We start from the raw sequence: 70,667 nt of genomic DNA, 5'->3' as shown, positions 1-70,667 counted from the left end.
GAACTAAATGAGGCCCTGCATCTGATGCCAATTTGTTGCTTCACTGTCAGCTAAGCCTTTAGGAACACAGCCCAGGCACTCAGGCAGGCCTTTCTCTGCTCTGGCATCACACGCAGCTCTTTTAGCACTTGTCCCACCATACTGCCATGATTTGCTGACAAGCTTGCTTTCCTTTCCTGCCCCAGTCCCTTCATTCATCTGAGAGCTCTTCAGGAAAACTGGAATCTGGGCTCCGGGGCTCTCCCTTCCCCTTAGTCTTCTCACCTGTATTCGAGGATCCAGTTCTTCCTCTTCTCTTGGAGACAATTTGGCCTCACTGTTGTTGCTCCCGCCTCTCCCGGGCTCCTCTGCGACTGGACTCCGAGGAACTTCATCCTCTACCACCTCAGACCGCAGCTCCCCCTGCGGGGTCTCCCGCCCCCCCGGAACCGGCCTGAATTCAGCCATGCTAATGGGGAGAGGGCACAGCCCTATGCACAAGAGAGGACTGACATGCTGGGACCAGGGCCCCAGCTTGGGGCTTCCTGGGCTCTGGGTAGCAAGAAGAAGGGTTTCTCTTCTCGGCGGGTGGAAAAGGGGACAGAGGAATAACCTCACACTGGATTAGAGGCCAAGATTCAAGTCGTCGGTGGGGCTCCTGGAGCTACAGCCTTGTCTGTGGAAAAGTTCTTCCCTGCCCGTCACGGGGAGTCCACCAGGAGCGACCCGGAGCAACCGCTCCGAGGCGGGGGGCAAAGGGGGTTTGGATCCTGGGCCGAGGCCTGCGAGGAGTAGCACCATTCGGGAGGGCGGAGGCAGGCGCCTCCAGGCTGTGGTGGCAGCTGGAGAGAGAAGGCTGGGCCCAAACCGAGGCTGCGGGATTACAGTCTCTGGGGAGCTGCACGGGAAACAAAGGCCAAGTACATGGGCAGCATCAGAACATACTTGGGCCACCAGACCCTTCCAAACCTTCAGCCTCTCAAGAACTCCACTCTCATCCTTCCAGACTCCCATATTCTGAGCAGACCCCACCGCAACTACTTTCCTCAGCCCTCAAGGACTAGAGGTCCTACACCTCCCGCGTCCCAGCCCCTCCCCGACCAGCGCTTCCAGACTTGCCTCTAAGCTCCGACCCTCTCTCCACCCTCCCTTTCCTTCCGCCCGCCCCTACTCTACCCCACCCCCGACCCCAGCTTTGCAATTCACCTATTAACCCCCCAGCCCCGCCCCACCTCTCTCCAAACCTGCGGACAGTCTGAGCCTCCCTTCTCCAACCCCACACTCACCCTCAATCCCGAAGACCCTGCCCCCAGTCCTCCTACACAGCCGGGCGCAAAGTCTCCAGCCCCCCGCGACACAGAACCTTACCTCAGTTTACCTTCCCGTACACTGAGCTCCTCCACTGCAAACAACCTTCCCCCTCCCTCCCCGCAACAAGCCCGTCCAACCAAATGCGACTCAGCCGAGAGGAAGCGGAAGTACATCATCCGCTAACACCGCCCTCCTGCCCTTTCGCCCCTCCCCACACGCTCTCTGGTCCGCGGGGCCGCGTCTGGGTTCCCGAGTACCTCGTCCCCGCCCGGCCTTTGATTTCCGTACAAAATGGTGCCCTACGGCGCTCATGGTCGTCGCTGTACATTGCCTCCAGCCCATCTTCCACCCCAGCTGAATGAAATTGAAACATGAGCATGTTATGCTGAGAAAAATTGGATCGGTGATGGAAGTCGAGATTCCCTGGTGGATAGGGAAGTGGTAGAAATGAAACGAAGATTGGACAATCGCTTCGGAGAGAGCGCTGACATCTTGCTTTACGCGCTGCGCGCAGGCTGCCGGAAAGCCACTTCCGGCTGCGCCCGGGAGGTCAGAAGCGGCGCCGGAAGTGAGCCTGTTGGCTTCGACGCGGAGGCAGTGAGGTGGCTCGAGTCTTGAGACAAGCCTACTCCGTAGTTAGGTCGTAAGGTCGTTTTCCAGCAGTAGCTGCTCGCTCCGGGAAGTCGGCGGTGCCCTTAGTAACGATGGCTAAACGGACAGCTCTGATAGGTAAATGTGTCTCCTCGGGGCCTCCGGCCATCACGGTGATCCCGGCGCGGCGCCTCGCCAGCCCCTCGCCAAGCCGGGTCCTCTCCCACAGAACGTCGTTTCCTCCCCGGTGAACACCAGTGAGAACCCTAGGCCACCTGAACTCGGTGCTTAAAAGCCCGCGAGGAGTTTGTTGTATTGCTTTGTATATCAATGAAAGGACCTGACCTGAACGACCCGGTGGTCACTTCTTGGTATTGCCAGGCGAGGCTTAAGGGGAAGACTTGAGAATTCGTGTTTAATTTTTGCAAAAGACCTGACTTACTCAGAGCCACCTCAAGACCTGCCCTGAGGTGGAGAAGGCAAATGGACTGAGTAGTCTTTCTTTCCTTTGGATTTTCTCCCTCCATTCCCTCACCAAAAGAATAACCACAAAAAAAAAAAAAAAAAAAAAGTAAGAAGTAGAGCCAAATACATTCATTTAAAAGTGATTAAGGGGCGCCTGGGTGGCTCAGTCGGTTAAGCGTCTGTCTTCGGCTCAGGTCATGATCTCAGGGTCCTGGGATTGAGCCCCACCTTGGGCTCCCTGCTCGGCGGGGAGTCTGCTTCTCCCTCCTTCCTTTCCTGCTCTCTCTCTCATTATCTCTATCGTGTCTCTCTCTCAGATAAATAGATAAAATCTTTTAAAAAACAAATAAATGATTTAAAAGATTTTTTTCCACGAAGTTGGAAATTTTATTTTTTTAATTCTAGAAGTAACTTCTCCAGTGAGTAAGGGGGAAACAGTTAAAGCATCTAAGTAGAGGATCTTGTGGATAATAACACCTGTCCTCTGTCATATTCCTTTTTGTTATTAAGGTAGCCAGGAAAATTACATACAGAAGTCAGAAACAATGTATTTATTTGTTCTTTGCTAGTAACTTTAATTTTTTAAAACTGGAATTTCACTGTAATGACTCCCACTTTACCCACCATCTTCTATCTAACCTAGCCTGAATTCTCCCAACCTTTTCTATCCAGCACTACTGCAGTATCTTTCATCCTTATACCTTGTCCTACAGGTCCTTTTCCCTGTGCATTCAGTCATTAGCAATGGTGAGCTTCTAGTTGTCACATGTTTTTGTTGCATTGGGTAGGATGACATCATGAATACATGTACTTCCCAGACTACTCTTAGATCACATCCTGAAGTTCACTAGCCTCCCTGATACCTCCACCGGCATTTCCTAGGGCTAACTCTCACTGAGACCAAATGTAGTATCATTTATTGATTGTAATTTCTCCAGTTTTTTTTCCTTTTTTTTTTTTTTTTTTTTGCTGGATTTGGATAATGTTTCAAGTAGGAGGAGTTTGGGAGCAGTGTACACTGGCTTGTTTTATGGAGGCCAGCACAGACATGATGAATTAAAACTTTCTTCTAGAACAGCACTCCAATAGACTTACTGCAATGATAGAAATGTTCTGTGTCAGCTCTGAGCAATATGGTAGCCACTAGCCACATGTGGCCATAGAGCACTTGAAATGGAGCTAGTATTATTAAGGAACAGCATTTTAAAATTTAATTCTAGGGAGACCCGGGTGGCTCCGTCGCTTAAGTGTCTACCTTCGGCTCAGGTCATGATCCCAGGGTCCTGGGATCGAGTCCTGCATCGGGCTCCCTGCTCAGCAGGAAGTCTGTACCCTCTGCTGCTCTGCCTGCTGTTCTCCCTGCTGTTCTCCCTGCTTGTGCTCTCTCTCTGACAAATAAATAAATAAACTTAAAAAAAAAAAAGGTGACATTTCAACTCATGATAGAAAATTTAAAAAAAAAAATTATAATTTAAATAGCAACCACAGGGCGCCTGGGTGGCTCAGTTGGTTAAGCGACTGCCTTCGGCTCAGGTCATGATCCTGGAGTCCCGGGATCGAGTCCCACATCGGGCTCCCTGCTCAGCAGGGAGTCTGCTTCTCCCTCTGACCCTTCCCCCTCATGGGCTCTCTCTCTCTATCATTCTCTCTCTCTCGAATAAATAAATAAATAAAATCTTAAATAAATAAATAAATAGCAACCACATATGGCTAATGAATGGAATCATTAGTTCTAGAGCATGCCTTTCCTATATCTCTTCCAGACACATATTCAGCTTTGACATCTTCAATACAAAACAAATGTCTCTCCCTTGTCATTTGTCTCCACTCCTCTCCCATTTACTTCTGCAGTCTAGCTTCTGCTTCTGTCCACAGAAATTGCAGACATAAGGTCATCATCCATGCTCTGAATATCACCAAATCACTGACATCTGATACTGGGTTATTTATTCTCTCTCATCCTTCTTTAGCTTCTGAGTCACCCTTGTCCTGGGTTTCCCCTTACTTCTCTGGCCTGTTGATTTATTCCTTCACATACTATGTCTTCACTGAGTGTCTACTATATGCCAGGATTTTAGGTAATGAGGAAAAAGACACTTGTTCCAGTTTGCATGTAGCTTAGTCTGTGGTACTCATTTTATAAATCAGTGACATTCAAACTAATTGGACCACAACCCAAAAATATGTTTTACCTTATAACCCAATATACATATATTTGTGTAAATACAACAAAAGTTTCAGGAAAAGATCTTTACTCAAATTACATGCAAAGCATATTAATATTTTCTATACTTTTTTTTCTTTTTTTTAAGGCTGGTGGAGACCTATGTCACTGATTTCATGACCTACTCATGTTTGAAAACCTTACCCTGCATGCCAGGACTTCTCAGGCTCTGATGCTAGTCTATGACCATCTCATGCATCATGCAGCCTGCTTTCTCTGAGACCCCTTGTGGCCCCTACCCATGGCTACTATTCCTTTGTTGGAACACTATCTCCACCCAGACTCCCCACAGATCACATTCTGAGATCCAGCAGCTTCTGAGACCACTGGCCTTTGCAAGGGTTACCTCTCACTGAGTACAAATATTATTTTATCCCCTTTCCCAAATCCTGCTTGTATATTTTGTTGGTGAATGGTTCTACCATCCACCCATTTACCTAGGGAGAAACATAGAAGACATCCTAAATGAATCCACCTGTCTTCACTCTGTAGTACATTAAGTATCATTAGAGATCCCTCCTCTCCATTTGATTGCCATTGCTTCAGTTTAGACCTTCCCCACCTCCATTGTAGATAATGTACCTCAAGAATCTTCTTAATCAACTCTGTCCAATAGAACTTTCAACAGTGATAGAAATTTCTGTATCTGCACTGTCTAATACGGTGTTCACTAGCCATGTGTAGGACTCTGGAAACTTTAAAATGTGGCTAGTGCAACTGAACTAAATTTTTAAGTTTAAATAGCCATATGTTGGGGTGCCTGGCTGGCTCAGTCAGTGGAGCATGCAACTCTCAATCTCAGGGTTGTGAGTTCAAGCCCCACGTTGGATGTAGAGATTACTTAAAATCTTTAAAAATTACTAAGTAGCCATATGTGGCTAGTGGCGAATGTATTGGATAGCACAGGTCTCCGTGATCTCCCTGCCACAAGTGTGCCCCCTTCCAGTCCCTCACGCAGATAAACAACAAATCAACCCTTGTTGATTAAGTTACTGAATGAAATGTAAAAATACGAAAGCCACATAAAGATGTCAGTAACACCATCAGTTTCTAGATAGTATCACAAGTCAGCTCTTTATCAATGAAGTAAAATTTTCTCAAGCTTTTGTTTTTATTTTTTTTTTTTAGAGACAGTGTGAGTGGGTGTGGTGGGGGTGGGGAGGGGCAAAGGGAGAGGGAGAGAATTAAGCAGACTCCACACCCAGCATGGAGCCTGATGCAGGGCTCAGTCTCACTATCCTGAGATCATGACCTGAGCTGAAATCAAGAGTAGGACGCTTAACTGACAGCCACCCAGGCACCCCATCAGGCTTTCATTGGTAACTTTTATTTTTTTAATTTCTTCACAGAAATACTCTAAATTACCTTCATCTTTAAAAACTTTTTTTGTTGTTAACTACCTTTCTATGTTCTTTGATTTTTTTTTCTCTACCTTGAGTTAAATGTTTAATACATATCACCATCTCCTAATGAAACATAATAGTTTACTAATGTATAGTGACAGAAAGTAGATCAGTGGTTGCCTAGGGGAGAGAAACAAGGGAGTACAAGCTGGTACACAAACTTGTGGGTAGTGGATGTGTTCTCTATCTTGATTGTAGTGAGAATATGATTTGTGTATACATGTCAGGACTTTTCAAATTGTACATTTCACAGCGCAGAGCACTAACCACTATAGGATCACGGTGAGCTACCAGGCACCTGTTTAAATTGTACATTTCAATATGTGAGATTTTGTGTCTATTATACTCCAATAAAGCTTTTTTAAAAAATTTGGTTGGAAACTTGCTCTGAGAAATACATAATGTAAAATTTGCTAATAAATGTTAAAGGGACGGCCTATATTACTAAAATCCCTGAATTATATCTACCCTTGTTAAACCTGCTGAGTTTTTGAGAAATAAATTATTTTCCCTTAACTTGTCATTTCATTAAATAATAAAAACAGCCAACACATATGCAGTGTTAACCCTCTACCAGGTACTGTTGTTTTTTTTTTTTTTTTTTTTTTATTTGACAGAGACACAGCCAGAGAGGGAACACAAGCAGGGGGAGTGGGAGGAGAAGGAGGCTTCCTGACGAGCAGGGAGCCCGATGGCAGATGCTTAATGACTGAGCCACCCAGGCGCCCCAGGCAGACCCTTTTCTATTCCATATGAAGTTATGGAATTGAGCCACCCAGGCGCCCCTACCAGGTACTGTTCTGAGTGGGTTTATATCATTGTTCCTCATGACAACTAACAAGTATATTGTACCTCTTTTTTTTTGTTAAGATTTTATTTATTTATTTGACAGAGACACAGTGAGAGAGGGAACACAAGCAGGGGGAGTGGGAGAGGGAGAAGCAGGCTTCCCGCAGAGCAGGGAGCCCGATGCGAGGCTCGATCCCAGGACCCTGGGATCATGACCTGAGCCAAAGGCAGACGCTTAACGACTGAGCCACCCAGGCGCCCCTGTACCTCTATTTTTAAATTGAAAAAATATAAGGACTAGAGATTAAATAACTTGCCCAAGATCATACTGCTGGTAAGTCATGGCACCAGTCTTTTGAACTCAGACAGTCCAGGCCGTTAGGCACAATAATATACTGTCTCAATTAAGCTTTATACAGAAAAGTATTTAACATTATTTAAAATATCTTTAGGGGCACCTGGGTGGCTCATCAGTTAAACATCTGCCTTTGGCTCAGGTCATGATCTCAGGGTCCTGGGATCGAGCCCCACATCGGGCTCCCCACTCCGCGGGGAATCTGCTTCTCCCTCTCCCTCTGCTGCTCCCCCTGCTTGTGCTTTCTCTCTCTCTTTCTGTCAGATAAATAAAATCTTAAAAAAAGTAAAAACAAAATATTTTTAGTAACACATGTTAAGTTTAAATGTACCTACTTAAATTTTAAATGCCTCAAAATCTGTGAAAGGAACCGAAATCAAAGGATTTTCTAAAGATGCTACAAGTTTGCATGTGATATTAGTATTATTTATACGACTGCTCCTAAAGTGCCTTTAAAGTGGTTTCAGTCATAAAATCTGATTTTATCCTTATCATGTATTTTACTTTAATTTTCCCCTAAAAGTTATGCCTCATAATTTTAAGCTCATTTTCCAAACCTTATTTTGTGAACCAGTGATTCCTACATGTGAGTTTTGAATATAATTTTTATCTGACATAACTTTTTTAATTTATTTAAATTCAAATTAACATATACTGTATTAATAGTTTCAAGGGTAGAATTTAGTGATTCATCAGTTGCATATAACACCCAGTGCTCATTACATCAAGTGCCCTCCTTAATGCCCATCAGCCAATTACCCCTTCCCCCCACCCACCACCCTCCAGCAACCCTGTTTGTTTCCTAGAGTTTAGCATCTCTTATGGTTTGCCTCCCTATTTTCATCTTATTTTATTTTTCCTTCCCTTCCCCTATGTTGATCTGTTTTGTTTCTTAAATTTCACATATGAGTGAAATCATGCTATTTGTCTTTCTCGGACTGCCTTATCTCGCTTAGCATAATACCCTCTAGTTCCATCCATATTGTTGCAAATGGCAAGATTTTGTTCCTTTTTGATGGCTAATATTACACTATGTATATAGACCACATCTTTATCCATTCATCTGTCGATGGACATCTGGGCTCATATTTTAGCTACAGTCGACACTGCTGCTATAAACATTGGGGTGCATGTGCCCTCTTGAAACACTATGTATCCTTTGGATAAATACCTAGTAGTGCAATTACTTGGTCATAGGGTAGCTCTATTTTTAACTTTTAAAGAACCTCCATACCATTTTCCAGAGTGGCTGCACCTGTTTGCATTCCCACCAATAGTGTAAGAGGGTTCCCCTTTCTCCACATTCTCATCAACATCTGTTGTTTGCTGAATTGTTAATTTTAGCCGTTCTGGCTGGTGTGAGGTGGTATCGTGGTTTAGATTTGTATTGCCCTAATGCCGAGTGATGTTGAGCATTTTTTCATGTGTTTGGCATAACTTTAAAAAAATAAAAGCAGTAAGGACTAAGAAATTTCAGGGGGTGAGAAAAAGACTAAGAAATTTCAGGGGGTGAGAAAAAGACTAAGAAATTTCATCACTAAGGACTAAGACATCATTAAAGATTAGGAAAAAGCTTGTATTTTAAATGTCGGTCATCTTTATCCCTCGACAAATACTCTAGTTTTGTGCTACACCAAGTTTATCCAGTTCATCTGTATCTAGTTTACTAGAGCTTTCCACAATTAGTTTACTACATAAATGTAAAAATAAGTAGCATTCTTTGATTGAATCAGTGCCCGAGACTTTAAGTTGGCTGCAGAATTTAAGCTGCACAACTTCCAATCATTTCCTATTAAGAGTGCTGTTTCTATTTTTCAATTTTGTATTTAAATTCTAGTTAGCTAAAATAGACTGTAATACTGGTTTCAGGAGTAGAATTCAGTGGTTCATCACTTACATATAAACAGCGAGTACTCAACACAAGGGCCCTCCTTAATACCCATCATTCATTTAGTCCATCCCCAGCACCCCCCTCCACTCCATCAACCCTCAGTTTGTTCTCTATAGTTAAGACTCTCCTATGGTTTGCATCCCTCTGAGTGCTGTTTAAATTAAAAGACGTTTAGTCTCTACTACCCAAAGCAAACTACACATTTAAAGCAATCCCTCTCAAAATACCACCAGCATTTTTCACAAAGCTAGAACAAACAATCCTAAAATTTGTATGAAGCCAGAAAACACCCCGAATACCAAAGCAATCTTGAAAAAAAGCAAAGCTGAACGCATGGCCATTCCAGACTTCACAAGCTATAGTATAAAGCTGTAGTCATCAAGAAATTATAGTACTAGCACAAAAACACACACATAGATCAATGGAACAGAATAGAAAACCCAGAAAAGGACCCACAACTGTATGGTCAACTAATCTTAGACAAAGCAGAAAACAATATCCAATGGAAAAAAGACAATCTCTTCAACAAATGGTGTTGGGAAAACTGGACCACTTTCTTACACCATACACAAAAATAAATCCAAAATGGATGAAAGATTTAAATGAAACATCAAAATCCTAGAGGCAGCAATCTCTTTGACCTGAGCCATAGCAACTTCTTACTATTTTTTTAAGATTTTATTTGAGAGAGAGAGAGATGGCAAGAGAGAGAGCACAAGCAGGGAAGAGAGCGAGAAGCAGGTTTCCTGTGAGCAGGGAGCCCGATGTGGGGCTCAGTCCTAGGACCCTGAGATCATGACCTGAGCCAAAGGCAGACGCTTAATTGAGCCACCCAGGCACCCTCACAACTTCTTACTAGACACGTCTCTGGAGGCAAGGGAAACAAAAGCAAAAATGGACTATCAGGACTTCACCAAGATAAAAAGCTTCTGCACAGTGAATGAAACAGTAAATAAAACTAAAAGGCAGCCTATGGAATGGGAGAAGGTATTTGCAAATGACATATCTGATAAAACGTTAGGATCCAAAATCTAGAAAGAACTTAACAAACTCAATACCCGAAAACCAAATAATCCAGTTAAGAAATGGGCAGAAGACATGACTAGACATTTTTCCAAAGACATCCAGATGGCTAACGGGCACATGAAAAGATGCTCAACAACACTAATCATCAGGGAAATACAAATCAAAACCACGATGAGATATTTCACACCTGTCAGAATGGCTCAAATTGACAACACAGGAAACAACATGTTGACAAGGATGCAGAGAAAGGGGAACCCTCTTATACTGCAAATTGGTACAGCCACTCTGGAAAACAGTATGGAGTTTCCTCAAAAAGTTAAAAATAGAGCTACCCTATGACCCAGCAATTGCACTATTAGGTATTTACACAAAAGATATAAAAACACAGATTCAAAGGGGCACATGCACCCCCAATCTTTATAGCAGCACTATCCACAATAACCAAAATATGGAAAAAGCCCAAATGTCCATCAACTGATGAATGGATAAAGATGTGGTGTACACACACACAAAATAGAATATTACTCAGCCATCAGAAAGAATGAAATCTTGCCATTTGCAATGAGAAGGATGGAACTAGAGTGTATGATGCTAAGTGAAACAAGTCAGTTACAGAAAGACAAATACCACATGATTTCACTCGTGGAACTTAAGAAACAAAACAGATGAACAAGGGGAAGGAGAAAAATAGAGGGAAACAAACCATAAGAGACTCAACTATAGAGAACAAACTGTTGATGGAGGGATGGGGGCAGGGGGCTAAATGGGTGTTGGGTATTAAGGAAGGCACTTGTAATGACAAGCACTGGGTATTATATGTAAGTGATGAATCACTAAATTTGAGTCCCGAAACCAATATTACACTATATGTTAACTGGAATTTAAATAAAAAATTTGAAAAAATATATTTAAAAGACATTTAATCCTCTGTGTCACATCATTGTGTTATTGATGCAATTTGTAAGTTGTTTTTTTCTTATATTCTGAAAACCATTTTGATTTGGCTTTACAATATGTTTGCAACTTGAAATTAATAAAAATCCTCATTGCTTAAAAAAATAAAATCTGCAATTCAGAAGTTTGTTATGTTGTCTATTCTTTCCTGTTCTCATTCTAGATTGTTAGATTTCACTTTTCTGTACTTGGCTCTTTCTACTATTGGAAAACTGCCAGTTGACATCTGTGGAGTTATTTGGGAAGGAATAGAAGCTTTCATGTTCGGGGCACCTGGGTGTCTCAGTTGGTTAAGCAACTGCCTTTGGCTCAGGTCATGATCCTGGAGTCCTGGGATTGAGTCCCGCATCGGGCTGCCTGCTGAGCAGGGAGTCTGCTTCTCCCTCTGACCCTCCTCCCTCTCATGCTCTCTCTCTCTCATTCTCTCTCTCAAATAAATAAATAAAATCTTAAAAAAAAAAAAGAAGCTATCATGTTCTAGAGGCCAGTGTTTTTATTACAAATGGGACTGAAATTGGAATACTTGAATAGAAACATTGTATTTAGTAATACAGGAACTAAATGAAATTGAAACTGTTCTCAGTCTTTATAACACTGTAACAGCAAGCCTTCCAAATTTTATTTGATCAGGCTCACATTTCAAACAATGGATTGAAATAGTGGTCTATACCCTTAATTTTGCTTACTTACCTTTCATTTTCCCCTCAACTGCAATGTAAAGCATGTACTATGTGCCACATGCCCCCAATGAATAAATATTCAGTACTTTTACTCCCCTTTTCTGTCTCTCTCTAAACCACTAACAGTGCCCTCTGGTCAAACCCAATGGACTGATGTTGCCATGGCATTACTGGACTTACGCAAGCATTGGGCACTGACCATTTCCTCACATGGGATCCAAAACCTCACATGTCTTGCGGTGCCTGTGCGGCTCAGTAGGTTAATTGTCCAAGTCTTGGTTTCAGCTCAGGTCGTGATCTCGGGGGCCTGGGATCGAGCCCCATGTTAGGCTCTGTGTTCAAGGCAGAGTGTGCTTGGGATTCTCTCCCTCTACAGGTGTGCTCTCTCTCTCTCAAATGAATAAATCTTTTTTAAAAAGGGCCATATGCACCCCAATGTTCATAGCAGCAATGTCTGCAATAGCCAAACTGTGGAAAGAGCCAAGATGCCCTTCAACAGATGAATGGATAAGGAAGATTTAGGCCATATATACAATGGAATATTACTCAGCCATCAGAAAGGATGAATACCCAACTTTCCCATCAACATGGATGGGACTGGAGGAGATTATGCTAAGTGAAATAAGTCAAGCAGAGAAAGTCAATTATCATATGGTTTCACTTATTTGCGGAACATAAGGAATAGCATGCAGGACATTAGGAGAAGGATGGGAAAAATGAAGGGGGGGGAATTGGAGGGAGAGATGAACCATGAGACACTATGGACTCTGAGAAACAAACTGAGGGTTTTAGAGGGGAGGGGGTTGGGGGGATGGGTGAGCCCTGTGATGGGTATTCAGGAGGGCATGTACTGCATGGAGCACTGGGTGTTATACGAAAACAATGAATTGTGGATCACCACATCAAAAACTAATGATGTATTATTGTATTGTGACTAACATAATAAAATAAAAATAAATGATTGTAAATACAGACAGCATCTTATGCCTCTTGTGGCCTGAAAGGACAACAAAGTTTGTACTGAAAGGCAACCATCCGGGTCAGAGATTTTCAAGTTGACAGATATGCACATAACTTCATCTTGACCTTCTTTCTTTCACTAAACTCAGTATTCCTGTTCTGATTGTTATCCCCCTCTGTAATGACTCCCACAGAAAACAAAAATCCACCCCCCCCTGCATTTTCTCTCCACTGAGTTCTTTCCTCCATAGCTACACAAAAGAAAGGTGTCTAATCCAGACCTCTTTCATATGACAGTTTGTCAAATTTTGTGTACAATCATGGACATGTTTCTCTTTTGCAGGTTAAATATCCCCAGCCCCTTCGATTATGTAATAATTTATCACTATCCTAGTCACTCCTCGAAATTGGCCAATTGTGTCAGTGTCCATGCTGAACAGTGAGTCCAGAAATGTCCTAATTAATCCATTTCTCAGGCCTGAAAGGCTTTGTAATTATTCTTAACTAGTCACCTTCTGCATAACATTACCTTATCTACATATGGCACTTTACAGCAAGCACATTTTCCTTTTCTACTTCTCCCACCTCCATCCCTTCCTGGTTCAGGCCCTCAACCCCGGGCCTGCATCCTGTGTCCGTTTTTTGCTTCCTTGCCTGCTGCTGCCATCCCTGTACTCCTTACACAATACTGCCACATGTGCGTCAGCAAACACACATTGAGCACCTGTGATGTGCAGTGCTCCTGCTTCAGGGCATCGTTTATGAGTAAGACAAGGCCTGTCCTTTTACTACAGAGGTGGCAGCCGTCGTCTGACTATACCAACATGTAGAGGTTGCATGCATGGATGCACACCCACGACTGAGGGTGGAAAGCGGCATTCCAGCATAGGTTAATGGAGATGGCATTTGACTGAACTTTTAAGAATGGTTGGAATTAAATGCAGAAGAGCATTCCAGGCTGAACTAGGGGCTAGGGCATGAGGGGTCTAAATGCACAGTGATTCAAGGGGGCTTCTGAGCAGAGCAGAGGGACAGAAGCTCTGGATGTGTAGCAGGATGAGCGGTACTAAGTGTTCTCCAAAGGAAGATCAGAGCAGGTAAAGAATGATCCTGAGAGCCATCCTTGAGAGCCTGTTCTGGATGATCCGCAGCCTTGAAGAAGGGGCTGTTGTGTTCGCAACTGCACTTCTACCTCTCAGTGGAAGACACTGAAGTCTCAACATTTGGACAAGGAGCTCTGCCTAGCAGCTCTTGAAGAGGCGGCTGGAAAGCAGACCAGGAGCATCCCCAACCCTGGCAGTGAGCCCTTGCGCGGGTCATTAATTTGCGAGAACCTCCTTGGCAGAGCTGTGGGGAGGATTAAGCGCGGTATTGGGTCCCAAGAGGCCACACTCAAGTGTGGCCTCACTAATTTACTACTGGGATGATTTGGGAGGGTGGCCCCCGCGATCGCTCCACGCCAGGAACCTGTTAGCCGGGAGGCGGCAGCAGCAGCGAGAACTCCCGTCCGCTTTCCCGCGGGCGTGCGCGAACAGCTGGAAGACTACCCTGAGCACGCGGAACTCCGCCACAGCAGCCTGAGACCGTGCGCAGCGCCCTTTCCTCTGATTGGGCGGGACCAGCCGGGGGCGGGGGGAGCGGACAAAAGAGAAGGCAGAGTTGGGTTAAGCATGGGAAGAAGGCGGAGCCTTGTCAGAGAGGGAGGCGGTTTTTGGCTCCCAGTGGTAGCCCTGCCCCCTTGCCGCGTTTTGGGCCAGGGCTGACGACGCTGAACAGTCAGCGGGGAGTTATTACGCCTTCTAGTCATCCCAGCAACCGGTGACGCGGCCCGCATGAGGCCGACCACTGGCCAGCCGGGGAAAGCGGGACTGGAGCGTGACTCCCTATCCCGAGGCGCCTTCCCAGCTCCCCCCAGTCGGCGGCCGCGCGCTCCGCCAGCCCCTTCCTCCCTTCAACGCCCTAGTCCCGAAGTCTGGGAGGCGGGGGTCGGCGAGCCCTCTGAGTGGGAACCGCGTGGCGTACAAGGAGCCAGTCGGCGACCGGTGAGGGGACTGAGGGGCTGGGAGGGCAGGGTTGGCGCGGGGCAGCGATCCCCAACTGTCGCCCGTCTTCTCCCCTTCGCTCCTGGCGGTTAGCGTCTGCAGCTGTCGGGAGCGCCGCCCCGGCGACAAGTGACGCGGAGGCACGGCAGAACGTGCGATTGGTCAGTTGACGCTCGCGGCCGCCAGGCGGCCTGCTCCTTCCAGGCCTTGCCCTCTGCCTGTCCTTCCCCGTCTTCCCCCGGTGACCTTCGGGGCCGGCAGCCCCACGACGCAGACATCGCCAGGCTAAGACGGCTTAAAAAGGGCAATGTCAGGCTTCGTCGGCGTTAATCGACCCCCACTGCTCACTACGTTTTTGGTGTGCTGGCGCCAAGGGCGAGGACCTGGGGTAGGACCGCGGGTGGGAAGTTTCGCCCAAGGAGAATCTGCCTAGCAACTCGTGACGAAAGTTGACTGAGGCGCCCGGGATTGGCTGGGCTGCGACCTACTCAGGTGTGAGCACTTTCCCGTTCAGTACCAGGTAACAAGCCTTAAATTGAGTAACCAGGCTCCCAGATTACTCCGAAAGCTCCCGGGGTGTGGCGTGGGGCTACAGAATACCCACGCTGCTCTAACCATGTGAAGAAGGGTTCTTTGGGGGTCGGGGAAGGACTTAAAAAATTTGCAGAACGTTTAGGATCCTTAAGGTAGAGGTAGGAGTCAGACCCTGTATTCAGGATCCCTCTTCAGAGGAAGTGTCCTGAAGAGGGTAAAACCTAAAGACTCAGCAACCACAGTTCTCAGACTTATACATATTCTAACCTTCTTTTCATATAAAACATCCTAATAGCTTCCTTTACTGAGTTTTCCCAGGCAGGAGTGCCAGACACCTGACGTCCCCTGTCCAAGGTCACACGGCTAGTAATGGAAGAACCAGAATTAGGACACTTGCCTCTGTGCTTCCCGTGCGGATGTTACAGTTCCATTTCAATAAACCAAAGCAGAGTATTTGCAGTATATGCAGTAGATATAGCTATGGAGGATAAGAGAGGCCTCCTCCTCCAATAACCTAATATTTGAAAGAATTGTATTCCCGATTAAAACGTCATTTTTAAAAAGCATTGAGTGCTCTCTGTGTGCCCAACGTCTTGCTAGGCCCAGGGAAGGTGCAAAACACCATGTGTTGTCCCTTCCCACATCCCAGTCCTGGGGTGCTCTGCCCCATTTGGGTTGCAGTTTTGCCCATGTGTCAAAGGAACATAGAAAACAGACTATCTTACTATGTATGTTCTCTCCCTGCCAACATCCCCATCTTCTCCACACTTCCCAGTTCACAGGAAAATCTTGGTGAAGGCCAAACTTCCAAAAGAGTGTACTTGGATCATGATCAGGCTTGGGCACCTGGGATGGAAAGCAGCTGTCATTCCTATTTCCAGCAGTTCTTGACACATGCCAGCCTGGCTCTGAAGCTGAAACGGGCAACTTCTTTTGAAGTACTGGACCTTGTTTCTGTTAGGTCGGGAGTAGCCATTCTGGTGCTCTAGATTCCACACTCCACCCTTACCTAGAAAAGGGGCTGAAGCCTTCCTAGAATGGATTGGGACTACTATTCCCTGTTACTTTCATTGATTATTCAGAATAAAGCCAAGTAAGGGGATGGGGCTGTGGGGTGGGAAGGTGCTCAGCAGAGCTTGTCTGAGGAGGGGTTATTGGAGCAGAGCCCCGAATGAAGAGGGGAAGGGACTTTACAGGTGGAACTATAAATGGAAAGGCCCCAAAGTAGGCAATTAATGTGAATAATACATTTCATTTAACGCAATATATTCAAAATACTACCATTTCAACATATAATCAACATTAAACATTATTAATGAGATATTTTGCATTCTTTTTTCATACTCTTTGAAATTAGGAATGTATTTGACCCTTACAGCATATCAATTTGGACCAGCCACATTTCAAGTGCCCAGTCACATATGGCTCATGGCTACTATAGTGCACAGTACATCTGGGACAGCCCTCAGCCCCACTCCTGCACCACTTTTACCCAGCTTTGGCTTCACAATGGAGGAATTGCAAGATGATCACTTGTCTCTTCATCCTGCCCCAGAAATACTGGCCTGGCAGAACAGATAACCAGGGAAGAAAATCTTTGTACTAACTGAAGGACACAACTCAGAAGAAAAAGAACTAAACTGCTCTCATGTTAGATTGTTAGTTAATGTACTAAATCCTGATTAATTACCATACTCTTGATCTGTAATATGTTAGATATGGTTAGATGTGGTATGAAATACCTGCAGTATCTTTATTAAGAAACAAAAGTAAAGTGATATATAAAACTCAGTTTATTTTTAATCACTTATGAATGTTAACTTTTCATTAGCTTATCTTACTTAGTACCTGTTTTTAATTACATATATAGTATTTGTAAATATTTGTAAGTATTAAATGCTTGAAAAGTATGAAATATTTTATTTTTTTCTAAAATATTTTGAAGTATTGAACGATTAAGACTTTTCACCAACTCACACATAATTACCGCCTTCCCTCTTTCCAAGCCCTCCTGTACTTATTTTTTTTCCTCCTGTACTTACTTTTTTACTTAAAATGAACTTGGTAGTATAATAACTTGAAAACTCTCAATTGGGAAAGTGGTTAGGACAGTCTAGAAATTATTCCTTTTTTTTTTACAGTAATATTTTATTACGTTTTTTCTTTCAGATTTCCTCCCAGGCATAGACCCCTATGCTTCCAGGGCAAACTCCAGCATGGGGTGAGGTACAGAAGAGAGACTTGAGGGGTGTACTCTGGCACTCAGTTACCAAACCTGCGCCCTAGATCAGGGTCTCTCACCACATCTGTAATGGGGAGAAATTGTATCTTTGTTTATATGCCATTTATGTATGCATGTTTGTGTTTGTACATTTGTCTTACCTTCCTTAGGCCCGTGCCCTGGGAGGCAGAGGGTGGGTTCCCAGAAACTTGGCCTGAGAGGTGCCATGGTCCCTGGAGTCCCTCAAGTGAGGTGGAACCCTCACCAGCATGTGCATTGCTCTCTTTGACATTTGGATCAAACATTGAGTCCTGAGGGAAGGTTTGACTCACATGAGAGCAAACATTCTTTTGAACTGACAACCCAGAATAGAGCCCAAGTATCTGGGCTAAAAGTTCCCTCTGGAAGAACTGAGAGAATCTCTCTAAAGACTGCTTTCAGGTCTGCAGAGGGGTTCCTGCCCCTGCTTGCAGCTTTTGCTTAAACTCATTCTCTGTGAATGAGATGTCTGGGATTTAAAATACTGAAGACCAAAAAAACAAACAAACAAACAAACAAACAAAAAACAAAAAGGAGAAAGAAAGTGTGTGGGAGAGGAGTGTGATAGATGAGACAGAATAGCAAAATGTAGATAGATGCTAAAGGTGAGGGAGTGATTTGTGATATTATTTAGTTTTTTATATTTGAAAATGTCCATTAAAACAATACCCTCCTCCCCTTCTTTCTCTCCCTGCCTCTGTCCCCTTTGCTCGATATAAATTCATGTTTTCCCTCTTACTTCATCCCTGCAGGGTACAGAACATCCTGCTCCAAAAGCATGAGAAGAGAACATCCTGTATTGGCCACTCCTGCCCAGTGTAGAGAGGAGCAAAACTCCAGAGCCCACCCCTGAAGGTTTGTGGCTTTCAAGGCTTTTTTTCAATGGATCCCATTTATGGGGTGTTTTAACCAGAACTCTGGGTATTTATGATGTTTCCATCTACCAATAAGAAAACTACTGCTGACCATTTTGTTTGCTCCCTCTCCCTGACCTGTTGAGTGACACAGCCTATAACTCTTAGCAACTATATCTAATCTCCACTGAATTTAGCTGGGACCAGTCCATTAGCCGTGAGGAGAGTAGTCAGTGATGAGGCCCACAGGAGGTTCTATACAGAAAGGCTGATCCTGCTCCCAGACCGCTACCTGGACCAACTTGTCAAGAGGATTCAGGGATAACATTTGAGATAAAGGGGATAGCAGATCAGATCCCATTCCCATAAAGGGGCTTCTCTACTACTCTGGGTTCTCAGATCCCTGGAGATAGGGCAATGAGAAAAGTCTGCAGAATATTTGCAAAGAACTTGGATGACCTGAGAATTAGGAAGGAATGCTTCTTCCTTCTCCGCAGGTTTCCTGAAAATGTGAAAAGCACTTCTAGGATAATGCCATTAACTTTTAATACTATTCTTTGTGGATTATTCATGTTCCTTTTTGCCCCTTTCCTGGGTCCTGAGTTGCTTTCTCAAGGCTAGGCCAGAGAACTTTGAGGCTGTGTCCTGGTGCGGAGTGATTATCAGGTACTGTCCAGAGCCAAGGTGCAATACTTTGGGGTCTCTTAGATAACCATCCCTTGCCCAGGCCCCAGCCCTTTCTGAGACTTTTGCCCAGACTGCTGCTTCTGTACAGGTTTATGCTTCATCTCATTGCCCTCCTTGTCCTTCCAGCTCAGATCTGGCTGGGTTCACATTGGTGACTTAGGAAACCAGGGTCTCAGAGGAAGGTGTTGATGTGGTTTAGGCCCAGGGGCCTTCTCATTGCCCATCCCCCCTTGGTGTTGCCTAGTGCATCTCCAGGCCAAGACCTCTGATCTAAGGACAGAAAACAGGCTGGGTACTCCTCATCCCCTGCCGAGCAGAGTTTTGGAAGCAGACTCCCTCTCTGAATCCCTCCTGCCCTTCCTGGTGGCATGAGGACACCCCCCCCAATATTTCTAGGAGTTTATGGCTTTGCCTCCTCTTGGAGAATGGAATCCAGGAGATGGCCTAGCTTAGGGAATTACAAGGAACAGGGGCCCTGTGCTTGCCTCTCCATTCCCCAAGGTGTAGGGGTTGCAGCTGTTACTGTGGCTTACAGTGACTTTCTCCCTGTAGAGCTCAGGGTGAAGGGTGAACCTGGCTGCAGCCCACCCTAGAAAAAGCTGCAGAGCCCCCCCACAAAAGAAGGAACCTGGAACCTGCAGACCCGTTTTCCAGGCCTCCCCTTCTTCCCTCTGCTACTCCCTTTGTAGGCCTTCAGAAAACTGAAAGCAGCGCGCAGTTTGAGGCGGCAGACCCCGGCGTGGGAGTGGCAAACTCCAGCCTGGATCCCGAGCGCCCCCCAGCCTAGCCCTCACCATGCTCGCTGCATCAGAGATGGTGGCGGCCGCGGCAGGAAGGCCTTACGTGTGCAGTGAGTGTGGCAAGAGCTTCCGCTACAGTTCGGTGCTGCTGCGCCACGAGCGTGCCCATGGCGGCGACAGCCGCTACCGCTGCCTTGACTGCGGTGAGCGCTACGCACTGGCAGCCGACCTCCGTGCACACCGATGCGCCCACGCTGGCCAGACGCTCTACATCTGCAACGAGTGCGGCCAGAGCTTCCGTCACAGTGGCCGCCTTGACCTGCACCAGAGCACACACAGACAGCGCAGCCGCTCCTGCCCTTGCCGCACCTGTGGCCGCAGCTTCACACACCTCTCGGCTCTGCTGCTGCACCGCCGCCGCCGGCATCCCCCCGAGCAGCCCTGCCGCTGTCCCTTGTGCGCCCGCGCCTTCCGTCAGAGCGCGCTGCGCTTCCACCAGGCGCGGGCACACCCGTGGGGGACACCTATCCAGCCTCTCGACCCGCTCCACCGCTGTGCACAGTGCCCACGGGCCTTCCACAGCTACGCAGGGCTGCAGAGCCACGCACGCGTCCACGCGGCCCGGAGCACTGGTGACGCCACAGCTGATCAGCCCAACGCTCTGGGTACACACCAGTGCAGTGTGTGCGGGAAGAGTTTTGGCAAGAGCTCCACACTAACACGACACCTGCAGACGCACTCAGGTGAGAAGCCTTTCAAGTGCCCGGAGTGTGGAAAGGGCTTCTTGGAGAGCGCCACGCTGGTGCGCCATCAGCGAACGCACACGGGTGAGAAGCCCTATGCGTGTGGGGACTGTGGGCGCCGCTTCAGCGAAAGTTCCACCCTGTTGCGCCACAGGCGGAGCCATCAGGGAGAGCGGCCACACGCATGCGCCACGTGTGGCAAGGGCTTCGGGCAGCGCTCCGACCTAGTGGTGCACCAGCGCATTCACACGGGTGAGAGGCCCTTCCCGTGCGCCGAGTGCGGCCGCCGCTTCAGCGACCGCTCTGACCTCACCAAGCACCGGCGCACACACACAGGTGAGAAGCCCTACCATTGTGAGTTGTGTGGCAAACGCTTCACATGCGTATCCAACCTCAACGTGCACCGACGCAACCACGCTGGGCACAAGCCCCACAAGTGCCCCGAGTGCGGCAAGGCCTTCAGTGTAGGCTCCAAGCTGGCGCTGCACCGCAAGACTCACCTGGGCGAGCGGCCGGCGGAATGTGCGGAGTGTGGCAAGTGTTTCAGCCACAGCCGCTCGCTCTCCCAGCACCAGCGGGCCCACACGCGCGCTCGGGCCGCCACCCAGGCCACCCAAGCCACCGCAGGGGCTGCACTCATCTTTGCTGGGCAGGCAGAACAGGAAAAGCTGGACTTTTTGTGTCCTAGTTGAGGGACACTTGCTGAGAAGCTTCTCTGTATTAGGCTAAGCAAGTACAGATACATTGCCACAGGGAGGTGGGCACCTCCCGGACGGAGGTCTATGTAGACAGCGTGGCTGTCGGTCGCCTTTCCACATCTTCAATGGTAGCCCTTCACCTGGACGGCTGCCGCGCTCCTACATCTACTTCCCTGGTCAGCTCTTCCTGTCCACCAAACTCCCTGCCCTCCCCCTGGGGTGTAGGAAAACCTCCTAGACAGGGAAGGGAGCCCAGGTATTGGTATGTTCCCATTGCTACTGCTGTGCCCTCAGAGGTTTTCCTGTTTTCCGACCTGTGTTCTATCTTCTCTCGTCCCATTCCCCCTTTCCAGCCTGAGTCTCCTCTAGCTCTCCTTCCCTCAAACTTTTGTTGTCCTGCCTCTTCAGGTAATGATCACAGATGTGGCCACAAGGACAACCCACCTGCCTTGTGGTCTTCTTGCCCCTTGGTTCTACTTGAGTCTCTGCTGCTTTCTCCCTGGGCTCAGGGATGGGAAATTTGTAGGCAGAGAGATCATGGGACAGCTCATTTCAGTGAAAGACTTCTTGCCAGAAGCAACCAGCCTGCTCCCTGGCAGAGAAGGCCCACCCAGAGTGAAGCTGGGCAGGAACCCTCGGCAAAGCACCCACCTGTCCCATGGACAGACCTGATGATGTCCAGATCAAAGTGCCTCTCAGGGCAATATTCTCCAGCTGGGGGGTGGGGGGCAGGGCATTAACTTCGGGACCTAGACTGAGACCACATGGGGTCTATAAAGCAGAGTATTGCCAAGTGGAGCATCAGAATGTTATTTCCAGAGAGAGGACTATGCCCCACACCTATGGTGCACTCAGGCATATTCTAGCAGAGCCTACTTCCGAAGGAATCAGGATTCCTGAGCTTCAGGTGTCAAAATACTCACTCTGCCCACACACGTCCATGTAAAATACTGGGTTTATTCTGTCCTTTAGGAAGACTAAAGTAGCCTGGCTTGGTTTTGCCCCCACCCTGCACTCCCTGTGACCCTGGTTTCTGGGGACCAGGCACCTGGCACTTCTCTTCCTCACTCCTCTTCAGTCTCCAGGGTCTGGCTCCTCAGAGCTCAGGAATGCTCACTGCTGAGGGAGCACAGTCAGAGCCTGAGGAACCACAGAGGGCCTGGACTCATCACCAGACCTCGGGGTCACAGAGGCAGAGATGCTGGGACAGGGCTCCAATGGGCCGGGTGACTCTTGTGGGGCTGGGAGCAGGGCTGGATGGCTTTTGCTGCAGTGAGCTGCAACACTGTCTGGCTTCTCAAAGCGCTTGCCGCAAAACTCACAGGGGAAGCGCAGAGTAGCGGCTGTCTCTGCGTGCTTGCGCCGGTGCCAGTTCAGGGAGGCCTTCTGGCGGCAGGTGAACCCGCAGATCTCACACCTGAGCCAGGGACAGCAGAGGGAAGGGCAGGGCTTCAGCCCATCTCGACTTCCCCAGGGGCTCCCCCTCCTTCTGCTGTGTCTTGCTGGTCCCCCTGGCAGCCCTACCTTCCCACCCATGCTCCCCCACACTCACTGCAGGGGTTTCTCTCCAGTGTGGATGCGCCGGTGGATGACAAGGTTGCTGCTGGTGCGGAAAGACCGGGCACAGAACTCACAGATGTAGTCCCGGGTGTCTGCGGGTTCACAGGGGTCACCCCAGCATCCATCCCCAGGCCATGGCCCCTCCTCAGCCCAGCCCACCTGTCAACCCTCACAGGAGTACTGTCCCAAATTCAACCTGCTTATCCCACCCCTCCCAGCCCCCAGCAGTACCCTGTGGCTGTCAATCTGTTCCATTTTCCCTGACCTGCCTCCCTACCAGCACTAACCACCTGCCCTCTGTGCTTCCCCTGCCACAGACCTGCTGTGGATTCTCCCCTCTACCTCCAAGTCTCAGGGCAGGCCATACACGAGGCATCCCTGTGGCTCATGGCATCCTTTACACATCTGTCTCACAACCCCTTGGGAACCCATCATTACACCACCACATTCCCCAAATCTCTGACTCCAGGCCCTCTCCTCAGCCATTACTCGTGCTACTGCTTTGTTTTCTACACGTCCAGCACCCCACATTTCTGTTCCCTGACCTTCACTGACCTGGTCTCCCACCCTTCTCAGCCATCACTCCCAGGTCATGCCCCATCACTGCACCTCCCTGAAACTGCAGTTTCAGCAAGGGCCTTCTTCGTCCTGCTACAATAAGCCTGGGACTCCACGCTGCCAGTCCAGCAGCCCGCTGCCTTCCCACTGTCCCCCTCCACACTCCTCTCCTAGGTCCCTTTCCAGGGCATCTTTGTAGCCTCCCTTCGCTCACACTACGAATTCACTGGCTGCTCTCTCCCTTAGCTGTACCTGTTCGGTTAAAATCCAGCTCAAAGTAAACACAACTCTTGGCCTGTTCCAGGAATACAGAGGTGTGGTAAGGGGAGCAGAAACACAACCCACAATCTGTTCACCTACACCTTGGCCTCTCCTTTTCATCCACAACCACAAGTCCCAAGGGCCCACCATAAGCCTCTGCATTTTCTTGGTCAGTTCACTCTGCCACTCTCAGGAGCCCAGAAGGCCATTTTCCATACCACCTCCTCTCTCTGCTAGCTCATTCAGCGGGGACCTCATTTTTCAAGTCACCAAGAAGAGAGAAGCCAGGAGAGAATAACCACATAGTCCCCCCCACCTAATCCCTCAGCCAACTTGCTTCTGTGCCCATATATGTGACTATTCCTTGCTCCACTGCAGTCGCCCTCCAGCTGTGCAGAGATATACTGCTTCTCCCTGACCGGAGGTTCCCCCCACCCCCCAACCTAGGCATCAGGAAGCCTTTTCTCTCAGTGGGATCATTCCCATCTGTACCCCCAAACCCACAGCCCTCCAGCTAAGACCCCCTTTTTCTACTTGTCTTCACAGCAACACTCCAGAGAGTGGCCCATACTCACTATCTCTACTTCCCCAGCTCCTCCCTGCCTTGAACCCACTCCATTCTGGCTGTCCTCCCTTGTCATCTAGTCAAAGGTGGCTTCCCCCCACGTCCAGCGGCCTGTCCTCATGTTGCTCAGTCTTGTTGCATTAGCACAACCCACCCTCCCCTCCCCCCTAGAGCACTCTCTCCACTTGGCTCCTCAAATACTGCTGTCCTCATCTGCCTCACTGGCCGCTTGGGAGCTGCCCTTCCTGCCTGCCCTGTTCAGAACTCCTTTCTACCAATGCTCACTCCATGTAGCTACATTCCACCTTCACTCCAAATACCACCCATGTGTTTGTGATGAACACCTTTTTTTCCCCCAAACATCTCTGGAATCCAGAGTCACATCTTGTGGGATGCCTAAATTAGCATGTCCCAAATAAAATGTCCCTTTCCTAAAGCCCGCCTCTCCCCCTTTTCAGGAAATCTCATCACCTCTGCCCAGGTGCTCAGGCTGGAATCTTTCAAGTCAGCCTCGACGCCCTCCTGCCCATCCACCTGTGGCCAGTCTGTCCTCACAGCAGCCTCCTGCCTCCACCTTCATGCTCACATAAGCCTCTAGCCACTCCCCCCAACCGACTCAACTGGACCAGCATGTCAAGGCTGCTCTCCCTGCACACTGCACACACCTACAGTCCCATTTGTCTACATGGCAGTCACTTTGCTCCTTTTAAAGTCAGTTGTGTCCTTCTGCTATACAAGATGCTGAGATGCTGCCCATCTCATCTGGCCAGAAGCCAAGCCATGCTGTTGGTAGTCTTGGAGTCCCCCACCACTGTCTGACCTCTTTTCCTCCCTTTCTAACTTCCAGGCCTCCTCTCCCTCCCTTCCTGGAACATGCCACACAGAAGCCAGCTCAGGGCCTTTCCAGTGCTGCCCATAGACATGGACAAGGCTCCATTCCTCCCTTCACTTAGGTCTTTGCTTAGGGCACCTTCCCTTTCTACCAGAGAGACTCCTCCCTCATGCTCTCCCTCCCCCTCTGGGCTTTCACATGTCTTTATCCCTGTTATCACTAGAGTGGACGTCATATGAAGTAAGGACTGCCCTCTGTTCCCTGTTGTATCTCAGCACCTAGAACAGTCTCAAGCAGGCAGGTGCTCACACAGAGAACTGAGGGTGAGAGTCATCCCACAAGGGAGGTGAAGGGACGCCCAGGGGGAGCTGACAGGACCCACATGGAGAAGTGAAGGCACCCACAGGGGGAGGTGAAGACATCCTCGCTCCCAGCGAGAGGTGAAGGCACCCACAGGAGGCATCTCTACCACTCACCACTGTGCAGTTTAACATGCTCCTTCAGGTGTTTCTTAAAGTTGAAGGACTTCCCACAGGCTGGCTCTGGGCAGGAAAAGGACTTTTGGTGGATGTGCTGGTACTTCTTGTGGTGCTAGGAAAGGAAACAGGTGGTGTCAGGGAAACCACCCGAGCTGGCCCAGCAGGCAGGCTCCTCTGCCCCCCCGTTTCCCCACAGCAGTTCTCTCACCACTAGCTCACATCATCCTGGCCAGTCCTAATCTGAGTGCAGGCACCCCCTCCTGTCCTGACACCAAACTCTGCCCTCATTCTATTCTGTCCTTGATTTGCATTATCTCACATTTTTGCCACAACCTTCCTTACAAACCCCAGTTCCCTGAACAAAGTGCCATTCTGGTGACACTCTTGGTTCCCTAACCATGGAGCTGCTGTCTGCTGCGAATGAGAACACAATTTGGGTAGGTATGATTATCCTCTTCAATATCAGTGTACAATAATATTGCCCAGATTGCCTACTTTATTAATAGCTCATCACGGGTACATATTATATGATGTTTTCCTAAACCTGCTTTGGAAACACACACACACACACACACACACACACACACACACACACACGCACGCATGCTCTCAACCTGGAACACTTTTAAGGATAGTCTGTTCTTTCACTCCCTGAGTATGTCTGGGAAATAGTTCTCCTGTCTGATCTAATTTTACATCCTGGCTCTGTAAACTGCATGGGCTTTCCCCTTTTCTATAATCCCACTTTCCCATAGTTAAACTGCTGCTTGAGGCTGCTTCAGTCTTCTTCATTAACAGGCTCCTGTGTGTTTCCCTAGCCCCACTAAAGTTCTTATCCCAGAGCTTTCCTACCCTTGTTTGCTCTCCCAAATCCCATACACCCTTGCTTCACCATCCCTTTGGTCTGGGCTCTCCCTCAACTTCAGGACGTGGTCTGGGAGGGCTCTGGATAAGTGTGGGGGCCATGGTCCTTCCCTCTTTGTGTCTCAAACTTTTCCTGCAGTGAGGCTGAATCTTCTGGTTCTCTAGCTCTAGAACTACCCACTCCTGCCAGCAGGGCCAGGTGGCTAAGGGTGGACTCTGGAACCCCAGCACTACCACACACTAGCCTTCTGTGTGCCTCAGTTGCCTCATCTGCAGAAGGAACAGTATCAGTACCTACTCCCTAGGGATGTTTTGAAGATCAAAAGACTTGACCCACATCAGGTGCTTAGAACAGTTGCTAGCATTCCAAGAGCCTGAGGAATGCCATCGTTATCTCCATATTACCCTTGCAGGGCCCATGCAACCAGCAGTCGTGGACAGCAGCTGTGCACCTGAGGCTTGGTTTTCTGCCTTATCTACCAGTTGTCTGGCTTAGTGATTATTAACTGTAGGTAAGCTCTGCAGGTCCACCCCAACCCTTCTCTTCCTATCTCCAAATCCACCCACACCCCAAGCTTCTTTGCTTCAGCTTCTCCTTCACCTCAGCATCTCCTTAAGCCCTTTTCATATACCTCTGAGGCCACACAGAACCCAGTCTATGCCCCTCATGTCCTCACATTCAAATACTGCCGATTGGAGAAGATCCTTCCACAGCCAGGGAAGTCACAAGGTAGCAGTTCTCTTTTGGCAGCTTTCCTGGGGGAGGAGGATAGGCAGGAGCATAAGAACTCCCACAGGCTCTCCTCTCACTCCCCGCCCCAAGGCCCCCTTCCCCAGGCCTACCTAATTCTCTTGGGGCCGATCTGTGCCGTGTCTTCCTCCCAGGCCAAGGTCAGAGCAGACTGGGCCTGACTCCCAGGGCTACGGGCAGCAAAGAGGGAGCAGAGGGCCTCGAGGGAGGGCCATGTCCCGGGATGCCCCTGCCCTCTGTCTCAGCCATCAGGTTACCTGGCCAGGGGCTCAGTCTGCTGGGCTGCTTGAGGGGTCCCTCTGAGTTCCGGCTGTGCCCCAACTTCCGTAGGCAGAAGAGCTCCAGAACCCATTGATGATGTTGATGAGGATGGTACAGCAAGAGGATTGAGGGGAGCTGCTGGGGCCGGGGATGTCTCCCCCTCAAGTGCATGGGTGACAGGGGAAGGAAGTACTCTGGGGGCATCTGGATCACTGCTGAAAAGAGAAGAAAGAGGAGGGCATTATCTCCCTGAGCTCTCAGCTAGCCTTCAACCCAACCCTAGCCCCTAAATTGCAAAGATCTCAAACTCAGAACAACCCTACCCGTACCCCAGGATTTCTGTTTACACCTGCTTTCAGCTTTCATTCTCCTCTAAGCCTAACTTCATCCCTTTCTCCAATTGAAAATGTCCAATTCTTTCTGCCTTCCCCACCAATAAGCCTTTCCCTTGAGTCTGGAAAGCTTGGGATCCCTGACCAGCTGCTCCCTCCCTCCTGCTCTGTTCAACATCTTCCCACAACCCCAACTTGCTCATCTGGGGAGGAGCTGTAGGTCCATGGGCTGGCATCACTGAGCATCTCCTCTTCATCCTCATCTTCCTCCTCCCTCTCTTCTCCTGGGGTTGGGAAGGTCTCCAGTAGGGGTCCCACTTCCCTGCTGGACCAAGGAAGGGAAGCCTCAGGCTCTGCTCCCTCACCTGCCTGTTCACCCGAGTCTATCCTTTCCCTCCCACTCCCAACCTCACCTGGGCAACCTGGCCTCCTGAGTCCTCTCATCATGCTCAGATTCCAAACCTGTTGGCACAGGTAGGGTCAAAGGGGAAGGAACTCTGGGCTCGGGGGATGAGGACAGGTATACTTCTAAGGTCTGAACTGGTGGGAGGACTCTGGGGAAGAAGGAGGAGGGTGCAGATGCTACTGGGATGGGAAGGGGTATTTTACTTTAGAGATGATACATTCACATGGTTCAAAAAACAAAAGTATAAAAAGGTACACTTTGAAAAGACTCTTTTTCCAATATTGTCCCCCAATCACCTAGTTCTTCCCACAGAGAACCTGGTTTCCTACATGCCCTTCCAGAGATATTTTACATATTCATAAATAAATATATATATGTGTGTATATATGTGTGTATCTCCTTATTTTTCCACCAGTGGTAACACAACATACATCTTATTCTGTATTTTGCTTTTTAGGCCTAAAACCATATTTGAGGAAAAAAAAAATATATATATATATATTTGAGGATAGTTTTTAGAAAATGGAGTTCTAAGCTACAGAGAGGGAGCCATTTTCCCTCGCTTTTCTTCACAACTCTTCTTTCCTGCAGCCTACCTGCAGGCTCCAGCCCGCTCCTGGCCTCCTGGCACCAGCTTCTCTGGGCAGTATTTGGACAGGACACTGGCTTGGGCTCCTCTGGAGATATGGAGCCTGAAGAGGGGCCCCAGGAGAAGGTGTGGCCTGCAGAGCACTCCCACACAAGCCCCCCATCTTGGCCCCCGGGCCCCCGAAGCCCCGGCACCAGGCTGCACTCTCGGCTGTGGGCATGAGACAGGAGCACCAGATACTGCAGACCCTTGGGGGGCAAAGGCTCAGGACCTGAAGTGGTGAAGGCAACAGTCAGGGCAAGCTGGGAAGCCGCCTACTCTCACCCTGGGACCACACCCTCACAGCCCTGTCCCCCAACCCCCTGGGCAAGGCCAGTCCCTAGTTCAGTTTACCATTCTTCAGAGCCCAGAACCCCCAAGGTCCTGAAACATCGCTCTCTTGTCCACAGGCTGCCCCCATCAAACTACCTTGGGCTCCCCAACTACCCCACCTTTTTCCAAACTCACTCAGGGTCCCCTCTGATCCAGTCCCCTTCAGGAGGGTGCTTCTGGGTCACATCACTCCCTGTTGCCCCTCTTCCCTCCCTGGCTCCTGAACCCCAACCTCTAGTTATTTCCTACCTACCCGCACAGAGCACACAGCCTGAAGAAGTGTACCTGCGAGGGGAAAGAGGGGGGTGGGGGAGAGGGGAGGCAGTTTAGGTAGGAATCCAGGCCAACTGCCCTCAGCTCTCAGCACTCACACACTTTCGGACCCCCTATTCTCTGGAGACCAAGAGGAGGGCAAGGGACCCAGAGAGCCCACAAATCACACAGGCTGTTCTGCTGAAATGAGACACCCCTGGGTCAGGGGGCCCGCACCTGACCCAGGGAGGGGACTGGGTGTTGCAACCTGGGGGTGCCCTCCCCTAGAGCCCCGCCCCGGCCCCTAACCGGTCCAACAGGAACTTAGCGAGCTGCGAGTGCAGGGAGAAGCCCAGCCGCTCCTTGAGGAGGCACCACTGCTCCATGTGGCCGCCCAGGCGGATGCGGCACTTGCTGCGGCGCGCGTCCAGCTGCCGCCGCTTCTCCTGCCGCCTTCGAGATGCGTCCACCGAGGAGGAAGCCATGGGCACCAGGACCTACAAGGTGGAGGAGACACGCGTCTGGGCGGACCTCATCTCGGGCCCGAGACCCTGACTCTACCCGCCGCTGGGGCCTCAGTTTCCTCATCGGTGAACTGGGAGCAAGACTAAGTCATTTCAGTAGCATCCGCTGCCACTGGGCCCACACCACCCCAGCTTACGTTACAGGGCAGTAGCGCTGTGGAGGGGGAGGTAGGGAGACAGGGTCAAAGTCAGAACAATGGCCCGACCCCGAGCATACTGAAGTGTAGAAACGCGAGCTGTGGGGAAGGGGCGTGAAGCTTTCACGGAGAAATTTCAACTGGGGCTGGACGAGGGGTAGGTAACAATTTCACCTTGAAGACAGCATAGGCCTTTACTGCCTTTACTGGTTGACGGGGGAAGGGGAGGTGGTGTCTACTGGGGGCGCTTTTCATAGCGGGGTGAATGTGGGTGGGACTGGGGTCTGGAGGGCGCTCCCACCCCGTCTCAGGCCGCCCCACTTAACGCTCACTATGCGTAGGACAGGCCAATTCCAAGGGCAGCTCCCAGGCCACCAGGAGCGCCCGCCGCGGTCCACCCCCACCCGGCCTTACCTGCGAGCCCCCACCCGCCCTCAGCCCGACTGCGCCTGCGCCTCCTCCCGCCTCGCGCGCAGGCCTGGAGAGCGGCGGGAGGATGAGGGCCCACCTCTCGCGCACTGCGGCCGTTTCTCTTTTAAGAGGAACCCGTCCCCCTCCGCCTCGGTGGCTCCAGTCCGGAACAGGGGCCCGGACTGCTGGGAGGGGACAGACCGAGGCTGGCGGCGCGCGCCTGCGCACTGGCCGCTGAGCGCACCGCCTGCCGGGAGGCGTAGTTCCCGCAGGAATTGCCCAGGCGTGTCGCTGAGCTGCTGGGAAGCTAGGGAGCGGTGGCTTCTGTTCGCAAGTCCCTGCGCTTGATGGGGAAATGTATAGAGCCAAACCCTACCCCTGTGTGCCAACCCCAGCCCCTCCAGCCTGCTCAGAGATGTCGCCTCCACAACGGTCCCTATTGTGTACTTCATCAACAATTTCTCCCTCTCAATTGCCACCGACGTGCAAACACGTGTGCAGAATCAGCCACCTCAAAAACCAACTAGACGCCTCTCTAGAACCATCCAGCTGTGGACCCTTCCCTCTGAGGCATCAAAAGTCTTCTGAAACGTTGCCCAGATTTGCTGGGGACTCTTCTTCACTTCCCATTCTCTCTTCAAATGACTCCAGAGAAGCTCTCCTCTCCATCAAGCCTCTGGAATGGTGCTTCTCAAAGTCACTTGCTGCGACCTTTTGGCCTTCAGAGCAACATCTGACAATGTAGATCTTTCCCTCCATACTCCTCTTCCCCAAACCCCAATGGCTTCTGTGACTTCACACTTTCCTGTTTTTCTGCCTTCCTCATTCGCTCCTCCTTTCCTTTGTTGGAACCTCAACCACTGTACCCCCAAAATATAGAGTCCCCATGGATTGGAATCAAGACCAAATACTCTCTTTTATCTCTTCTTGAGTGATCTAATTGTCCCATGGATTTATTATTTTTTTTCTTCCAGGTTTTTATGTAACTTGCAGTTAGTGAACATACAGAGTAATATTGGTTTCAGGTGTAGGATTTAGTGATTCCTCACTTACATATAATACCCAGTCCTCATCACAACCTGTGCCCTGCTTCATACCCATCACTTATTTAACCCATCCCCCACACCCAACTACCCTCCAGCAACCCTCAGTTCATTCTCTATAGTTAGGAGTTAGCTTTGTGGCTCCTGGGTGGCTCCAGTCATGATCAGGGGGTCCTGGGATGGAGGCCCCCACACCCTGGGGCTCATTGCTCAGTGGGGAGTCTACTTCTCCCTCTGCCCTCTCCCCACTCGTGTGTGCTCGCTCTCTCTCAAATAAATAAATTTTTTTTGAAAAAGAGTCTGGGCACCTGAGTGGCTCAGTTGGTTGGGCATCTGCCCTTGGCTGGGGTCATGATCCCAGACTCCCCAGGTGGAGTCCCACATCAGGCTCCCTGCTCAGCAGGGAGTCTGCTTCTCCCTCTGCCCTTCACCCTGCTTGTGCTTTCTCTTGCTCCCTCTAAAAAAAAAGAGTCTGTTCTTCCTCACTCCTTTTTTTTTCTTCTCCCTACCTGTTAGTTTTCTTAAATTCCACATATGAGGGAAATGATATGATGAGATTTGCCTTTCTCCGACTGATTTATTTCACTTAGCATAATATACTCTAGCTCCATCCTGTTGTTGCAAATGGCAAGATTTCATTCTTTTTGATGGCTGAGTAATATCTATATATAGATATATATATCACATCTTCTTTACTCATTTTATCCCTTCATTAGTAGATGAACATATGAACATTTGGTCTCTTTCCATAATTTGACTATTGTGTACATTGCTGCTATAAACATCCGGGCGCATGTACCCCTTCAAATCAGTATCTTTGTATCCTTTGAGTAAATACCCAGTAGTGCAATTGCTGGATCATAGGGTATTACTATTTTTACTATTTGAGGAACTTCCATACTCTTTTCCAGAGTGACTGCACCAGCTTGCATTCCCACCAACAGTGAAAGACGTTCCCCTTTCTCCACAACCTCACCAACATCTCTTGTTTCTTGTGTTGTTAATTTTTCCCATTACAGCAATGTGAGGTGGTATCTCATCATGATTTTGATTTGTATTTCCCTGATGATGAATGATGTTGAATATCTTTTCATGTGTCTGTTAGCCATCTGGATGTCTTCTTTAGAAAAATGTCTATTCATGTCTTCTGCCTATTACTTAACTGGATTATTTGTTTTTTGGGTATTGAGTTTAATAAGTTCTTTATATATTTTGGACAGTAACCCTTTTATCTGATATATCATTTGCAATTATCTTCTCCCATTCCACAGGCTGCCTTTTAGTTTTGATTGTTTCCTTCACTGTGCAGAAGCTTTTTGTCTTGATTTAGTGAACTGCGGGGAAGCGGGGGAGCGGTGGCTTCTGTTTATTTTTGCTGTTGTTTCCCTTGCCTCTGGAAACGTGTCTACTAAGAATTTGCTACTCCTTAGGTCAAAGAGGTGTTCCCAGTGTTCTCCAGGATTCTGAGGGTTTCCTGTCTCACATTTAGGTCTTCCATCCATTTTGAGCTTATTTTTGTGTATGGTGTAAGAAAGTGATCCAGTTTCATTCTTCTGCATGTGGCTGTCCAATTTTCCCAGCACCACATTTTGAAGAGACTTTTTTCCATCAGATATCCTTTCCTGCTTTGTCAAAGATTAGTTGATCATATAGTTGTGGGTCCATTTCTGAGTTGTCTATTCTATTCCATCGATCAATGTGTCTGTTTTGCAGTCAATACCATACTGTCTTGATGACTACAGCTTTGTAATATAGCTTGAATTCGGAATCCTCATGCATCCAGCTTTGATTTCCTTTTTTGAGATTGCTTTGTTATTTGGGGTCTTTTGTGGTTCCACACAAATTTTAGGATTGTTTGTTCTAGCGATTTGAAAAATACTCTTGGTATTTTGATAGGGATTGTGTTAAATGTGTAGATTGCTTTGGGTAATATAGACATTTTATATTATATTATTTTATTTTCTTGGTATGCAATTAGCCAACATATAGTACATTATTAGCTTTTGGTGTAGTGTTCAATGATTCATTAGTTGCGTATTAACACCCAGTACTCATCACATCGTATGCTCTCCTTAATGCCCACCACCCGATTACCCCCTCCCCCCACCCCACCCCTCCAGCAACCCTCAGTTTGTTTCCTGGATTCAGGAATCTCTCATGGTTTGTCTCACTTGTTGATTTCTCCCCATTTGGTTTCCCCTCCCTTCCCCTATGATCCTCTGTGCTATTTCTTCTATTCCACATATGAGTGAAACAATATAATAATTGTCTTTCTCTGATTATTTCATTTAGCATGATACCCTCCAGTACCATCCATGTCGATGTAAATGGTAGGTATTCATCCTTTCTGAAGGCTGAGTAATATTCCATTGTAAATATGTACATCTTCTTTATCTATTCATCTGTTGAAGGGCATCTTGACTCCTTCCACAGTTTGGTTATTATAGACATTGCTGTTATGAACATAGGGGCAGGTGCCCCTTCTTTTCACTACATCTGTATCTTCAGGTAAATACCCAGTAGTGCAATTGCAGGGTCATAGGGTAGCTCTATTTTTAACATCCTGAGGCACCTCCATACTGTTTTGCAGAGTGGCTGTACCAGCTTGCATTCCCACCAACTGTGTCAGAGGGTCCCCTTCTCCACATCCTTGCCAACATTTGTTGTTCCCTGTCTTGTTAATTTTAGCCATTCTGACTGGCATGAGGTGGTATCTCATTATGGTTTTGGTTTGTATTTCCCTGATGACAAGTGATGTGGAGCATTTTTTCATGTGTCTGTTGGCCATTGGGGTGTCTTCTTTGGAGAAGTGTCTGTTCATGTATTCTGCCCATTTCTTGACTGGATCGCTTTGCTTCTTTGCTTTTTGGGTGTTGAGTTTGATAATTTCTTTATACATCTTGGATACCAGCCCTTTATCTGTAATGTCATTTGCAAATATCTTCCCCATTCTGTGGGTTGCCTCTTAGTTTTGTTGACTGTTTCCTTTGCTGTGCAGAAGCCTTTTATCTTGGTGACATCCTAAATGTTCATTTTCGCTCTTTTAGGATGGAATGTTCTACATAAGTCTGTTAAATCCTTCTGCAGAGTCCCTGTGTTTATGGTGGGGGATGGGGGAGGAAAATGGCCACTGCCAGCTCCCTTGTTTTCAGAGAAATCCCCCAACATGCTCCAAAATTATTACAAATAGGTCTGTCTCCCATTTGTCCCCTGGCACTGTGTGAACTGCCATTTTTACGTTGCCTTCCATGTGGACTGCTATCTCTTTAAGGGGTGCAACCCAGCTATCACTCACACTCCTGGCCGACCCTGTCAGCAGATTTTTAAAGCTCCAGCCTCCAAGTCCCAACTGTTTTTACAAACTCATGGATTTCAGCCCCTCTGGTTTTTAAAGCCAAGTTTTATGGGGTTTAGTATTACCCATGCGAGCTCCGTGATGGGAAGGCCCATTTCTCTGTCCTCTCCATGTGTGCCCTCCTGGGGGCAGTCTCCCTCCACCTTTCTGACCTTCCTAACCTATGAGATGCAGCTTCTTCTCCATATTTAGTTGTGGAGTTTGTTCTGTCAGTCTTTGGATCACTTCCTGGTTTATTGACTTGGATGTGGAAGATCTCCAGTTGTAAACGTGGGATGGGATGAGTTTAGGGTCCTCCTACTCTGCCATATTCCCAAGCTCCTGATTTGTAACTCTGTGTTAAAACATATATAGCCCTGACTGGAGCACTCTCTTCTTTGTGAAGATTATGTATCCTGATACAATTCAAGTCCTTGGGCTCAAATAAAAGTCTCTTCCTTTTTTTTTTCTTTTAAAGGTTTTATTTATTTGTCAGAGAGAGAGACAAGGAGAGAGCACAAGCAGGGAGAGCAACAGGCAGAGGGAGAAGCAGGCTCCCGGCTGAGCAAGGAACCTGATGCCGGACTCAAACCCAGGAACCTGAGATCATCACCTAAGTGGAAGCCAGACACATAACCAACTGAGCCACCTCGGCATCCCTCTTCCTTTTTTTTTTTTTTAAGAAATTCTACAAGGTTTGTTCATTTTGTGTTGACAACAATGAATCCTGTTGGCTCCACCTTCAAAATGTATCCAGAATTCAACTGTCTCTCACTACTTGGCTTGCTGCCACCCAGTTTAGTCAAGGGGCTTTGTAGTAGCCTCTCAATTGCTCTGTCTGCTTCACTCTTGCCCTCTTAATGTCGACTCTCCATAGGACAGCCAGGGCATCCTTGGACAGCAGGCCATATCTTACCACAGCTCAGCTCAATGCCGTCCTCTTCACTGGTGTCATTCTGCACACTGGTATCAGTCCCTCTCAGTTCCAGCCATACTGTTTTTTGGCTTTCCTTTTGGCCTTTGTATTTGCTCTTCCCTCTCCCTGAAGCCCTCTGGCCCCAGATATTTTACCTGGTTTCTCCCTGACTCTGCAAATTTCTACTCAAAAGGCACATCCTGAGAGGCCTTCCTCATCACCTGCATCTCTCTCTACCTTTCTTTCCCTGCTTTATTTTTTGTCACAGTACTTATCACTCCCAACATATAATAATTTTGTTTATTCTAGGTCTTTCTCTACTGGAATGTAAGCTTCTTAAGAATTGATACTTTGTTTCTTTCTCTGCTGCATCCAGCAGCTCAGGTAGAGGAGGGCTTTCTCTGGGCATTGCAGTGGGAGTGAAGACAAATCAAGCATGTTGAGGAAAGGCAGCTAGCTCACTGGGGCACATGGGAGACTATGAAGTGGGGTCAAGCTGCCAAAAGGTCATGAAGGCCAAGTAGGCTACCGGAGACGTTGGATATTATCATAAGCATTATAGAAAACCCTATTCCTTGTCTCCAGATGCTCATGTCCTCCCTTCAGTCAGGGGCTCAATATGATAAGAAACAATTATCCAAAAGTTGTAAATAGACAATATAGATAACTAGTGACAAACACTCTCCCTGACTCAATTTTACTTAGGCTCCTCTTGTCACTGGACTGACCCCCTGAACTGAGCACATTTCTAGTAGAAGCTTTTGCTTAACTGTCAATCTTTCTAATGGAAACTAAACTCCTAGAGGTTTTTGTGTAGCTATCAGTCTTACCTTTTAGAAACAAGCTAACAAACTACTGGACCAGAAAAAGAAACATTTGAGGGAGAGCCTGCCCAGATGAATCAGAAAGTGCCAGGAGTGACCAACAGTGATTTCGGCCTCATTATAATGTTAAAATCCCCTTCTGAATATTCATCCCACGCCCTAAAGGAGCCTGTGTTTCCTCCTTTGGGGAGACACAGCTTTGGAAATTATTCCCTGTGATCTCCTTATTTGTACAAATAAAGATGGCCTTGTACAGCAACTCCACCTGGTAAAATCTCTGTCTGTAACTCGCTGAGGAGCAGGCCCATTTTGATTCAATAATACTTTGAGCCCTTTTTTCAACTAGGCCTCGACCTTGGGCTTCCATGTCCATCCTTGCAGAGTCTAAATTTTTTTTAAAGGTACAGTGGTATTTACCCCAAAGACACAGATGTAGTAAAAAGAAGGGGCACATGCACCCCAATGTTCATAGCAGCAATGTCCACAATAGCCAAACTGGAAGGAGCCGAGATGCCCTTCAACAGATGAATGGATAAAAAAGATGTGGTCCATATATGCAATGGAATATTACTCAGCCATCAGAAAGGATGAATACCCAACTTTTACATCCACATGGATGGGACTGGAGGGGATTATGCTAAGTGAAATGAGTCAGAGAAAAACAATTATCATATGGTTTCACTCCTATGTGGAACATAAGGAATAGCGTGGAGGACCACAGGGGAAGGAAGGGAAGACTGAAGGGGAAGAAATCCGAGAGGGAAACAAACCATAAGAGACTCTTAACTATAGGAAACAAACAGAGGGTTGATGAAAGGGAGGTGGGTGGAGGGATGGGGTAACTGGATGATGGGCATTAAGGAGGGCACGTGATGTGATGAGTACTGGGTGTTACACGCAACTAATGAATCATTGAACACTACACCAAAAACTAATGATGTACTATATGTTGGCTAATTGAATTTAAATTAAAAAAAAAGAAAAAGAAATAAACAAAGGTAAAGTGGGTATTTTATTTATTTGTACTTAAACCTATAAACCTACGAGTCAAACTGGTACTATTATCATGAAGCATTAAAATACAAAACCTCGGGGCACCTGGGTGGCTCAGTCAGTTAAGCATCTGCCTTCAGCCGAGGTCATGATCCCAGGATCCAGGGATGGGGTCTGGAGATCGGGCCCTGGATCAGGCTCCCCGCTCCCTGCTCCCTGCTTGGCAGGGAGACTGCCTCTCCCTCTGCCCCTAACCCCTGCTCATGCTCTCTCTCACACTCTCTCTTTCAAACAAATAAAATCTTAAAAAAAAAAAATACAAAACCTCTTTCTACAAATACTAGAATGAACAAATTAGGAACTGTAGTAAAACAGCACGAGGGGCAGAGGAAATCAAAGAAGCACATTATAGCTTAACTCTTCACCATAACAACTGAGATTGTCAACAAGTAAAGCCTCTCAATCTTAGAAAATACGGGTAATCCTTCATCACACATCTCTGTGTTTTTACTTCCTATTTTATTTTATTTTTTTTAATTCAAGTTACTTAACATATAGTGTAGTATTGGTTTCAGGAGAATTTAGTGATCCATCACTTCCTATTCTTGAGGTTAGATTCTAGAACCTAAAAATATTCAAGCTAGTATTATATCTGGTTATCTCTAGCAAGAAACATCTTTTATCATGATGTCCATAGCAGTCAATGCTACTGAAACTTCTTTGATTAGACTCCAATCAAACCCCCTCAACTGATATGATAAGCATAAAGAGAAACAGTATCAAGGCAGAGATACAGGACCCTAAAAGACAAATCCTAGAAGAAGCAATACAGCCACTGCCCAAATTGAGATTGAATAATACGCTCATTGCCACACATCTTCAGGCTGTATGTTCAGAGTACTTTGGGAAAAAAAATCCATCATTTGCTGAGTACTAAAGTACTGGGCAGTTTGCTTTTTTACACTATGGCTTTCCCCGGTAGTTTCGAAGATCAAATTGTTGACAGAATTTTGCTGGAACTGGATCTGGGGCTGCAGGGGTTCTTCTCCACAGCTGTGGAGCTGACTGTTCAGGACTGTTTGCTCCAAGACGGACTTTTCCAGGTCTAGTTGCTCCACTTTGGGTTATTTCAGGTCTGGCTGCTCCATATTGGAAGGTTTCCAGAAGTGTTCATCAGGAATCCCTAGTGATAAGAAGAGAAGCCTGGATATTCCCTAGTTGCTGAGCTATTCTGAGTGACACTGTTACTATTCTTTGGCCAGTTGTTTTCCTGCTACCTCTTATATTTCATTCTCTGGTTCTGGAACCAGGTCTTAACCTGTTTATAGCTAAGGTTCAGAAAGTTAGAAAGTTCTCATATCTGCTGGAAACTGAGGTATTTGTCTCTGAAATCTGTCATTGAGTACATATAGCTGGGTCCAAGAGAATATGGTCCTGGTTTTGTTTCTTGCCCTGGACTGTATCTTCTTCACTGTGCTCTCCTCTACAGAAGTGGGTAGTAGTTTTACTCTGGGACTGGTGAAAGAATCAGAGCTGTCCTGAGTAAACAGATCCATGGAGGAAGGAAGAGGAGAGAGGGTCTCCATGTAGGGTGTCTCAGCAGATGACATTTGCAAGAATGCACAATATTCTTCAGGCCCATAAATCTCAGGCATTGAAGTGTTCCTAGAATTGGGTGCTTTGGGGCAAGGTGGGCACTGGGGCTAAACTGGATCCACACTCATTGCAAGGCCATTGTAATGCAAAAGGTACCTGCCTGGTTGTCCAGACTGGGTGGGGAAGAGTTTCCTGGGGCCACAGAACCTTAGTTGCCTACAGCCTTGGAGTCTAATTTTAATCATCATCATCATCATAATAAGAAACTGATAGTCTAATTTTAATAATCCGAATGTTAATAATCCTGACAGGTCAGTATCTAGAATTCCTCCCCCATTGATATCTAATCACTCTCCATATCTAATCAAATTCCTCATCCCCCACCATCCCCAGGTAATATCTCATGACTGGCCTGCCTTTAGCAGAAATCCTATTAGCAAGAATCTCTCTACTCTTGTCTCTTCTCAATCATTTTCCATCCACTGATCCTTATCCTGCTCCTTGACTATAAATCCTTGCTGGTCCTTGCTATATTTAGAACTAAGCCCAGTTCTATATGAGGTTTCATATCCCCTACTGCAATAGTTCCTGAATAAATTCTGTTTTTACCACTTAACTACTGTCCAGCTCTTGTCCTCTTGCATGCTAGGTGTCCTAACAGTGGAGTGCTTAGCCTTGTCTAGCACACGTTTCGGGGATTTCAATCAAACCTTTGATTGACTTGGCTATTTTATAATTTTGCAGGTATAGAGGTTAAGTTGTAGAAAAGTGACAGCAATGCAAAAGATTTCTCTTTGAGAGCAAGGCCAGAGATTCCTGTTTATAGCAATACAAATAAAATTTGTCAAGAGATGTCCCTGATTTCTTTCTGGTAAAAGAAATGTATATACCCCAAAGTAGAAATCATAACTTTAAGCACCATAGTTTATTACCTATCCTTAGGATATTAACCTCCCTTCCATCTGTTAGCAATCTTTTTTCAGCATTCCTTTATTTAAAAAAAAAACCTCTTCAAAATCTCCTTTGAATTGGTTATAACATCATTTAGTGCCCCTCATTAATGAAATGAATAAAATCTTGACACCTATGCATCAAATATTTGCATGAGTCATGTGTTTTACTTTTTAAGAAATTATTTTAGCAAATGTCACCTCAGCAGGCCTTACTTGACCACCCCAGTCTAAAAATACAACTTGCTATCTCACTGTCCTACTTTTTTTCCTACAGCCTGTATATTTGTTTGTGCAGATTGTTTCCCTCACTAGCAGTCAGTTTTCCGGGGGGGGGAGGGGCAGGGAGCTTCTGTGTTTGTTCATTGCTATACTTTCAGTGGAGCCTCAGTACTCAGCGAATGAATGAATGAGTGAGTCTGGAGCAGAGGAGCTGCGCCTTCCCACTGGTTGCTAAAGCACACTAGCGGTCTCTGCACTCTCATGTTAACTGTTCCCCTAAATTCTTTTCCTACTAGGCCTGACTTTTGGACTTCCATGTTTGTCTCTGCTTCGTTCAATTTTAGCAAGATTCCTGCCGAATAAGGTTAGCCAGACTCTCCCATCCTTGATATCTGATCAACCTGGATATCTAATGGGGTCCCTCATCCTCCAACACCCCCAAGAATCCTGTCAGGCCGTTTGAGATAGAATCCCCCCCTTACCCTTGATGATGTTTTCTCTTACTAATTTTCCATTCACTGACCCCCCCATCTGGTTCCTTAGCTATAAAATTTCACTTTTCTTTGTTGTGTTCCTATCGAGTCCAATCTCTCTCCCCCCACTTGAAGACCCCACTGCAGTGGTCCCTACACCTATCCTCATAGCCGCCCTTAGAGAAAGTCTTCCTTACAGTACTTTAACAAGTGTCATGAATGAGTAACTTTTTCCTTAATAGTCAGAATAATCGTTTTCTTGAACACCGTTTCCCCATTATCTCCAATCACAGCTGTGCTACACGGCAGAGGAGGAGGGGCGGATCTGGAAGGACGGATGGGTGGGTGTGCCCGGAACAGTAAGGCAGAAATACCGAACAATAATGAAAAGAACAACAGCAGCGACTGCTTGCCACTTACTCTGTGGCGAATGTATTTCCACGCGCTTTCCCTGTATTAACGGGCCAGAGTTTCACCCACGAGGGCCGCGGGCGAGTGGCGGCACCCGGCGTCGGGCTGTGGCAGGCTCTCTCCTCGCCTCCGCCACTGTAGTTTCCGGCCTTCGCCGAGTCCGACGCCTGCGCGGTGGTCACCAATCCTGTTGGTTTTCCAAGGGGTTTGCGCTTGCCTCTCGTTTGACTAAATTTTCCGCCGAGAAGACAAAGGTTGGACGGTTCCGGGCGCATAACAGACCCGGCATTCTTCAGAATGGGAGGCGAGCCGCGGGCGGAAGCGCGACAGTGAGCGCGCGGCGGGGGGCGGGGCGCGGCGCTGGGCGTGGGGCGCGGGGGCGGGGCGGCGGGGCAAGTCCGCACAGGAAGCTAGTTCCGCACAGCCGCTTGCCTGTTCGGGTGTCAGGATGGCCGAGTGGTCTAAGGCGCCAGACTCAAGGTGTTTACCTTCCCTGCGGGCGTTCTGGTCTCTGAATAGAGGCGTGGGTTCGAATCCCACTTCTGACACATACCGTTTTCTTCCTTCCAAAGGATCCCAAAGCCATCCAGGGGCTGTTGGCGGTTTCTTTTTTTTTCCGAGAAGGCAGCCATTCTCAGACTGTAACGTCGCTGCAGTCCTCCATTACCTCTCTTTCCAGATCTGCAGTGGCAGAGGCGGTTTAGGCAGCCAAAGCCATCCAGGGGCTGTTGGCGGTTTCTTTTTTTTTCCGAGAAGGCAGCCATTCTCAGACTGTAACGTCGTCGCAGTCCTCCATTACTTCTCTTTCCAGATCTGCAGTGGCAGAGGCGGTTTAGGCAGCCAAAATTTAGCCAATCGAGTTCATGCTCCCAATTTGTGTCATACATCACATATTTTGTCTAGCTTACTAGAAAAGATAGAAGCAGATCGTCCCTGGTGGTCTAGTGGTTAGGATTCGGCGCTCTCACCGCCGCGGCCCGGGTTCGATTCCCGGTCAGGGAATGGTTTTTCTTTTCCTTCCCACTACAAAACCTGAAACAGTATCTGGCTTCCCACTACAAAACCTCAAACTGTATCTGGTAAGTTTCTGTTTTTGCAGAAGGTAACGCTAAGTGAACGGTGCTATACGATTAATAAGCGCTGGCTTTGTGTCTGGCATTGTGGTATACCCAGAATGCAGGCAAGTGTTCTCTCTGCCTAGATACGACGTTGGTTAATATTTTGCTGCATTTCTCTTTCTCTTTCTTGCATCCCCAGCTTGCCACCCATGTGAAAGTTGCAGACATCATTACACTGTTCAACATTAACATCTCATCATATGCCAGTTCACATTCAAATTTCTCCCAATTGTTCCCAAAATATCTTTTATAGCTTCTCTTTAAAGTTCTTTATTCTAGGAATTTTCACTATTTTTCTATTGTAATGCCTGTGGAAAATAATATATTGTAATAATAAAAACAATTAAATCACATTTAAATTCTGTCTTCTTAACATTTGTATAATGTTCTGAGCTTCTATGCCTAATTTATTGTTTTTCAAAGTATTCATTTCTCTTTGGACATGTTTTCTAGACCTCCAAGCCAGGGCTGCCCTAGGGTACACTCTATTTCCCTATTATTCAGAACCTTGTTTCCCAGACAGCTCCAAATCTTGCACAAAAAATTTTACTTCTGCTCTACTGTGTTCTAGCAATTGCTTTTGTTGTTTTTTGTTTGTTGTAATTTAACCCACTATGGAGCAAGTCACAGTGAATGATGGATGGCTAGGTAAGTGGTCAGGTTGAGATGTGTAAGTCCTGACTGTGCCTTTCCAGCTGAAGGCAAGTTGCTTACCCTCTCTAAAACTTAGTTTCTAACCGGTAAAACTGGTTAAAGGATGAAGAAGAAAGAATGAAATTCTATCTAACCTCTTAAGTTTAATTTTGAAAACTTCCCTCATCTTCAAAAGGAATTGGAAGGGATCCAAACATACATAAGAACAAAGGAAAAAGAAAGTTGAAAGGACAAACATCTAAATGTAACTTTTAGGATTTTTTATGATTTTCTATAAGTGGTAGGATTATGAAAATTCTTAATTTTCTTGAAAAACTACTCACATTTTACACAAAAATCAGCTCAAAATGAATCACAGATTTAAATATTACATATAAAACTATAAAATTTTTAGGAGAAAATCCTCAGGACTTAGGGCTTAGTGAAGAGTTCTTAGATAACAACAAAAGTATAATCCATAAAACATTATTAAATCAGACCTTGTAAAAATTAAATTTATTCTGCAGAAGACCGTAAGAGGATAAGACAAGGAATAAATAGAAAAAAATATTTGTAAACCACACATCAAAGGACTCAAAACAATGGTAAAAAAGTAAAACAATCCAAATGAAAAAAATAAGCCAAAGACATGAAAAGACATTAATGTTTATTTTATTGAAGTACAAGTTAAAATCACAACGAGATACCCCCACTCTCTTTGCAGAATGGCTAAAATAAAAAGTAGTGATAATACCAAATGCTAGTGAGGATGAAGAGAAACTGGATCATGTATTCATTGTGGTCAGAATGTAAAATGGGGGGGCGCCTGGGCGGCTCAGTCGTTAAGCATCTGCCGCGGCTGAGGCTCAGTCGTTAAGCGTCTGCCGTCTGCCTTCGGCTCAGGTCATGATTCCCTGGGATCAAGCCCCACATTGGGCTCCCTGCTCAGCCAGGAGCCTGCTTCTCCCTCTCCCACTCCCCCTGCTTGTGTTCCCTCTCTAGCTGTCTCTCTCTTTCAAATAAATAAATAAAATCTTTTTTAAAAAAAGAATATAAATGATACTGCCACTCTGGAAAGAGCCTGGCAATTTTTTACAATATTGAACAGGCACTTACATTACAACCCAACAATTACATTCTTAAGCATTTATCTCAGGATAGATAGAGAAATAGAGAAATGAAAACTTCTGCTCACAAAAAACCTATACACAAACATTCATAGCACATTTATTTGTAACAGCCAAAACCAGGAAACAACTCAGTCAGTAGGTGAATGGTTAAACTGTAAAATAGAATTCCATAGACTAGAACCATAGAATACCATAGAATGTTACTTATCAATAAGAACACATGAATTATTGATATAGGCAACAACTTGGACAGAGCCCAGGTAATTATGCAGAGTGAAAGAATCAATCTCAATCTCAAAAGGTCATGTACTATAGGATTTCTTTTATTTATCATTGTAAAAATAACAAAATTATAGTGAAGTCTCAAGAGGGGCAGTCCAGGGAGCCGGGGCCTCAGGGGCCCCTGTGAAGGCTTTTCCCTGGAGATAACATTGGTGTGAGTAGAGTCAGGGCCTCCCTGCCCAGACAGATGCTGGGAGGAGAGAACTTGGAAGAGGTGAGACACTGACTCACGCTCTTTAGGGTTACTAGGAAGACAACTTCCCATTTCTCTATCTCTGCTGACTCTGACCTCAGAAGACCTCCTCTGGAGCACTTAATGGACTGGTTAAAATAGGGAAGACAGGAAAATTACTTGTCTGTCTGAATGGTGGGCCGGAAACTGGCTTGAAGGAGGCTTTGTCATCTTTCCTGGACCTTCTTCTTTTCCTCTCTCAGTCCTTCATTCACAGTTAAAGACTGATTGAGCAAATCATCAGCCATGTGCCAGGCTCTGTGTTACCTTAAATGCCTATCGGAACAAGGTGCAATTGAAGGGAAGAAAAGACAGAAGAAGGAAGGAAAAGGGGAGGCAAGGGGGAGGGAGGGAAAAAAATGGCCAAATGGACCTACAGAGTGTTAAAGAGTCAGTTTATTTATTCATTTATTTATTTTAAAAGATTTTATTTATTTATTTGACAGACAGAGAGAGAGAGTGCACAAGTAGGGGGAGCAGCAGACAGACACATAATAGTGTTTATTAAATCACTGAAAAGAATAAGAAAAAGGGGGCACCTGGGTGGTTCACTCATTAAGCATCTGTCTTCCGCTCAGGTCATGATCCCAGGGTCCTGAGATCGAGCCCCATGTTGGGCTCCCTGCTCGGCAGGAAGCCTGCTTCTCCCTCTCTCTCCCATTCCCCGCTGCTTGTGTTCCCTCTCTCGCTGTGTCTGTCAAATAAATAAATAAAATATTAAAAAAAAGGAAGAAGAAGAAGAAGAAAAAGTCCCTGCCTTCAAGAATTTCCTATTTAGGGGCGCCTGGGTGGCTCAGTTGGTTAAGCCACTGCCTTTGGCTCAGGTCATGATCCCAGGGTCCCTGCTCAGTGGGGAGCCTGTTTCTCCCTCTCCCTCTGCCTGCTGTTCCCCCTGCTTGTGCTCTCTCTCTCACTATCTCTCTCTCTCTGTCAAATAAAAATGAATAAAATCTTAAAAAAACTTCCTATTTGCATAAGTAAATAGCTGTACTTAATAACAACCCAACCACTCAATCAGTCCTCGTTCAAACCTCTTCATTTAGTTACTCTGAAATATGCCTGAATACCTGCAGAGCACAGGGACTCTCCTCCAGAAGGAGGTTGTACTGTAATTGCTCCATCTCTGGCCAGGCTTCTAGTACCTTCCTGGAATTCACAGAACACAAGGAATTCAGCATGAAAGGTCCTCCTTCCCCACCTCAGAGCTCCATCCTCAGGCCCAGGTCACCAGAGTACCTCCGGTTCTTGATCAGCAGCTTGCTTTGGCTAAACGTGGGTGGCAAGGAGAGGGTGTGGTGGGTGATTACATAGATCTCTGGGGTGAGCAAGGGTAGCATTGCGTGCTTGGTGTGGATGTAATCGATATTACTAGGTAGTTAGCATCTATTTTGTGTTGAATAGACAGATGGCAGGTATACGCAGCCATCTGTCTGGGTGAGGGTGTGTATGTGCATTTGTGGAACCGCTGTGCAGGTGATTATATGGAGCTTACACCTCATAGCCTATGCCTTCCTTTAATCTCTCAGTCTGTATATGGGTGATGCAACATACACATGTGTACACATGTGTGGGAAGTGCCCACTGAATTCTGCTGTATGTGCCCAGGGCTCCAGAAATCATCCCCTGGTCCACAGAGAACTGGAGGCAAAGGAGGAGAGTCTCTCACCTACTGCCACTCTCTCTCATCATATAGCATGCAGGTATATTATTTAAAATTGATATACAAAGGTGAAAACTACATAATTTGTTTATTATCTCTTGGACAAAATTCTTTATTTATTCATTTATTTATTTTAAAAGACTTTATTTATTTATTTGACAGAGAGAGAGAGTGCAGAAGTAGGGGGAGCAGCAGACAGAGGGAGACACAGGCTCCCTGCTGAGCAGGGAGCTTGATCCCAAGACCTCCCAAGACTGTGGGATCAGGACCTGAGCTGAAGGCAGATGCTTAATGACTGAGGCACCCAGGCGTGAATTTAGACTGACACTTGTAAAAAATTTCAACAATAACATTCAGTTCTGAAATCAATTTGAAGGGTCATGATGTACCATTTATTTTAGTTTATTAATTTAATTAAATTATTTAATTTGTCTCATCAAGAAACACTCTAACAGACACACTCATAATGTTTTGTTTTGTTTTTTAGATTGAGATATAATTGGCATAGAACACTGTATTAGTTTCAGGTGTACAAAATAATGATTTGATATATGTATACATTGCAAAATGATCGCTACAATAAATCTAATTCCTATCCATCACCTCACAGAGTTACAATTTTTTTCTTGTGATGAGAACTTTTAAGATCTACTCTTTAGTAACTTTCAAATATACTATTGTATATTGTATTGCATTAACAAGTTACCATGTTATATATTAAATTCCCATGACTTATTTATTTATTTATTATTTAAATTTTATTTAGTTAACATATGGTGCAATATTGGTTTCTGGAGTAGAATTTAGTGATTCATCACTTACATACAATACTCTGTGCTCATAACAAGTGCCCTCCTTAATACCCATCACCCATTTGGCCCTTCCCCCCCCACCTCCCTGATCAACCCTCAGTTTGTTCTCTATAGTTATGAGTCTCTTACGATTTGTTTCCCTGTCTCCTTTTTCCCCCTTCCCATATGTTCATCTGTATTATTTCTTAAATTCCACATATGAATGACATCATATAGTATTTGTCTTTCTCTTCCTGACTTATTTCACTTAGCATAATACACTCTACCTCCACCCATGTCGTTGCAAATGGCAAAAGACTTATTTATTTTATAACTGGAAGTTTGTACCTCTTAACCCCCTTCACCCATTTCACCCACCCCCACCTCCCATTTCCATTTAAATTCAACTGCCTCCAAAAGGCCCCCATCTCCAAACACCCATCACTTTGGGAATTAGGGCTTCAATATATAAATTTGGGAGAGAATGGACAACATTCGGTCCATAATAACTTTCTCGCCTCCAGTTCTCCTTGACGATAAGCTTATTGCCCCTTATATGTGCTGAGAGCCTGGGGTTGGGGGCAGAACCTGCAGCAGCAGGCTTAGCTGCCCGGGGGGGGGGGGGTGGTGCTGGGTGGTAAAGGAAGGGAGAAGAGAAGACAGAGTCCCAGCTCCCAGCTGTGCAGGAAACAAGCGAATTGAGTCACTCTCTGGCTCTGTCCGGGGCCATGGTGTCCCCAGGGTAGAATAGTCACAGTGGTTGAGCCCTTCTTCGGAGCCATGTCCTATACCTTACATATGGTCATTCATTTAACAGTGCAGCACTATTGCCTCATTTTACAGTGTATGAAGCAAGACTCAAAGATGGTAAGTAACTTGCAAGATCACACCACATATCTAGAAATGGTGGAAACAGCAGAGCTTGGCTCCTGGTAACTCTGTGTCTTTGACTCCCTGCAGGAGTGGGAGTGTGTGAAGGAGGAGATGGTCCACGGTTCAGAGACAGCCAGAGTGCTCAGGGCGCACCACAATTCCACCAGTCAAGCATATGTGGGGTTCCCAAATGCCCTGTACATTTTCTTTCCCCTGCTAGAAATCCCTTTAATGGGCATCTGACTAATCTTTCCACAACTGGGCAGACAAAGCACAATACTGCTTGCATTGAGGCTTCCAGAAACTCTCTTCAGGGTGAGTGGCTGCCAGTCAAGGAGTTTCTGGGATTACCTTGGTTTTGCAGGAAGAAGGAGGTGAGGGACAGAGGACATAGAGAGGTGGAGAGCTAGGGTACTAACAAGTTTACTCATGAGGCTACATCAACAGAAGCTCCCAAACTCTGACAATTCCAGCAGCTGTGTGTTCCTTGGCTGGGCCCTTCTGTAGCTTCACTGATTTCTTGTTGGTCAGTGCTGCTTATCTCCAGGCCTCAGACAATAGAGGGCCGTTTTGTTACCCTGTGCCTTCTGAGGTGGCACTCAGGGCTTGTGAGCATCCTCCCTACCTTCCTGCCCCCTTCTTCCTCATTCCCTATATGTTAAATAACTAAAATTTAAATAAAACTTTTAATTCTATTTATTTTTTTAATTTTTAAATTAAAAAAGTATAAAAAAATAAATAAAACTTTTAAAAGAGAGATATCAGCTCACACCCGTCAGAATAGCTAAAATCAACAACACGAGAAACAACAAGTGTTGGATAGGATATGGAGCAACAGGAACCCTCTTGCACTGTTTGTGGAAAGCAAACTGGTGCAAGCACTGTGTAAAACAGTATGGAGTTTCTTCGCTTAACTTTTATTTTTAATTTAAAACAATGGGAAAACAAAAAGTAAAGAAGGAGAAATGGTCTTCATAAAAGTATTTTGGCTAAAAAAAAAAGAATTGTTTTTAGAAACTCATATTTTTAACCTCCAACAAACCAGTGGATTTAATGGATTTAAGCATTGAGCATCAACAGCTGCTAATATCACAAAAGACAAATTAGGTATGAGGTGCCTCCCGATGAAGGAACACAACACTATCCTCCATATTTCTGCCAAAGTAACCAAACTTGAATCTGATCAAGCCTCTGAACCCGTTTGCAGGAAACTCTAAGGACAGATATGCAAGCTCAACAGCACAATGAATACACAAACAGCAACATCCACACTAGTAGAAACTACAGGTCCAGTGACCGGGACCTTTGAACAGATAAATTATAAAGGAAAGAAGAGGTAGAGGAGTAACTTGCAAATTAAAAGAGACTTAAGACATTTTGAATTGTGAAAAGCATGAAGGATGAGACGTAATCATCATGTCCAGGGATGTTCTTTGGGTGATAAAGCTATAAAGAAATGCAGATGTGGGAGTGAAGACCGCAGAGGATTAGTCTTCTCCCTTGGATACTGTGAGATATCAAATTATTCGGAACACCTGAGTAGTCAGTCGGAGGTCTAAGAGAACAAAAACTGCAAGTCTACAAGTAAAAACGTGACCACCTTTTGGAAGGTAGGAGGTGCGGATTCTTGAATTTGGGGAGATACAGCTGTGGATGTGGTGGCGGGGAGGGAGCCTGCTTACAGAGGTTACCACAAAGTATAATAAGCAGCAGAGCGCAAATCTGAACTTTTGAAGTCTGCTACAGTGGGGGATGTGCCTGGCCTACAGGTGGTGAAGCCGGGCAGAGTCCCAGGTGGGACAGCGTGCTCTGAGGATGCCCCGGGTCACAAGAAGGACGGGTGGTGCCAACCAGCTGGACTGGTCCCAGGCACAGGAGCCTGGAACCAGCTGGGAGCAGTGGATCGAGGTGCCGGCTTTCTGCTCCGTGTGGACACAACCTGGGAACTGCTTCGCGGCCCTGTCACCGCTTTTCTGGGATGGCCCAGCAAACGGCAGAGGCCTGGCGACACCCCCCGCCCCGGGGAGGAACAGCGTGGGTACAGGCCATGGGCATCCCTAAAATTTGGGGTTTTGAAACTCAGTCGCCCACCTGAGATAAAAACGCTCAGACTCAGGCAGGGTAGACACAGGATTCTGATGGAAACGGGGAAGACAAGAGTGACTGAGTGCTTTTCTGTGAAGGCTCCCTGAAGACAGTGGGGGGAGCGTGAATTTTCAGCTCAGAGGCTAGAGAGCAGGGCACTGCCATAGTCCTACCACCTAACAGTGCGGAATGCCTTCAAGGAGCAAAACAGCGCCGCCTAGTGGAGTCCGAAGCTACATACCCCAAGCCCTGCCTCATTGCACCGCGGAGGCGCATTTCCACTAGGGCAAGTCCACCTGAGAATCAGTGCAACTGGCCCCTCCCTCAAAGTAAACTTGGTGAAGTTTACTAATCATAGACGGCTGCAAAGCTTCAGCTCTAGGGGGGAATAGTATCTAGCCTCCTTTGTACCTTTATTTTTTAAATTTTTTTATTTTTTTTATATTTTTTAAAGATTTTATTTATTTATTTGAGAGAGAGAGAGAGAGACAATGAGAGAGAGAGAAAGTACATGAGATGGGGGGAGGGTCAGAGGGAGAAGCAGACTCCCTGCCGAGCAGGGAGCCCGATGCGGGACTCGATTCAGGGACTCCAGGATCATGACCTGAGCCAAAGGCAGTCGCTTAACCAACTGAGCCACCCAGGCGCCCTATTTTTAAATTTTTTAAATTATTTTTTTATTATTTAAATTTTATGTTTGGTTTTGGGAATAGAATCAGTGATTCGTCACTTACAAATAACACCCAGTACTCAACATAACAAGTGCTCTCCTTAATACCTGTCACCCATCTATCCCACCCCCCACCTCCCTCCCTCCAACAATGTTGTTTTCTCTCTGTAGTTAAAAGCCTCATGATTTGTTTCCCTCTCTTTTTCTCTCCCTGTCATATGTTCAACCATTTGTTTCTTAAATTCCACATATGAGTGAGATCATGTGGTATTTGTCTTTGTCTGACTGACTTTGTTTTCACTTAGCATAACACCTTCTAGCTCCATGCATGTCATTGCAAATGGCAAGATTTCATTTTTTTTTGATGGCTGAGTAATATTCCATTGTATGTATATACCACATCTTCTTTATCCATTTATCTGTATCAACAGACATCTGGGCTCTTTCCATAGTTTGGCTATTGTGGGCATTGATGCTATAAACATTGGGGTGCATGTGCCCCTTTGAATCACTATGTTTGTATCCTTTGGATAAATACCTAGTAGTGCAATTGCTGGGTCATAAGGTAATTCTATTTTTCATTTTTGGAGGCACCTCCATACTGTTTTCCAGAGTGCCTGCACCAGTTTGCACTCCCACCAACAGTGTAGGAGGGTTCCCCTTTCTCTGCATCCTCGCCAACACCTGTTGTTTCCTGTGTTCTTAATTTTAGTGATTCTGACAAGTATGAGGTGGTATCATGGTTTTGATTTGTATTTCCATGATGAGTGATGTTGAGCATCTTTCCATGTGTCTGTTAGCCATCTGGATGTCTTCTTTGGAAGAATGTCTATTCATGTCTTCTGGCCATTTCTTAACTGGATTATTTGTTTTTTGGGTGTTGAGTTTGATAAGTTCTTTGTAGATTTTGGACATTAACTCTATCTGATATGTCATTTGCAAATATCTTCTCCCATTCCATAGGCTGACCTTTAGTTTTGTTAATTGTTTCCTTCACTTTGTAGAACTTTTTATCTTAATGAATTCCCAATAATTCATTTTTGCTTTTGTTTCCCTTGCCTCCATAGATGTGTCTTGTAAGAAGTTGCTGCAGCCAAGGTAAAAGAGGTTGCTGCCTGTGTTCTCCTCTAGGATTCTGATGGATTCTTGTCTCACATGTAGGTCTTTCAGCCGTTTTGGATTTATTTTTGTGTATGGTGTAAGAAAGTGGTTCAGTTTCATTCTTCTGCATGTTACTGTCCCATTTTCCCAACACCATATGTTGGAGAGATTGCTTTTTTTCCATTGGATATTCTTTCCTGCTTTGTTGAAGATTAGTTGACCATATAGTTATGGGTCCATTTCTGGATTCTGGATTCTATTTCATTGAAATATGTGTCTGTTTTTGTGTCAGTACCATAACATCTTGATGATTATGGCTTTGTAATAGAGCTTGAAGTCTGGAATTGTGATGCCTCCAACTTTGGTTTTCCTTTTCAACATTACTTTGGCTATTTGGGGTCATTCCTGGTTCCATACAAATATTAGAACTGACTCACTTTATTTAGCATAATACTCCCTAGTTCCATCCATGTCACTGCATATAGCAAGATTTCATTCTTTTTGATGGTTGGGTAATATTCCATTGTATACACACACATATAAAATAAAATGATAAATAATAACAATAAGAATATTTCCATATCTGATATATAAACATACCACATCTTCTTTATGCTTTATCCATATATATAGATATATAATAGATATATATAATAATATATATACTTTATATATACACATATATAATAATGTATATACAAATTTATAATATATACACATTTATATATACACACACATATGTATATATATCTATATATATAGATGTAGATATCTATTCATGTCTGCTGCCCATTACTTAACTGGGTTATTTTGTTTTTTGGGTATTGAGTGTGGTAAGTTCTTTCTAGATTTTGGAAACTAGCCCTTTATCAGATATGTCATTTGTAAATATGTTCTCCCACCCTGAAGGTTGCCTTTTAGTTTTTTTGATTGTTTCCTTTGCTGTGCAGAAGTTTTTTATCTTGATGAAGTCCCAATAATTCATTTTTTAAAAAATTTGTATTTAAATTCAATTAGCTAACATATAGTACATCATTAGTTTCAGATGTAGTGTTCAATAATTTATCAGTTTCATTGTAACACCCAGGGATTATCACATCATGTGCCCTCCTTAATTCCCATCACCCAATTACCCCATTCCCCCACCCATCTCCCCTCCAGCAACCTGTTTGTTTCCTATAAGAATCTCTCATGGTTTGTATCCCACTAATGACTTCCATTCAGTTTTCCTTCCCCTCCCCTATGAACCTCTGCATTATTTCTTCTTTCCACATATGAGTGAAACCATATGATAATTGTCATTCTCTATATGACTTATTTTGTTCAACATAATACCCTCCAGTTCCAACCACGTTGATGTAAATGGTAAATATTCATCCATTCGGATGGTGAGTAATAGTCCATTGTAAAAATGAACCACATCTTCTTTATCCATTCATCTGTTGATGGACATCTTGGCTTTTTCCACAGTTTGGCTCTTGTCAACATTGCTGCTATGAACATTGGAGTGCAGAGGCTCCTTCGAATTTTTTCATGTGTCTGTTGGCCATTTGTATGTCTTCTTTGGAGAAATGCCTGTTCATGTCTTCTGCCCATTTCTTGACTGGATTATTTGTTTTTTGGATGTTGAGTTTGGTAACTTCTTTATAGATCCTGGATACCAGCCCTTTATCTGTAACGTCATTTGCAAATATCTTCTCCCATTCCATGGATTGCCTCTTAGTTTTGTTGACTGTTTCCTTTGCTGTGCAGAAGCTTTTTATCTTGATGAAGTCCCAATGGTTCATTTTTGGTTTTGTTTCCCTTGCCTTTGGAGATGTATCTAGCAAGAAGTTGCTGCAGCTGAGGTTGAAGAGGTTGCTGCCTGTGTTTTCTTCAAGGATTTTGATGGATTCCTGTCTCACATTGAGAGCTTTCATCCATTTTGAGTCTATTTTTGTGTGTGGTGTAAGGAAATGGTCCAGTTTCATTCTTCTGCATGTGGCTGTCCAATTTTCCCAACACCATTTGTTGAAAAACCTGTCCTTTTTCCATTAGATATTCTTTCCTGCACAGTTGAAGATTAGTTGACAATACAGTTGAGGGTTCATTTCTGGGTTCTCTATTCTGTTCCATTGATCTATGTGTCTGTTGTTGTGCCAGGGCCATAGTGTCTTGATGATTACAGCTTTGTAATATAGCTTGGAGTCTGGCCTTGTGATGACACCAGCATTGTTTTTCTTTTTCAACTTTCCTTTGACCATTTGGGGTGTTTTCTGGTTCCATACAAATTTTAGGATTATTTGTTCTAGCTCTGTGAAAAATGTCCAATGGTATTTTGATTGGGATTCCATTGAATGTGTAGATTGCTCTAGGTAGCATAAACATTTTAACGATATTTATTCTTTCAATCCATGAGCATGGAATGTTTTTCCATTTCTTTGTGTCTTCCTCATTTTCTTTCATAAGTGTTCTATAGTTTTGTGAGTACAGATCCTTTACCTATTTGTTAGGTTTATTACTAGGTATGTTATGGAGAAAAGGAAATATAAATGAATCATGAGAAAAAAATCTTGAGTTCTATAAACTATTTTCCCCTAGAGCTAGAGTTTTGCAGTGCTGTTTGTTCCGTAAACTCGGTGTTCCCTGTTCTTCCAGCTGATCTTCTGGGGGAGGATTCTGTTGCATTGATTCTCAGGTGTCTTTGCCAGGGAGGAGTTGTATCACCCCTTGCCAGAGGGCTGCGCTCAGCCTAAGCTGTTTTTGACTTTTCTATGTGGAGTTTGTTCCCTGAAGGCTTTCTGGAACTCTTTAGAGGATGAAAATAAAAATGGCCGACCCAGATCTCCATCCCAGGAACTGAAAGACTGTGGTCCCCTCTCTTCAGTAAAATTCAGGGATACTGAGTTTTTACTTTTGTGTGTGCCACGCTGTGCAGACTCCTGTGGTGCTCGCCTGCACTGATCCTTCTGGGGAAAGGCGGAGGTTGTGCATTTCTGTTCTTTGCAGCAACCCCCCCCCCCCCGCCCCGCCCCGAGAGTTACCAGGTCATGTGCGTGTCTGTGCCGCCCCTACTGCCCCTACTCGGGGAAGGCAGAGGGTCTCTGCATTTCTATCCTTTGCAGGACCCCCAAGGAAAGCGGTCATCTGGTCATGCCTGTACCCACAATGTCCCTACCTGGGGAAGGCAGAGGGCCGCCACTTTTTTGTCCTCTGCAAGACCCCACCCCCCCACAACGTGATGAGGGTGCAGAAGGCTAGCTGAAGACAAAGCCTAAGCTGACACCTGTAACCTACTCCTTCGGTGGGACATGTGTGACATTCTTCCAGGAAGCTCCCAACTATCTTAATGTTAATACCTTGCTAGAGGGGAAAACAACCTTAACTTGACAATGGCAAGGCCTCCAGTATCTTGTAGGTCAGTCCTCTTTAGCATATGAAAGTTCCTTTGAAACCTCCCTTTTCCTTACTTCCCCCACCTCCCGAGTATATAATCACTCCTCAAGCCCCCAGTGCAGTGCTCTTTCTGCTCACGGTTCCTGTCCCATTGCTTTAATAAAACCACTGTTTTGCACCAAAGACTTCTCAAGAATTCATTCTTGGTCGTCAGCTCTGGACTGAACCTCAGCTACACTCTAAAAACCACATCACACGCACTGAGAGCTGTCACTGGATTGTGCAGGGTTTGCGGTTTATGGGCGAATTCAACTGAGAGCCCCCTCCCGGGCTCACAGGCTGTAACTGGTTTCCCTGCTCCAATGTTGTGGAAGAATAAAAATCAGACCTGTGAGAAACCAAGCGACGCTCGGAGAAGTAGAACTCGGGTTTATTTTATGCCAACAGACCCAGAGGAGCTCACGCTCGAAATTCTGGGCCCCGGGGCAGCGGGGGTTATACAGCTTTTTTATAGGGGAGTGCAGGGGGTCAGGTTACAAGGACTGTGCTGACTGCTGATAGGTGGGTTTAAACTGGGGCGGGGGGTGGTGCTTTTTGCAGGAACAGTGGTTAGAGCAGACAGGGAGCTTGTGGCGGGAAGCCTGTTCACCGAAGCAGAATCAGCTGGTTTACCTCTTGCTCCCAGCGGGGCTTCTGGTTATCTCAAGCCATTGTTAGTAACTTCCCGTTTTGGGGGGCCTGCCGGCCCAGGCCTGCTCTGGGTAATTTTCCTCTTCACTAATGCTTGGGAAATCTGCCACACTCAGGCACCTTGTTCTTTCTGTGACCCTGGGGATCCTGCAAAGTTATGTAGCCATTTGGGTATGGTGCTGCTTCCTGCAGATGGCTCTGTGTTCATGCTGAGGGGTGGCAGAGTAAAGGTGCTGGCCAGCTCCTTTGTTCCGGGTGAAGCATCTCTTGTGGATGCTGCCTCTCAGGGATGTGCTCCAAGAAGAGTGACTAATCTCCCTGCTGTGTGCCCCAGGTGTTCTTCCAATCATGCTGTCTATCTCTGGGTTGTTTACCTGCCTTCTCTCTAGGAGCAGGGCAGTGCCCTTTAGGGTTCTAACGCAGTCAAGCCCACAGACCATTAAAACTTCAGACTTAAGCCCCACTGGTTGCAAGAACTCACAAAAATCAGCCCTTCCCAGCCAATGTTTTTAGAGAAATGTTCTTATCCATTCCCCTGTGTGCTCCACTTTCTCCCACCCTTCTTTGCAACCACAGCTCCCTCCCCTTCAGGGCACTTATGACCTCTCCCCTAAAACATGTCTCCACACTTCCTACCTTCTTTGATGTGGCCTCTTCTTTCCCTGTAGTTGTGGAGTTTTTCTGTCAGTCTTCAGATTGATTCCTGTGGTATTTAGAATGATTTGATAGTTATCTAGTGTCTGGGACAAGATGAGCCTAGGGTCCTCCTACTCTGCTGCATTCTTCTACACTCTCCACCCAAGCTTCTGTTCTTAGCTTACCTTGGAGATAGATCTCTTCCTGACAACCTTTCCTATCCTGTATGTGCACTTCAATGTACAACATGTCCCTTTAATAATCTGTCTTAATGCATTTTGTGCAAACTATTGTTGCTAAAGGACTTGCTGAATTCACCTCCAGTTTGCACTAACTTGCTTCCCATCCAAACTGGCAAAGTAATGAAGACAGAGTTCTTAGTGGCTGCTATATGTCAGGTTTCTTGAGGAATACTTATTTTATTAATATTTATTTTTATTTTATTAATTTTTATTAATATTTAATAATTATTTTATTAGCATAAAGATAGAGGATTTTTTATTTTATTAATTTTATTAATTTTATTTTATTAAATATTATATTAAATATTAATATAATATATTAAATATTAATATATATATTATATATTATATATATATATATATATTTTTATATATATATATTTTATATATATATATATATATATATATATATATAAAATAATATATTAAATATTAATATATTTTATTATTTTTTATTTTATTAATTTTTATTAATATTTAATAATTATTTTATTAGCATAAAGATAGAGGATAAAATTGTCAACAATATGCATGTATGAATTATTGCTATTACTATCACTGCTTGATAGTTGAGTATACTTCCAGTAATAGAAAGAAATAGTGTTGTTTGTATTAATCCTAATGTGATCACTGAAATGAGCTCTCACCTTAGCGACTAATTACTCTCTTGTGCTAAGAAATGAGGGTGATTTTTGATTTGGTACCAAGGGATTTGTTACCGTCAGGACTCCTTTAGGAATAATTTTTGCTCCAAGGTTGATCTTCTTTTATTCAAATTATAGACTCAGGTATGGAACAAATAGTACAACTGAAGAGGAAAAAAATCTTCCTAAATGGTTGGGATGGGAGATGGTGTTTGGAGGGTTTGATTTCTATGTTGGAGAAGTATATTTATGGAGTTAAAAAAATCCCCGCTCCCTGCAATCCCATACTGAACTCTTACCACTCGCTTCCTTGCTTCCCCAAGAGGGAGGCAGCATGTATGTCTGTGTGGCCCAAGCCTGGCCTTTTGGGGAAAAGGAATGTTGGCAGAAGCCAAAGGACCATCATAATAAATGCTCATTAATCAGTGCCACTTGGGATCTTCCCTGGAGTGTTCAATAGGAAACTTTTTAAGAAAACAATGCTTACTTTTCTGTGATAATGAAGGCCATCAATAGGGAACTATAGTGGAAGAATCATAATTTTTCAAACAGTAGGCTAATAAAAAAATCTCAGGAGGGTAAAATGCAGTGGCTTCTTGCCGCCAATACACTCAACATAGATCATATTTACATATGTTTATGGGCATATATACATGTGTATGTATATACAACATACATGTTTATATTTATTTAAAAAATATTTTAGACATACAGAAAAATTACAAAAATAGCCAAAAGAATATAGCCCCTCCTAATGCTAATATTTCATGTAAGCATAGCACTGTTGTCAAAACCAGGAAGCTAACTAAACTGTTGGCCTTATTCACATTTCACAAGCTTTTTCACTAGCGTCCAACCAGAATCTTGTATTGCATGTGATTGGCATGTGCTCTTAGTCTCTTTCTAAATGTTTTACATTTGATATTTTTCATTTAATTCTTATGACATCATGAAGTAGGTACTGTCATTATGTCCCTAATTCTTGGATAAAAAAAAAAATTGAGATCCAATGTGACCAAGAAATTCATCCAAGGTTACTAAGCTTCTAAGAGGCAGGGCCAAGATTCAAGTTCAGGCCTCCAGGTCCTCAAGTGTGACCCTTTACCACACATCACACTGTCTGCAACTAGCCTAAGGGCCATAGGAATGATCCATTTTGTGAGTGGACCCAGTTCACTCATGCATACAGCACATATCACACGCACACCACATGCAAACCACCCACTCTCACGTACATAAATACAATCACACACAGTTATACATACTCAGTCAAAACTGAAATAAAATTTGTGTAGAATTTATCTCTACCAGATGTGATGCTCTGAAATTTTGTCTTCTATTTCATTTTTTAAAATGCTGGACTTTGCCAATTTCATTAATGGTCTATAAAGAGTGGGAAAACCCTGCCTGTCGTCTGTTTGCTTGAGAGATGCCCACAGGAGCCTCTCCTCCATGTCTTAACCGCAGGGCTAGATGGCAGTGGGCCCAGAGGTAAGGACAGAGTGTAACTGCAGGGCTAGATGGCAGTGGGCCCAGAGGTAAGGACAGCATGTACTGGTTATGCTGTAGGCATTTTTGAGAAAATCTTTAATTATGAGTGTGGAATATGGGTTACACTTTTTGAACTTTCCCATGCAAATTTTGCAGATGTTGGATTCAATGAGTTGTTATCTCTTTTATTCGGTAAGAAATACATACTTTGATGGAGAGTCACAAGAAAATGGTTTAAAATACTTTTTAAAAATGTTTCAAAGAAAAGTCCAGTCCCTTGTAACCAAAGTCTGTATAGCTAATTTGTACTTTTCTAGGCAAAGTCCAAGAAAATGAAAACTCTTTGCGTGGTCTTTGCAGTAAAGAGTTGACTCAGAAGTGCCTAAACCTTGTACCTTCCAAAGAAGGCCTTGTGTGGCTCCTGGAAGGTAATCTGTAAGCCCTTGGAATATCCTGCCTGATAAAAGTGTCTTTGTTTCACTGGGGCGCGGGCCATCCAACATAGTCTGTGCCAACAACTTGACTTGTGTTGGGGGCCTTGAGACACGTGGTATCACTTGACCTTGGCAGGGGCTAGAGACAGGTCAGCTGCACAGGCAGGCAATCATGATGAACGTGACTAACTCCCACTAGAAACCCTGGACACCAAGGCTCAGGTAAGCTTCTCTGGTTGACAGTACTCTGTTGTGCTGTCATCTACCATTGCTAGGAGAACTAAGCACTGTCGATATGACTCAACCAGAAGAGGATAACTGGAAGCCTGCACCTGGTCTTTCCTGGACCCTATATGTTTTATCTTTGCCAACTTTAATCTGTTATTCTTTCACTGAATAAACTACAACCATGAATATAACAGCTTTTCTCAGTTCTATAAGTCCTTCTATTGAAACTGAGGGTGGTCTTGAGGGTCCCCAAAGGTCTGGACACACACAGGGGTGGTGAGGGTGTGGGTGTGACCAGTGAGGGGTCTGCTGCTCAAGGGAGTGTGCTTGCGGCAAGGCTGACTTTTGAGGACATTTGTGACTGAGTGACTGACTCAGAAAGCAGCTGAGGGAGAGGCAGGAGCATGGGGACAAAAGTGGGGAGAGGTTCCTGTGTGCCTTTGGTGGACCAGGAGAAACAAAGTCAAGGTTCTCCTTTTCAGAGCCCCCATTAATTGGAACGCTCATTTAATTGGAGAACTGCTTTTCTGATACTGCTTTAGATGAAAGGTAGTTAAACTATAAGAAATGGGTTCTCTTAGGGATTCGGGAACTGCAGCGTGGGACATCCTGGCTTCCACTTCCACTGGGGAGGTCCGAGTTCAGGGGGCCTGTTTTACTTAAAGTGAATGATTTGAAGTAAGAATAAAGAGAATGATTTGAGAGTCATTTAGTGATGGTCACCATACTGTGAGCAGATAAATACATTTCAGGAAGAGTTCAACCCAAAATTTCTGTTTTATCTCCACATAACTGAAACTTGAGTTGGATACAGAAATTTATGCTCCTTCCTTGGGAATTGTTTAAATTGCCTGGGCTTCCTGACTGGGTCTGGGGGGCCAGTGTCCTTTCCTTTCCACCTTGGCAGTGGAGATCTTGCCTACATGCATGGGCAAGCATTGAGACTGGCTCAGGGACCCAAGCTTACCCGGCTCAGCTTCCCTGGTCAGGAGGACAGATGGCCTGGAAGGGGCCCTGCTTCTACCTGGCATCCCCATTCACTCACTCTCATGACTGATGTTTTCACTCAGACTTGTGTAGCTTTATTTATTTATTTTTATTTATATTCAATTAGCCAACATATAGTACATCACTAGTTTTTGATGTAATGTTCAATGATTCATTAGTTGTATATAACACCCAGTGACTTGTAGCGTTACATACCATTCATACTCTCCAGCCAATTTATCTCCCCATCTGGGAGTTCCTCCTTGAATTGCAGATGTGTAACAGGCGGCTGACACGGAACAGGTCAAACTGAACTCCTGATCTCTGCCCACCCCAGGCCCAACCTGCTCCTCTCACTGCCATATTTCTGATCTTAACTAATGGCCCTTCCACACTTATAGCAGTTCAACACAAAACCTAGGAGGGGGGGTCAGCCCAGACTCCTCTCTTACACTCACATTAGCAAGTTCCATCCACTCCACCTTCAAATATAACCCACCATTTTGTAGCAACTTCGTTGCTTCCACTCTGGCCCCACTCAACTTCATCTCCTGTCTAGAAAACTCAGTAGTCTCCCAGCCTCCCTCCTTCCCTCCCTACATCTGCTGTGCCCCCCTTTGTCTAACTGTCAATACAGCAGCTGGAAAACTCAACTCCTTCATGTCTTTACTAAAGATAAGGGTGATACATACTATGAGTTGTAGGGCTCACAATTTTTTTCATAATTTTTTATTGTTATGTTAATCACCATACATTCCATCATTAGTTTTTGATGTAGTGTTCCATGATTCATTGTTTGTGCATAACACCCAGTGCTCCACGCAGAATGTGCCCTCTTTAATACCCGTCACCAGGCTAACCCATCCCCCCACCCCCCTCCCCTCTAGAACCCTCAGTTTGTTTTTCAGAGTCCATCGTCTCTCATGGTTCGTCTCCCCCTCCAACTTACTCCCCTTCATTTTTCCCCTCCTGCTATCTTCTTCTTCTTCTTTTTTTCTTAACATATATTGCATTATTTGTTTCAGAAGTACAGATCTGTGATTCATCAGTCTTGTACAATTCACAGTGCTCACCATAGCACATATCCTCCCCAATGTCCATCACCCAGTCACCCCATCCCTCCCACCCCCCACCACTCCAGCAACCCTCAGTTTGTTTCCTGAGATTAAGAATTCCTCATATAAGTGAGGTCATATGATACATGTCTTTCTCTGATTGACTTATTTCGTTCAGCATAACACTCTCCAGTTCCATCCACGTTGTTGAAAATGGCAAGATCTCATTCCTTTTTATGGCTGCATAATATTCCATTGTGTATATATACCATATCTTCTTTATCCATTCATCTGTCGATGGACATCTTGGCTCTTTCCACAGTTTGGCTATTGTGGACATTGCTGCTATAAACATCGGGGTGCACGTACCCCTTCGGATCCCTACATTTGTATCTTTGTGGTAAATACCCAATAGTGCAATTGCTGGATTGTATGGTAGCTCTATTTTCAACTGTTTGAGGAACAACCATACTGTTTTCCAGAGGGGTTGCACCAGCTTGCATTCCCACCAACAGTGTAGGAGGGTTCCCCTTTCTCCGCATCCCCGCCAACATCTGTCGTTTCCTGACTTGTTAATTTTAGCCATTCTGACTGGTGTGAGGTGGTATCTCATGGAGGTTTTGATTTGGATTTCCCTGATGCCAAGCGATGTTGGACACTTTTTCATGTGTCTGTTGGCCATTTGGATGTCTTCTTTGGAAAAATGTCTGTTCAGGTCTTCTGCCCATTTCTTGATTGGATTATTTGTTCTTTGGGTGTTGAGTTTGATAAGTTCTTTATAGATTTTGGATACTAGCCCTTTATCGATATGTCATTTGCAAATATTTTCTCCCATTCTGTCGGTTGTCTTTTGGTTTTGTGGACTGTTTCTTCTGCTGTGCAAAAGCTTTTTATCTTGATGAAATCCCAAGAGTTCATTTTTGCCCTTGCTTCCCTTGCCTTTGGCGACGTTTCTAGGAAGAAGTTGCTGCGGCTGAGGTCGAAGAGGTTGCTACCTGTGTTCTCCTTTAGGATTTTGATGGACTCCTGTCTCACGTTTAGGCCTTTCAACCATTTGCAGTCTACTTTTGTGTGTGGTGTAAGGAAATGGTCCAGTTTCATTCTTCTAAATGTGGCTGTCCAATTTTCCCAACACCATTTGTTGAAGAGACTGTCTTTTTTCCATTGGACATTCTTTCCTGCTTTGTCAAAGATGAGTTGACTGTAGAGTTGAGGGTCCATTTCTGGGCTCTCTATTTTGTTCCATTGATCTATGTGTCTGTTTTTGTGCCAGTACCATACTGTCTTGATGATGACAGCTTTGTAATAGAGCTGGAAGTCTGGAATTGTGATGCCACCAGCTTTGCTTTTCTTTTTCAATATTCCTCTGGCTATTCGGGGTCTCTTCTGGTTCCATACAAATTTTAGGATTATTTGTTCCATTTCTTTGAAAAAAGGGGATGGTATTTTGATGGGGATTGCATTGAATGTGTAGATTGCTCTAGGCAGCATTGACATCTTCACAATGTTTGTTCTTCCAATCCATGAACATGGAATGTTTTTCGATTTCTTTGTGTCTTCTTCAATTTCTTTCATGAGTATTTTATAGTTTTCTGAGTACAGATCCTTTGCCTCTTTGGTTAAATTTATTCCTAGGTATCTTATGGTTTTGGGTGAAATTGTAAATGGGATCGACTCCTTGATTTGTCTCTCTTCTGTCTTGTTGTTGGTGTATAGGAATGCCACTGATTTCTATGCATTGATTTTATATCCTGCTACTTTACTGAATTCCTATATGAGTTCTAGCAGTTTTGGGGTGGAGTCTATTGGGTTTTCCACATACAGTATCATATCATCTGCAAAGAGTGAGAGTTTGACTTCCTCTTTGCCGATTTGGATGCCTTTGATTTCTTTTTGTTGTCTGATTGCTGTGGCTAGGACTTCTAATACTATGTTGAATAGCAGTGGTGATAGTGGACATCCCTGCCGCGTTCCTGACCTTAGGGGAAAAGCTCTCAGCTTTTCCCCATTGAGAATGATATTCACTGTAGGTTTTTCATAGATGGCTTTTATGATATTGAGGTATGTACCCTCTATCCCTATACTCTGAAGAGTTTTGATCAAGAAAGGATGCTGTACTTGTAGGGCTCACAATTAAATTTGAATTTCAGATAAATAAATGCTTGTTTATTTATTTGTTCATGTATTAATACTCTTCTTAAGTTTTTATTTTCATTCCAGTTGCTAACATACAATGTTATATTAGTCCCCTTTATTTTAAATTGAAGCCCTCTCCCATCTTCCTAGCAGATTTATGATTAACATACCACATATTTTATTTGTTTCTACAAATTTTGTTAAGGTGAAGTTCACATTACATAAAATCATTCATTTTAAAGTGAACAATTCAGTGGCATTCAGTACATTTACAACGTCCTGCAACCACCACCTCTATCTAATTTCAAAACATTCCCACCACTTCAAAGTAAAACCCTATATTAAACAGTTTCTCCTTATTTCCAGCTTCTGCCCCCACCCCCATGCCCTTGGCTTTGGTCGCCACCAATATGCATTCTATTTCTATGGATTTACCTATTCTGTGTATTGCATATAAATGGAATAGAATAGAATACTTGGCCTTTTTGTATTTGGCTTCTTTCACTTAACATAATGTTTCCAAATGTATCAGTGGTAATATGTAACACTATTTCATTCCTTTTCATGGCTAACTAATATTTTTCACACACACACACACCAATATGTTCATCAATTTAACCATTAATTAACCTTTGAATTGTTTCTACATTCAGGCTATTGTAAATAGTGCTGCTATGAATATTTGTGTACAATATTTGTTTGAGCCCCTATTCTCAGTTCTATTGGGTATATACCTGAGAGTGGAATTGCTGACTCATATAGTAATTTTTTTTTAAAGATTTTATTTGTTTATTCATAAGAGACAGAGAGAGAGAGAGGCAGAGGGAGAAGCAGGCTCCCTGCTCAGCAGGGAGCCCGATGCAGGACTTGATCCCAGGACTCTGAGATCATGACCTGAGGTGAAGGCAGATGCTTAATGACTGAGCCACCCAGGCGCCCTCATATAGTAATTTTATGTGTAACATTTTGAGACTGCTATTTTCCACCGCAGCTTAGCCATTTCACCTTCCCAACAGATATATATTTTCCAGTTTCTCCAGGTCCTCACCAACACTTACTATTCTCCATTTTTTATTGGTTCGTTGGTTTATTACAGCCACTCTTAAAGGTGTGAAGTGGTATCTCATTGTGTTTTTGATTTTCATTTCCCTAATGATTAGTGGTGTTGAGCATCTTTTCACATGCTTATTGGCCATTTGTACATCGTCTTTGGAGAAATGGCTGCTCAAGTCCTTTGCCCATTTTTTAAAAAGTTTTTATTTAAATTATGGTTATTAAGGGTGCCTGGGTGGCTCAGTCAGTTAATTGTCTGCCTTTGGCTCAGGTCATGAATCCCAGGGTGCTGGGATCAAGCCGTGCACCTGTCTCACTGATCACTGGGGAGTCTGCTTCTCCCTCTCCCTGCCCCCCACTCATGCTCTCTTTGACTCTTTCTCTCAAATAAATCAAACCTTGAAAAATAAATAAATAAATAAATAAATAATTATGGTTTTTTAACATACAGTGTAATATTAGCTTCAGGTGTACAATATACTGATTCAAAACTTCCATTCCTTCACCGATTTTTAAATTGTGTTGTTTGTTTCTTATGTTATAAGAGTTTTTTTAATTTATTCTGGAAATATAGATACTGAGACATATGATTTGAAAATATTTTCCCCTTTCTGTACGTTGCCTCTTTGCTCTCATGATAATGCTAAATGTAAGACAGGAATCTGTCAAAATCCTAGAGAACATAGTCAGTAACCTCTTCCACATCGGCCACAGCAACTTCTTGCAAGACACATCTCCAAAGGCAAGGGAAACAAAAGCAAAAATGAACTTTTGGGACTTCATCAAGATAAAAAGCTTCTGCACAGCAAAGGAAAGAGTCAATAAAACTAAAAGGCAACACACGGAATGGGAGAAGATATTTGCAAATGACATATCAGATAAAGGGCTGGTATCTAAGATCTATAAAGAACTTAGCAAACTCAACACCCAAAAAAGAAAGAATCCAGTCAAGAAATGGGCAGAAGACTATGAACAGACACTTCTCCAAAGAAGACATACAAATGGCTAACAGACACATAAAACAATGTTCCACATCCCTAGCCATCAGGGAAATACAAATCAAAACCACAATGAGTTACCACCTTACACCAGTTAGAATGACTAAAATTAACAAGACAGGGAGAAACAAATGTTGGCCAGGATGTGGAGAAAGGGGAACCCTCTTACACTATTGGTGGGGATGCAAGATGGTACAGTGACTCTGGAAAACAGTATGAAGGTGCCTCAAGATGTTAAAAATAGAGCTACTCTATGATCCAGCAATTGCACTACTGGGTATTTACCCCAAAGATACAGATGTAGTGAAAAGAAGGGGCACATCCACTCCAATGTTCATAGCAGCAAAGTCCACAATAGCCAAACTGGAAGGAGCCGAGATGTCCTTCAACAGATGAATGGATAAAGAAGATGTGGTTCAGAGGCACCTGGGTGGCTCAGTTGGTTAAGCGACTGCCTTTGGCTCAGGTCATGATCCTGGAGTCCCAGAATCGAGTCCTGGATCCAGCTCACTGCTCAGCAGGGAATCTGCTTCTCCCTCTGACCCTCCCTACTCTAATGCGCGTGCTCTCTCTCTCTCATTTTCTATCTCAAATAAATAAATAAAATCTTAAAAAAAAAGATGTGGTTCATATATACAATGGAATATTACTCAGCCATCAAAAAGGATGAATACCCACCATTTGCATTGACATGGATGGAACTGGAGGGGGTTATGCTAAGTGAAATAAGTCAAGCAGAGAAAGACAATTATCATATGGTTTCACTCATATGTGGAATATAAGGAATAGTGCAGAGGACAATAGGGGAAGTGAGGGAAACTTGAATGGGAAGATATCAGAGAGGGAGACAAACCATGTGAGACTCACTATAGGAAACACTTCATTCATTTTTCTTCATAGCACTCTCTAATATATATTTTACTTGCTTGTTTATTGTTTTTCTCACTATAATGTAAACACCATGAAGACAAGAGGCTTTTTTGGTCTTTTTTTTTCCTCACTGTTCTAACAACAGTGCTTAGAGTAGAGCAGTGACTTACAGAGTAGGTATTCATTAGACATTTGTTGAATGAAGGAATAAATGAGACACAGGTTCTGGGGAACAAAGCAGTCTAAGAAACACTGCCTCTACCTTACTTAAAATAGCACCCCACCCTTCTAGGGCTCATCGTTTATCCCTTTAACTGGCTTTATTTTTCACAGTGCCTATCACATTTTGGCACATTACATATTACTTGATTCTTGAGTACCTCGTCTATTAGAAAGTGAGTTCCATGAGAGCAAGCACGTTTTGTCCTCTGCTGTTCCTGGTGTCTAGGGCCTCAGTGCATATATGTGGAATGAACAATGACAAACTTGAGTGCACCATTGGCTGCAGAATCTCACAAATTGGCATAACTTATTTTTCTGACCCGGGTGTTTTGGAACACACTTTACAATGTTAAATAACCAAAATTCAGACAAGTAAATTTTAAAGATCTCTTTGGCTTCATTAATTTATTCGTGAATCAGGCAGCATCCCATCTAGCAAATAGAGGTGAGCTCCAAAAGGCTGCAGAAAAAGGTTTTAAAGGTAGAGGAGTAGAAAAACTAAAATTATTACCAAAGAATTCATTGTTTTAGGCAAGGTTGCTCTCCTAAGGGGATTAGAGGGTGTCTATCATTAAATTTCCTAATGCTGACCAAGAAATCCCCACAGTGACTGGTTAAATATCTTGGGGGGGTCAAAACTGTACTCAAGTCCTCCAAGCATGCATTGTATATCTGCTTGGTAAATGAGTAGGAAAACTACCTTGTCCTTAGGACAATGCTTCTTATTCCTGCATTCTTTGATGTTACAACTTTTATTCCTGCCTATATGTTAATCTTTAATCTTTTGAGCTTTTACAAGAGGTAAAAAAGCATATAACCCTATAAAACCAGTTCATTCTCCAGAGCACTCCCTTCTTTGTGAAGATCATGTTTCCTGGGCAGCTGTCCTAACTTAGGCTCAAATAAAACCTTCTTTCTTTCTTTTAGAGATTCTAAAAGGTTTGTTCATTTTGCAGCTCACTTTTATGTCCTGTCTTATTCGGGGGCTCCCAACCTGATGGTTATCAACCCAAATTCCTCAGGACACAAAACAAGCTTAGTAAGATTTTGTTGTTTTTGCTAGATATCTGCAACTTTCAGGACTATAGTTCTTGGACATAAAATAAGCAAATGTGCTGGAAGGTGGCATGCTTGGCTCTAGAATTTAAGGATCCCATTAGCTAAGCCTTTGGGTTCTCAGACCTGAACTAATACCTGGAAGGGATGGGCCACAGGGTTGATGTTTGTGCATGTTTTACAGTGTACCTTGTTGCATGGAAGTTTTCTTGATGTTGGTGGGTGACCTAGTATCAATCTAACCCATTCCATGACCCACCTATCCTAACCCAGGAGTCTTCTTGAAGTGGCAAGTGCTCTAATAGCCTTTAAGTGCTCGACCTATGCCCACCAATTTTTGTAGCTTTTTGGCTTCTGAGATCCCCACTAGCAATAGCCCTTATCTACATCAAACAAGACAAACAAATACGTGCACCTTAGTGTATTGGCAGTAACCAAGAGATATTAGTGGTCACAAGAAGGCCTTGTTGCACACCATTGCCAATTCCCATGGAACCTGCTGAGATTGTCCATCCAGGGATTGTGGTCTGAAAGGCTAGGTGCTTGGACCTGGGCTGACCCTCTGCCAGCTCAGTTGTGCTCCAGGCAAATATACAAGCTCAGTTGGCTCTGGGAATGACTGTCTAGCAACTCAAGTTGATGTTCCCTATAAAAGAATGCCAATTAGATTGGGAGCTCAAATGCAAAAGGAGTGGAACTCAGAACTCAGAAGAACTAACCTATAGCCCTTGGAAATGTGAGAAAGACAGTGACATCAAAGTGGTCATAGAGAGCATGCCCATTTTTCTTATTGTCCCTGAAAGCTGCCAGAGGCTTGCTTCGAATCCCACCGCTGCTACCAAATCTGTTAAATAACAAAAACTTAAGTAAATTTAAAAAATCTACTTGGCTTTATTAATTGATTTATGAACCAGGCAGCATCCCATCTAGCAAGCAGTGGGGAGCTCCAAAGGGCTACACAAAAGGAAATGTTTTTAAAGATAATGAGGGAGTGGGGAAAAAAGGAAATTATTAGCCAAGAACCCATTGTTTTAAGCAAAGTTGTCCTTCTAAGGAGAATTGAAGGGATCTATCAGTATATTTCCTCTTGCTGACCAGGAAATCTCCATGTTGACTGGTTGAAGGCTATTATTTCTGTGTGGTTGAAACTGCAGTTAGGTTAGGCATTAAGCATTGCTTTACTGATTTGAGGTCTTAACCTAAGTGACACCATTTTGAGCCTGATTTTCTTTTTAACAACGATAAAAACAAAAAATAAACGCCTTGTGGAGAAAAGCAAATGCAAAAGCTCTTCTACTTAGCTGTCTTAGATGTTTAGCATAGTTTGTTCCCAAGAATATTTGTGTTTAGACAAACTCTTTGAAGCCAAGTCACCCTTTTCTGTGAAGTACACTGCCCCATGTATCTTATAAAGCAGTGATCCTCAAGGTGTGAAGGTAAGGGTGGGTTGGGGTGAAGGGGGTATTTTGCTTCTCCAATGTTAAAAAGAAAACCACAGCCCCAAATTGGTGTCACTTAGGTTGAATCCCTAAATTGAGGATTAACACTAATCTAATTGCAGTTTAGGGGCATCTGGCTAACTCAGGCAATAGAGAATGCGATTCTTGATATTAGGGTTGTGGGTTCAAGCCCTATGTTGGGTGTGGAGATTACTTTAAAAAATACAATCTTTTAAAAAAAGGAAAAAAAGAAATTGTAAACGAAAAAATACATAAAAAATATAATAATTGCAGTTTCAACCTCCCCCAGAAATGTAGTCTTTACCAGTAAATAATGTTTTTTGATCAGTGCCAGTCTTCCTCATGGGCCCTCTCCATCCCCCAAAGGCAGATGAGGTCAACTGCAGATAAGACTCCTTGCCTTTCCCCACAAGTGATAGAAGTATCTCCCAGAACAATCCTTTTCTTTTGCTAATAGCTTTCTTGTCCCACCTTCCTTCTATAAAAACTTTCCGTTTTGTATAATTCATCATAGCATTCTTCTGTTTGCTAGATGGGATGCTGCCTGATTTGTGAATTATTTAATAAAGCCAATTAGATCTTTAAAATTTACTCAGTTGAATTTTTTATTTAACATCGAAGACACTGGAGACATTTTTAGTTGTCATAACTGGAGGGACAAGGGTGTAGCGCTACTGACACCTAGTAGGTTGAGGCCAGGAATGTTCAAATATTCTACAATTAAAATTGCCAGATTTAGCAAATAAAATACACAAGGGGTAGTGTCTCCACATAAAATACAGAACTCTCAATTATATATGAATCTTAAATTAACACTGTTGTTTACCTGAAAATCAAATTTAACAGGTCACCATGTATTTTATCTGGTGATTTTACTCCTAATGCACAGGACAGGCCCCCAATACAAAGAATTATCCAGGCCAAAATGTCCCGACTGCGGAGGTTAAGAAATCACAGAACAGAGGCGCCTGGGTGGCTCAGTTGGTTAAGCAACTGCCTTTGGCTCAGGTCATGATCCTGGAGTCCCGGGATCGAGTCCCGCATCGGGCTCCCTGCTCGGCAGGGAGTCTGCTTCTCCCTCTGACCCTCCTCCCTCTCATGCTCTCTGTCTCTCATTCTCTCTCTCGCAAATAAATAAAAAAATCTTAAAAAAAAAAAAAATCACAGAACAGTGGTTTTCAAAACCTAGTTTGCATCAGGATCGCCTCAAGGGACATAAAGACAAGGATTGCTGGGCCTGCCCTCAGTTTCTCATTCGACATTGCTCCAGGGACATTGCTCCAGGATTTGCTTTTTTACTAAGTTCCCAGGTGAAGCAGCTGTTGGTCTGGGGCCGCACTGGAGAACTGCTGGGTCCGCCTTTTGGTGGATGTGGAGCCAAAAGACACAACCACGCCAAAGAATAGGAAAATT

The 70,667-nt window shown here is 44.8% G+C and overlaps 3 protein-coding genes, 2 non-coding genes and 1 pseudogene across 16 annotated transcripts in view; 3 read left to right on the top strand and 3 right to left on the bottom strand.

Moving 5' to 3' along the window:
- SH3BP5L (SH3 binding domain protein 5 like) overlaps positions 1-1,454 on the bottom strand; it is a 12,455-nt gene extending 11,001 nt beyond the window's left edge. The window contains exons 1-2 of the mRNA XM_028092318.2: positions 1,348-1,454; positions 265-877 (exon numbers count right to left, since the gene is read on the bottom strand). Coding sequence (XP_027948119.1) covers positions 265-447 — 183 coding nt within the window. The 5' untranslated portion in view covers positions 448-877; positions 1,348-1,454. The remainder of the gene's footprint in view (positions 1-264; positions 878-1,347) is intronic.
- A 15,670-nt stretch (positions 1,455-17,124) lies between these two features.
- ZNF672 (zinc finger protein 672) lies at positions 17,125-28,432 on the top strand. Of its 2 annotated transcripts, XM_028092316.2 has the most exons (3): positions 17,125-18,319; positions 19,695-20,824; positions 26,719-28,432. In XM_028092316.2, exons 2-3 carry the CDS (start codon positions 19,801-19,803, stop codon positions 26,799-26,801), a joined length of 1,107 nt encoding a protein of 368 aa, XP_027948117.1. In that variant the 5' UTR covers positions 17,125-18,319; positions 19,695-19,800; the 3' UTR covers positions 26,802-28,432. The 2 variants fall into 2 exon arrangements, with proteins under 2 accessions (XP_027948117.1, XP_087879356.1); XM_088023230.1 differs by having other exon boundaries at positions 19,695-26,811.
- ZNF692 (zinc finger protein 692) lies at positions 22,124-41,420 on the bottom strand. 11 transcript variants are annotated; one of them, XM_028092302.1, is made up of 12 exons: positions 41,112-41,197; positions 29,578-29,765; positions 29,270-29,301; positions 28,652-28,915; positions 28,063-28,111; positions 27,849-27,974; positions 27,314-27,532; positions 27,149-27,226; positions 26,983-27,061; positions 25,439-25,553; positions 22,739-22,838; positions 22,124-22,603 (listed from the first exon to the last, which is right to left on the bottom strand). In XM_028092302.1, exons 2-12 carry the CDS (start codon positions 29,751-29,753, stop codon positions 22,300-22,302), a joined length of 1,542 nt encoding a protein of 513 aa, XP_027948103.1. In that variant the 5' UTR covers positions 29,754-29,765; positions 41,112-41,197; the 3' UTR covers positions 22,124-22,299. The 11 variants fall into 11 exon arrangements, with proteins under 11 accessions (XP_027948103.1, XP_027948102.1, XP_027948106.1 ...); XM_028092301.1 differs by lacking the exon at positions 41,112-41,197 and adding an exon at positions 30,438-30,523; XM_028092305.1 differs by lacking the exon at positions 41,112-41,197 and adding an exon at positions 30,438-30,523 and having other exon boundaries at positions 27,849-27,971.
- On the bottom strand, positions 37,511-39,214 carry LOC114200258 (homeobox protein NANOG-like; annotated as a pseudogene).
- A 124-nt stretch (positions 41,421-41,544) lies between the features above and the next one.
- TRNAL-CAA (transfer RNA leucine (anticodon CAA)) lies at positions 41,545-41,650 on the top strand. Its single transcript has 2 exons — positions 41,545-41,582; positions 41,605-41,650. It is a non-coding gene; the product is annotated as a tRNA-Leu (tRNA).
- A 382-nt stretch (positions 41,651-42,032) lies between these two features.
- TRNAE-CUC (transfer RNA glutamic acid (anticodon CUC)) lies at positions 42,033-42,104 on the top strand. The gene has a single exon. It is a non-coding gene; the product is annotated as a tRNA-Glu (tRNA).
- Positions 42,105-70,667: the final 28,563 nt, after the last annotated feature.

The sequence above is a fragment of the Eumetopias jubatus genome, unplaced genomic scaffold (genome assembly GCF_037043125.1).
Source record: "Eumetopias jubatus isolate StellerSeaLion01/CBP00866 unplaced genomic scaffold, mEumJub1_p1.0 scaffold_5, whole genome shotgun sequence".
Lineage (NCBI taxonomy): Eukaryota > Metazoa > Chordata > Mammalia > Carnivora > Otariidae > Eumetopias > Eumetopias jubatus.
Note: the sequence above shows the minus strand (reverse complement) of the source record. Positions and strands in the feature narration are given on the sequence as shown.

Bases quoted from the DNA above. Each gene is read 5' to 3' on its own strand.
- ZNF672 (XM_088023230.1), top strand. From the start codon at position 19,801: ATGCTCGCTGCATCAGAGATGGTGGCGGCCGCGGCAGGAAGGCCTTAC.
- ZNF692 (XM_088023227.1), bottom strand. From the start codon at position 41,377: ATGCGCCCGGAACCGTCCAACCTTTGTCTTCTCGGCGGAAAATTTAGT. The intron at 22,839-25,438 runs GTGAGTGGTAGA...GTGAACCCGCAG, and splicing joins GCATGTTAAACTGCACAGTG to ACACCCGGGACTACATCTGT. The intron at 22,604-22,738 runs GTGAGTGTGGGG...TCCCTGGCTCAG, and splicing joins ACTGGAGAGAAACCCCTGCA to GTGTGAGATCTGCGGGTTCA.